The 54,223-nt window shown below is 44.6% G+C and overlaps 5 protein-coding genes across 5 annotated transcripts; 3 read left to right on the top strand and 2 right to left on the bottom strand.

The window, feature by feature from the left end:
• The first annotated feature begins 4,459 nt into the window (after positions 1-4,459).
• LOC135389129 (chitinase-3-like protein 2) lies at positions 4,460-9,018 on the top strand. Its single transcript, XM_064619135.1, has 4 exons — positions 4,460-4,964; positions 5,871-6,185; positions 7,431-7,810; positions 8,577-9,018. Exons 1-4 carry the CDS (start codon positions 4,483-4,485, stop codon positions 8,921-8,923), a joined length of 1,524 nt encoding a protein of 507 aa, XP_064475205.1. The 5' UTR covers positions 4,460-4,482; the 3' UTR covers positions 8,924-9,018.
• LOC135389130 (uncharacterized) lies at positions 8,514-11,140 on the bottom strand. Its single transcript, XM_064619137.1, has 2 exons — positions 10,918-11,140; positions 8,514-10,837 (listed from the first exon to the last, which is right to left on the bottom strand). Exons 1-2 carry the CDS (start codon positions 10,918-10,920, stop codon positions 9,869-9,871), a joined length of 972 nt encoding a protein of 323 aa, XP_064475207.1. The 5' UTR covers positions 10,921-11,140; the 3' UTR covers positions 8,514-9,868.
• Positions 11,141-16,035: 4,895 nt separating this feature from the next.
• Positions 16,036-25,510, top strand: LOC135389128 (methyltransferase-like protein 25B). Its single transcript, XM_064619134.1, has 13 exons — positions 16,036-16,184; positions 17,560-17,672; positions 17,734-17,858; positions 18,158-18,276; positions 19,264-19,428; positions 19,804-19,941; positions 21,448-21,489; positions 23,273-23,400; positions 23,467-23,499; positions 23,560-23,693; positions 24,518-24,647; positions 25,114-25,301; positions 25,360-25,510. The coding sequence occupies exons 1-13, from the start codon at positions 16,074-16,076 to the stop codon at positions 25,437-25,439; spliced, it is 1,506 nt and encodes a 501-aa protein (XP_064475204.1). The 5' UTR covers positions 16,036-16,073; the 3' UTR covers positions 25,440-25,510.
• Positions 25,511-26,533: 1,023 nt separating this feature from the next.
• Positions 26,534-41,423, top strand: LOC135389125 (BTB/POZ domain-containing protein 1-like). The gene is made up of 10 exons (XM_064619132.1): positions 26,534-26,662; positions 29,299-29,469; positions 32,530-32,670; positions 33,007-33,301; positions 34,876-35,170; positions 37,665-37,824; positions 37,893-38,050; positions 38,538-38,625; positions 38,710-38,856; positions 40,026-41,423. Exons 2-10 carry the CDS (start codon positions 29,311-29,313, stop codon positions 40,182-40,184), a joined length of 1,602 nt encoding a protein of 533 aa, XP_064475202.1. The 5' UTR covers positions 26,534-26,662; positions 29,299-29,310; the 3' UTR covers positions 40,185-41,423.
• Positions 41,424-41,726: 303 nt separating this feature from the next.
• On the bottom strand, positions 41,727-42,474 carry LOC135389127 (EKC/KEOPS complex subunit TPRKB-like). Its single transcript, XM_064619133.1, has one exon. It carries the CDS (start codon positions 42,457-42,459, stop codon positions 41,794-41,796), a length of 666 nt encoding a protein of 221 aa, XP_064475203.1. The 5' UTR covers positions 42,460-42,474; the 3' UTR covers positions 41,727-41,793.
• Between the last annotated feature and the right edge of the window lie 11,749 nt (positions 42,475-54,223).

Raw genomic sequence — 54,223 nt, 5'->3', positions numbered from 1 at the left:
CTTTCAACACTTCGACCTTCGTTTTTCTGCATCCTTCCGCGGCGGGACCCATTGTCCGGTGTCCTACTGAGGAGTCTTCTCTGTTTCATAAATGCATCCATCCTGAAATGATTCTTAGAAGGACTTTGGTTCATTGGAAGATACATGAAAAACAGACAAGTGCAATCATACTGATAGAACCTAACCCTCTGGCTGACTGGCTTAGCACAATAACAGAACATCAAGCATCACAATTTTTCTTTCAACACTTCAACCTTCGTTGTTCTGCATCCTTCCGGGGCGGGTGCCATTGTCCGGTGTCCTACTGAGGAGTCTTCTCTGTTTCATAAATGCATCCATCCTGAAATGATTCTTAGAAGATCTTTGGTTCATTGGAAGATACATGAAAAACAGACAAGTGCAATCATACTGATAGAACCTAACCCTCTGGCTGACTGGCTTAGCACAATAACAGAACATCAAGCATCATAATTTTTCTGTCAACACTTCGACCTTCGTTTTTCTGCATCCTTCCGGGGCGGACCCATTGTCCGGTGTCCTACTGAGGAGTCTTCTCTGTTTCATCAATGCATCCATCCTGAAATGATTCTTAGAAGGACTTTGGTTCATTGGAAGATACATGAAAAGCAGACAAGTGCAATCATACTGATAGAACCTAACCCTCTGGCTGACTGGCTTAGCACAATAAAAGAACATCAAGCATCATAATTTTTCTTTCAACACTTCGACCTTCGTTTTTCTGCATCCTTCCGGGGCGGGACCCATTGTCCGGTGTCCTACTGAGGAGTCTTCTCTGTTTCATAAATGCATCCATCCTGAAATGATTCTTAGAAGGACTTTGGTTCATTGGAAGATACATGAAAAGCAGACAAGTGCAATCATACTGATAGAACCTAACCCTCTGGCTGACTGGCTTAGCACAATAAAAGAACATCAAGCATCACAATTTTTCTTTCAACACTTCGACCTTCGTTTTTCTGCATCCTTCCGGGGCGGGACCCATTGTCCGGTGTCCTACTGAGGAGTCTTCTCTGTTTCATAAATGCATCCATCCTGAAATAATTCTTAGAACGACATTGGTTCATTGGAAGATACATGAAAAACAGACAAGTGCAATCATACTGATAGAACCTAACCCTCTGGCTGACTGGCTTAGCACAATAACAGAACATCAAGCATCATAATTTTTCTGTCAACACTTCGACCTTCGTTTTTCTGCATCCTTCCGGGGCGGGACCCATTGTCCGGTGTCCTACTGAGGAGTCTTCTCTGTTTCATAAATGCATACATCCTGAAATGATTCTTAGAAGGACTTTGGTTCATTGGAAGATACATGAAGAACAGACAAGTGCAATCATACTGATAGAACCTAACCCTCTGGCTGACTGGCTTTGCACAATAAAAGAACATCAAGCATCACAATTTTTCTTTCAACACTTCGACCTTCGTTTTTCTGCATCCTTCCGCGGCGGGACCCATTGTCCGGTGTCCTACTGAGGAGTCTTCTCTGTTTCATAAATGCATCCATCCTGAAATAATTCTTAGAACGACATTGGTTCATTGGAAGATACATGAAAAACAGACAAGTGCAATCATACTGATAGAACCTAACCCTCTGGCTGACTGGCTTAGCACAATAAAAGAACATCAAGCATCATAATTTTTCTTTCAACACTTCGACCTTCGTTTTTCTGCATCCTTCCGGGGCGGGACCCATTGTCCGGTGTCCTACTGAGGAGTCTTCTCTGTTTCATAAATGCATCCATCCTGAAATGATTCTTAGAAGGACTTTGGTTCATTGGAAGATACATGAAAAACAGACAAGTGCAATCATACTGATAGAACCTAACCCTCTGGCTGACTGGCTTAGCACAATAACAGAACATCAAGCATCATAATTTTTCTGTCAACACTTCGACCTTCGTTTTTCTGCATCCTTCCGGGGCGGGACCCATTGTCCGGTGTCCTACTGAGGAGTCTTCTCTGTTTCATCAATGCATCCATCCTGAAATGATTCTTAGAAGGACTTTGGTTCATTGGAAGATACATGAAAAGCAGACAAGTGCAATCATACTGATAGAACCTAACCCTCTGGCTGACTGACTTAGCACAATAAAAGAACAAGCATCATAATTTTTTTTTCAACAGTTCGACCTTCGTTTTTCTGCATCCTTCCGGGGCGGGACCCATTGTCCGGTGTCCTACTGAGGAGTCTTCTCTGTTTCGTAAATGCATACATCCTGAAATGATTCTTAGAAGGACTTTGGTTCATTGGAAGATACATGAAAAACAGACAAGTGCAATCATACTGATAGAACCTAATCCTCTGGCTGACTGGCTTGGCACAATAACAGAACATCAAGCATCATAATTTTTTGTCAACACTTCAAGCTTCGTTGTTCTGCATGCTTCCGCGGCAGGACCCATTGTCCGAGGTCTAACTGCGGTGTCTTTTCTTTTACATAAATAAAAGTGCAATCATAACAGGACATGAAAGCACCACTTTTTTTTCAACTCAACCATCATTATTCTGCTTCCTTCTGGCGGCCCGGTGTCACACTGAGGTGTCTTCTCCGTTATATAAATACACCTATCCTGCAACGATTCGCAGCGGGTCAGTCGGTTGAATATAGGATAGACAAAAACGGACAAGCACAACTACAATTATAAACCTAAACTGAATGACTTTACACAATGACCACGCAAAGTATCACAATTCTCGTTTCCGCACCTTCGTCTTGTAGTTAATGCAAGGCGACTTCTCCTTAGGTGGAATCGTTCTTCTAGGTGGAAGTCCTTGTCTGTGCTCAACGAATGTATCGAATGAGTATTTCCTTGATCGAGTTTCCTGGGTACGAGTTTACGATGATATCATTCTTTCGGTGTCCTTCCTGCGATGAGTAACGGTTCTGTCAAGTCCAGATCGAACGGATTAATCGGCCCTCGAGTACGTACATGGGCACAAACGCTTATTTCTACCCCAGAATCGTTGAATTCAGGCTATCGTGGAATGGAAACTACAAACTAGCAGCTAGCAAAATACAACACTGAAACGTTTTGTTTGGGTTATTTGTGTGACATAGAGTTCCCACGCTGTACCGGTGATCGATCACTTTTCTGTCCCCATTAGGTGCGGGCCCAATCAAGTCCCCTAACAGTGGTGCTCGTACGTCGTCTACCCTCTGACGGGTGCTGCTGATTGGACGGAAGACATGCTGAGTTTCGACTACACACACACAGGATGACGCATCCCAACCTCTATGAAGACCTGGTGCTCCTCAAGTAGACCCGAGGCACTGCATTAAAATTATTTTGTGCGTTGGACAGATGACCTCCAGCAGTCAACTCTTCAGCTATGCGTCGCAGTCCATGTACAGCACCATATGATTCTACAGCACTATGGTGGGCTGGACACTGGGCAGTGCGTTCGATGGTTTGCTCATACACAAGTGAGTACACTTGCAGCGCGAAGTACTTGCTGAGTCTTATAATACCAAAGCGAAAAGGTTGCAGGGGTCTTCGTGCTATTTCCTGGTACCTTTTAGTATGAGTTCACATCTGAACGATGTACACATAATATAATGGATGCATCCTAAAGATCTCATGTTGAGTTTCCCGTTAGCGGTGTCCAGCGAGTGTGGAGGGCTGGAAATATAGAGAAAAAAAAGGCGTGATAATCATAAAATAACGGAGACAACAGATGTTGTGTAGATTTGTGAAGCTGTACGGTACTTTTACAATTCATAATAGGCGAACTTCCGAAATGAGATATCGAAAAAACTGCGAAACGAGTTCCAGAAAAATGCGTGGCCTTTCACGTGCGTCTGCCTTTGTTCACGAGCACTGAAGTAGGTATTTTTTGAATCGGTTATCGATTTTAAAGTAGCAACCAACCAACAGCCAATTTTTAATCCTTTTTGAAGTAGGTACAGTAATTTGAGTAGATATACGCGTAAGGTGTATCAGCCTACTGTTGGCGACATGCTGCACGTGCCGCAGGGTAGGACTCCGGACAATTTCGACCACCTGTTGTTTTTATAACGTGAGCTCTGAAGTCAGCTTAAAGGGAAACTACTGTGCCATTTTATTCCTCGTTCATCACCGATAATGACGCCGAAAATCCGACACGGGTTAATGGACTCGTTTCTGCGCAATTTAGTGTAACGCGTGACAAGAGCAGACGACGGATGTCGAGAGCATTCCGGAATTCCCTCTCTGCAAGCGTCACTTGAGCAAGGCCAATCAGTGGTGAAAGGGCTCTTCCTTGTCAGCCTCACAGAGGTGGACAACGTCACAACTGACGCCCTGGAGAATGTGCGTCCTGGGTCTACTTCTAAGGGAACTGTGCTGATATATGTCAGAAAGCGTCCTGGGTCTACTTCTAAGGGAACTGTGCTGATATATGTCAGAAAGCGTCTGAGGAAAACCCAGGAAAAATCCCAGACAACTCAGTCGGTACCTCCCAGGGAACTGTGCCGACATATGGCTAACAGCACGCTAACCACACTGAGCCCTGGCCAATCTCCCTTTGTGGATCAAGGCCAATGGACGAGGAGGAAGAAGAAGGAGGGGCAGGAGTTGCGCACATCGTCATCGGCAAACCGCACAGTCGGTTCGAATCAAAAGAGGCTCGCGCGCGGCTTCCGAAGCATATCGAAGATGGAGAACGAAGAGACAACCTTAGTGGGTATCCGGGGCAGCAACCAAGCCGTGGATGTGGGCGACCCGTTCATCAACAGCGCCTTGGTGCACACCGCCAGTGCCTGCCTCATTTTCTTCGTTGTGTTCATCTTCGTCCTTCCAGGCATCCTGCTCACCACCATGCGCAAGGAGACCTTCGTGGAGACCGACAACCGCCCGTCTGTCCGCGTAGCCAAAGAAGTCGCCGAGCAAAAGGGTCGCGATCGCCCAATTATCGTGTGTCTCATCAACAGGACGAGTTACGACAGAGAACCCCCTATGAGGTAGGCAGTCTTGATCCACAAGGACAGTTGTGTTGCGTTAAAAGCCGTAGGAAAGAGGGACGTACGAGAGACATGCCGAAAACAAGGCGCACTTCCTCAATGTTTTCGGTACGTTCTCGTCGTGCGACGCCTCTGGTGCTCGCAGGCAGTTACTCGCGTACATAAGCTAACACATATCATGGATATAGTACTATGTCAAGTGGCAAAGTGGACGTTATGAATGTAGTTCCGTAGACGGGCTTATGGCTTTTTTAAACAAACGGAAGTAGACATCAAATAACAGATGACTTTACCAGAAACATGAGAAAATCACGGGTGAAATGAAACAGAAATCAATGTCGTACAACGTACCAAACATAGAAAAATTAAATGTTATCGCTCGTTTCTTCAAGGCAATCCGCCATCTTGGTTGAGGACCTTCTGACCTAACCCGAGGCACAGTCTCGACTCCCGCACCGCCTAGTGCGTGCCTGGGGGGCGCCCCCCCCCCCCCAATCTGTGGAACCTAAACTTGACTAACCCCACTAAGGTGAGGTGATTTAGCCAATTTCAACGACCCTCCTCGCAAGATGGCAAGTTTCGAATCCGTTAGGCTTAGCATTCCCGTGTTTTTCCTGCGCTAGAAGTGCATCAGATGGGGTTGTTGAAATGCATATAAAAAAACTTCTAGATCACACATTCTTGTAATTATTGTTCTTTTTATATTCGCTATATAGTCTTCTCTCACTTCAGTACATTATTTCGTTTTTGAACACTCCGGCTGATCAAAAAAAGCCATAAGCCCGTCTACCGAACTACACCCGACGTTATTATGCATGGTGACGGGAACGGAAACGTCATTTATCTATTTGTGTGGCTTATTAGTTCCCACGATGTACCGGTGACCATTTTTTCTGTCCCCACTAGGTACGAGCCCAATCAAGTCCCCTTACAGTGGTGCTCGTACGTCGTCTACCCTCTGACGGGTGCTGCTGATTGGACGGAAGACATGCTCAGTTTCGACTACACACACAAGATGACGCATCCCAACCTCTATAAAGACCTGGTGCTCCTCAAGAAGACCAGGCCCAGCGTTAAAATTCTTTTGTCTGTTGGAGAGATGACCTCCAGCAGTCAACTCTTCAGCTATGCGTCGCAGTCCATGTACAGCACCATACGCTTCTGCAGCGCTGTAGTGCGTTGGACACTAGGCAATGGTTTCGATGGTTTGCTCATACACAAGTGAGTACACCTGCAGCGTAACTATATTGTGAGAGGATGAATGGGGAGTTTAATCGCCAGGGGCAATGTCGAGTCTGATGCACGTACTGCCGGGGGCACGGTTAGCTAAAATCGTTTGTCAGTACTTCGCCGTCCCATATTACCTCGGATGCACTTGAAAATGTTGTGCCAATATTTGAAGGTGGACCAGGTGCGGCACGCGTTTATTACTCCAAAGAAAAAGTCTCGCAGCACCTCGAGATTTGAGATGCGATAAACCACGGATAAACCAGCTGATTTTAGACAACCGTGTCCCCTACAGTACATGTCAAGTCTTAGAACTGCAAGGCGAAAGGTCGCAGGCGTCTTCGTGTTATTGTGTAGCACACATCAGAATGATGCACATATAATCGATGGATGCAGCTTAAAAGATATGTTGCATTTCCCAAGCGTGGTATTTAGAGTATGTATTCAAGGAACAGAATCCTCGGAACAAGGATATCACATATGTCGTTTCTGACCGTAACAGTCATTACCCGAATTCACTACCACACGATCATTTCATTTCGTTACTGAAATTGAGAGATGCGGTATCCGTTATAGGGAGTTTCGGTGAATTGTTTTTAAGCAAACTGTTTGCGAACGGTTCTGCCACTGCCAAACCAGGGGGAAATGATGGGAATTGATGTTCTGAGGCTGGAACACATAGAAAGGACAAATACATACAAAGCCTCAAGTGTCTATAAGAAATTAATGAGAAAGAAGGAAGTCACTGAAAAGGTTAGCCAGCTGGGTTCGAGTCCTATAGCTGGCTAGCCCTTTCAGTGACTTCCTTCTTTCTCATGAATTTCTTTCTCAGAGTAATATGTTCCGACTAACTGCCCCTTCTCATTGGTCCTCCGCAATACCGTTCGCGAACCGTTTGGGCGAAAACTCTTGACTAAACCTCCCTACTACTTACCGTTCCGTTCACCGTACCGGTTCAACTTCCCAACTACTGAAGATGACCCCAATGCCTTACCCTTGATCAGTTAACGCAACATATCTACGTGCCGAATACTTAATACCCAACATGTTGCCTAGCCAACACGTTGTCTACATGATGACGCCTTTTGAAAGCGGAGTCTTAACGCGAATGACTGTTTGAAAATGTGGTATGCCCTACGCGCACGGCAATAACATAGTGCGCGCAGACCCAGAACTGTACTATCTATTATCTCGGTTATTGCTCGCTGTACTATCACCTCTAAGCCTAATATTTCTTAGTTTATTCCCGTCCGAACCCGATGCCAACACACACAAGATAGTTATCCTTCTCCAAAAGCTGTGGGTGAACTTCGAGCGACGCGGGCTCACACTTGCCGTCGTCTTTGAACCCGACTCTGATGTTTTCAAGCATGAAATGGTTGGCGGAAGGCTAGCGTCGTACCTGGATCTGGCCATCGTAGTTTCCCACGGCTTTCGAAGTGAGCTCGTGGCGGACTTCTCAAGTCCCATGCACCGTGCTCCTTCCAACCAGACTTTCAGCTTCCGTTCTGCCATCGCTAAAGCGTTGCAGAGCGGCGTACCCCGTCATAAACTCGTCGCCACCGTGTCCTTTGACGGCAACACGTACACGCTAGAAGACTCGGCAAACCACGATCCAGGTGAGCCTGCTATCCTAATAAAACAGCATTTTCCTACTGAATTTTGCGCCTTATAGCGGGATATTTTTCCCCCGCAAAAGCAGCTGCTTCGCTAAGGCGGACTCATTTCTTAAAGTCTATGGGAATTTTTTGTTCGCAGGGTCCTCGTAAACCTCGCAAAATCTCCACACGAAACAAGTACAGGCGTGTTCTGCACGCGTTTATCTAGGGAATGACACGTTTTTGAAGCGCTGACGCGATCCACTGATTTTTGGCGAATTAAAGTTTCTCAAATTTTCAATACATGGGAGTCTATCGGAGATGCAACAAAATCGCTTCACATTTGGGCCAAAATGATGTCATTCCCTAGAGTAGCGGTCTGGGAGTTGATTGCAGTCAACAATTTCGACAAGCTTGCTGCGGTTTTCCAGATCCCTGCGAATGAAAATAATGGCTTTATCGTTTGCTAGCACGTTCTGCACGCTGGCGCCTATTATATTACTTCATTAGAGCGCTAGAGAAAAGCAAAACGAAGAAAACAATTTTGGGACGGTGCAGCCAACACTCTCCGGAAGCGAATGTTGACTAGATCGCACGAGTCCGCCTTAAACTGTTTTCTGAAACCTTCAGAGGCAAAAAGCAGAAACCGTCCGTTATTGATCGAACGGATGATGTCTCGTTGCAACGAAGCAGCAGCTACAAGAGTAACACCACCACAACGACGTAGAGTAACAATTTGAATTTGTATTTGAAGATGGGTGGATAATGAGCGAGCTTTTCTGTGCAGGAGCATTCGTTCAAGCCGGAAGGAGCCTGGGATCTCCTGGACGCTACACGAAAACGTCGGGAATGCTGTCCTACTTTGAGATCTGTCAGATGTTGATGAAGGGCAACTTAAGCCACTCTTGGGATATCCTCGCTGGCTGTCCTTACGCTTATGCCGACGACCAGTGGGTTGGGTACGAAGACGAAGAAAGTCTGGCACTCAAGGCGAACCATGTGCTCAACGAGTCCTTAGCCGGTGTCGTCGTCTGGGATGTAACGAGTGACGATTACTTGGGTCACTGCGGTGACCCACACGTGTTGATCAAGACGCTGTACCAACAGTTTAACAAAAACATGTCTATCGTCTAGGTAGAGCGAAACATTGTAAATAGTATCGCTGACGACGACTTTTATGAGATATGTTATCTTTGTTATCTTTCGCAAATCAAACTGATGCTGTAGTACGTGTGGAGTGCTGTCAGTGGGCTATTAGCCGAGTCACCGCTGAACATATCCGTACTTCATCTGTTCAACATAAGTACTCGCTGGGCTATGGGTGGTCCGGTGCAAGCAGTGCATCTTGGCCTCCGATAATAATGCTTTCATATAAGTTGCTTATAGCCATTACCTTCGCGGCGATGTAAATGCCCAACAACGTTCATCGACACCATTAAATGACGCACAGCCATTAGTTCCAAGACATGCAAGAACCAAACTGCTACTGACGACTTGAAAGGGTACACGTCAGTGGTTCCCAAGCGACGCTTCATGTTGACAATTACGACTGTAAATATTGACAGTATATTAACCTAGAAGCACGAGTAAATAAGCCACAAGGGGCCGGTTGGTACTTGCCTGAGAAACGTACGACGACGGAGTTTTTGGTGCCTGTTTTTCCTCGCTACGTTTCTCAATATACCAGGTGGAGAGATTTTTATCTGTCCCGAGGCTATAGAACAATGAATTTCGTTTTTCAGTTGAATTCTCCGGCCAAGTGCTGCCGCAGAAAGTATACAACTACGAGAGGACTAGTTGCCTAAAATTCATTAACGCTGGGAACTTTGGGCAAAAGCGAGATAAAACGGGAGACAATTCGGTATTTTTGAAAATTCATCACTGAATTGCGGTATATGCAAATGAGCCGGCAAGGTCGCGGTCAAAAACTAAATTCACGTTGCTCAAATTGCCTTATGTATAAAATCTGTCGTGATTAAAAGAAAATGCCCTCTAAACATTAGTAATTACACTGCATTACATCCAAATAGTGACTGCTTCACCTCGAAACTTCGCTGAACATTGCCAATGGATTTCATATCATCGTATCCTTTCTAAGCAGACCAGAATTGAATCATCGAGGACAAATCCGGCCAACATTCGCCCCGTCGTAAAACAAGACCCACCCACACCGCTGTTTTCAGTCATCAGGGGTCGCTCGAAACACTCTGGAAAAGGACTGTCCTCGGGATGCACTGATTTCACCGAGCTCTTGGACGAGCTCTTCGGATGGACAAGGGCCAGCGTAAAAGGCGTCTTAAAAGGCCATTCCAAAGCATCATCGTTCCGACTTGGACACAGACATAGATGAATGGCCACAGCTAGATCAGTCAGACGCTTACTGAATGTTACGCGAAGTCGTACATTATAACCTGCGAACGTGAAGCAGTCACTGTTGATTCTCACGCTTCCCGAATCAATGGCATTTTCGACGTAGTGGCTGACGTTGTCGACTGACCAGAAGAATTTGTCGCTGGTCAATCCTAGCACGTTGGTGCACGTCTTCTTTATCCATTGCTGATGTCTGATGAAGCCCGGAAATTGTTCTAGCACAGCCTTAACGTCTTGTAGTGCTGCAGAGGACGAGAGAGCGTGTTCATCTTGCTTCACGCGTACCAGGCCAAGTTCCCTGACTTGGTTGGACACGGAATGTTCGAGCCCCCTTAAGCCGTCCTTGGTCTTTGCGATTAGGTTGTTCAAGGTTTCTTGTAGGTAAGCTTGAGATTCCATCAGCTTCTCTAGCGTGCCTTCCTCTCGTTTACTTTTCTCAACGTTACGTTGGCGGCACGTTTGATCGATATGATGAAAAATGTCACGGTGAAAGACCAAATCATCGCACCGGGGGCACAAGATCTGGTGAAACTTGCACTGCCCCTGAAAATGGTTCGAGGCATCTGAAAGCGTTCCCGTGAAATCACAGCCGTTCTTCTGATTCCAACATCTAACTTGCAGGGCCAGAATACTGGACAGTTGATGCTCCGTCTTACGAAAATGAAGATGGTGTGCACGCTGCGAAATATTTGAAGAAACGTAGCATGAACTACAGAGGGCATTCAGTGGCACACTTTGACGTTCAAGAGTGACGTTACCATTGCCTTGTTCAGAGTCCAGCAGGTACATCTCTTTCGTCAAAACACTACACAGGCTACAAGGAAGGATCCCCAATTCGATGATTTCCGTGGCTCTCCAATTGACCTCGTTCGTGAAGTCCGCAAAGTATGTGACTCTTCCAGTGGTCATCTTGAATACAAAGCGGTGACAGCACAGCCCTGTACCGCGTATTGTGCCCATATCGACGAAGGACCAAGTCCAAACTGATACCGTGTTTGTCTACCTCCATGTCATGCGTATCCATGGACGAATGCCGATAAGCACGTGGTTTGGTCATAAGAGCTGGGTTCAACCATGCCTACTTTCAAGTACTTACTCTGTTTATAGTAGTGGCCGTGCCTTACGTTGCTATCGAATATGAGTTAAGTGGTCTGAAAAGCCCGCGACAAATTTTAAGTGCCGAATTGTCTAATATAGTAGATCGTTTGCAATCCAATGCATCTGTTACGTCCTCATTCTTGCATCTTTAAAAGCTTTTCACGATGCCCACAAAATGAAATGGTACAAATTGAAAAATGAAGTTCGCGTAGTTGCGATTTAATTACGTACGGCCAGGGTGTCGAACCGAGCTGAAACCGCAAACCGGAAAGAAAAAAAAAATGCTGTGTTGGATAAGCTGAAATTGAACGAAAATCTTCATTTTCTTTTTCGTTCCGGAGCAAAGCAGAACAATAATCTGATAGGCTTCCGGTTCAAGTGGAAAGTTATGACATCTGGAACCCGAAACCGGCCTTACTTCAAACCGGACTTAGATTCACACGCTGTCAGTGCGCGTAGCCGTTCGGTGTTTTATTTATTTATTTTTATTTATTCAATACTGCTGACAGTCGTTGCAGGAATGGGATACTTAACGATGAGCAGACGTTGCACAAACAAAAGCAAGGAACAACTGTGGTCCAAGGTAACGCCAGTTTAGCAGACAATACTAAACAGTATACTAACGTTGTGAACAAGAACAGAAAACTATTGCGTTATAAGATTAGTACAGTAGATCCGCGTACTACACTCAAACAAGCACATGAAGAGCGCGTCAGCAATATTCCAGTATTGGTGCATTGGTAACACAGTGCAAAGCATTCTGCTCGTCCATACTTCATAATTGAGGGCTGAATGTCTGAGAAGAGAGAATGTCCGAATACATTTGTCCGACACAGTGGGACGGAGCTGTCAACGCGGAATTTATTTATTTATTGCGATATACCCAAGGGCCTGGAGGCATGACGTGGGTGAACATGATAGAACAAACAAACAGTAACAAATACGCAACAGTTTCAGTAAGGATTAGACACAGTAATTTCACGGGTAACAAACAAAACACCAACAAAGTACAAAAAAAAACGAGACAACAACAAAAAATAAGGTAATTTACCATTGATAATCTGGTACAAATATACTTATGGTCGTGCTTATGATGCGATTCGAGGGCATCAATATGAGCCAGAGCAGGGTGAAACGGAGCCCGCGCGGCGATACTTGTCAAATATGAAGCAAAGAGACAGTCTCTGAATACGTTCAAGTTGCGTGAATGGGTCCCAAACGGAGCTGGCGTGTTCAAGAATGGGGCGTACAACTGTAAGCAGTTTGGTTTGGAACGTTGCCTGCCTCAGATTACGTAGATTACGCTTGATGTACCAAAGCTTATTACGAGCTTCCCGCGTGATCTCGTTTCTGTGGGTGTTCCAGCTGAGGTTCGAGGAAATATATACCCGGAAAGTCCTTGTATGTGGTAACCCCTGGTAAAGTTAAGATAGGGATGTGATTGGGATAATTGTTTCAGAGTTGTCGGTTTTGTTTTACCGATCTTAAGATGGACTACGACCAACAAGCCGCACATAACCACATACTATCATAGCATCTATGCCAAGTTTCCAGGTGGTGCTCCTCCAAACCATTTCTTCAATCTGTCTTAAAATCTCGGATCGAATAAACAATAAATAAACGCAAACACATCACTTCTTTTAGACTTTCACTTCCTTTTTTTCTTTGTGTGTATATGTCTGCTTCTTTTTTCTTTTTTTACACATGTTTTTTTTAATAAAAAAACTATTAGAGATGCATAAATTTCGTTTTTCACAGGTGGTTACACGGCCATTGCGGACATCCGGTAAGGCAGTGTATGCAACTACTGGGCGACTAATTAGTTCATTAACTGCCTTATTCATTAGATGTTTTCTGGGAAATGCGAGATCATAACGTTGAGATGCAGCCAAAAGACACGGACAGCATCTTCACATTATGATCCAACACCAACTTCCCCGTCCTGCACCACTTTTGAAATGCGAGATGGCTGATGAATAGACCACACGCCGCGCCTCGTCACACCAATATATCACGTGATTGGGAAAGGGTGGATTGTTCGTTGTCAAAACAAACGCAGGTTGGTGCTGCCGTCGTATAACCAGTGTAACTTCGTTTTCGTGTTTCGTGAGGTGTAGGTCGGGGAAGTATCTGCCTCGCACGGAAGTTTTTCCTTCTTATCTCCTTCGCGCAACGGCATCCATCATCGGAAACAACCATCAAAACAACGCTTAATCGGCGGCTGAATGACAACCTGCAAACGCACGCGGCTTTGTTTTGCAAAGACGGGTCGTGACATCTGGCGGACACACTTCGTCAAATAGGCACAAAAGGCGCAATACCTTGAAGAACACGAGAAAAACACAAAAAAAAATCTAACCGCTTAAAAAGGGGGGGGGGAATATGTTTATTAAGAAAAAAGAAAGGAAAGGTCAGCCAAGGTCAGCCGCTTAAAGGGCTACGCCTGGAACCTAGCAAGAAACTCATGCAACCTGTGGGTCGGACTGTTTGGAAGACGGTGGCGGTCCCAGGTGCTACACATGCGAATGATGTGTAAATGTAACGAACCACCAACGCTGAGGGCCCTGGGAGAGACACCAATATGAAATGGGAAGGTGGCCCCTTGGAAACAACTTTGCGACCGCTCAAGTAGCAGCGACTGGGGATATGGCCTGGTACCCGTTTAGGGAACGAGATGTCCGAGCAAAGTTGTCCTACCTCGGACGCATGACACCCCTACCAGACCAGAACTATGCCGAGAGGATCTACCGACATGTCAGATTCCGTGGCACAAGGACATACTGGAGAAGAATTTCTACCATTGACAGGTTATATAGATCATGCGCAACGCGGCAGCATGCACGGACTGAGAACTCGGACCATTAAAAAAGAGATATCGAACAAGGAACAACAACTCCAGCGTGAAGCAATGGCGAAGAAAAAAGTTTCGACACATGCGCAGCTCACAAGGAGGCTCCAGTCACGACGTACAAGGGCGACCGTGACAGCGCCCTACTCTTCCAGTCCAGGACGGACTCACTCCTTACACCAAGGAAGATCACGAACTTTTGGGGGAGGGCAGTCCGGAGTACCTCCTTTGTGTAAAAGAAGAGTACTTTGACCACATCCTGTACCGGTGCGAGAATTACTAAACGACCTCAAAACCAGAACAGAACTGAAAACATATTTGAAGGAAACAATGCCATTACCCTGTGTTTCAGCGACCCACCCCAAGACGTCACATCAAACTGTGCGAAAGATCAACCGGAGGCCTATACGAGCAGCTCCTTGTATTATTAATGTGGCGTGCAAGTCGGAAGAGAATTACACCTACCTCATCCTTATGGAATTCATACCACATGATTTGAATGGGAAATTCGGATTTGACATGAGACATCAGCCACAGGATGGCTGTAAGATATCTGCAGAACGTATGGTTTTATTGTCCCAACGGACGTCGCAAATAGACATCCAGAAGACATCCTAGTTATGTCAGTTTCCGACAAAGATATTCTGATCATTTCAGGACGTCCTCTGGACATCGATGGTTGTGTGGGTCCAACCGAAAACCTGCTTGAGTGTCTTCGAAGGACATAAATACTGACGGCGAGAAACGGCTACAGCGGACAGTATATGAAACTCCCACTTCATGTGGGAGACGATAAGAGACCTACCCTGAGGCTCTTAACGAAGAGAGCGCCCTGTCTCAAAAGGGCTAAGGAACAGGAACAAACCGTGCATTCACACGAGCGACATCCTCACGGAATATTCTAGTGGAAGAAAAAGTGAAAACACTGCTCACAGAGCCGAACTTCCGTCCCGTGTTATGTTGAGCATTCACACGGTGCGGAATAGCGCGAGTGGCGTATTGCGCATTTAGCAGACGACGTACACTTAGCAGACGACACCGTCAGCGTATTTTCCTGCCGTCTGCTGCGGAATATTGTGGCTGTGTAGCAGGATGTTCCCCACGGTTAGCAGTGTACGTGAAGACGCGACGTTGAGCGCTCGTGCTCACGTGACAGCAGAAAGCTATGACGTTTTTCGCATCTTCCGCTTCTGGGGAATGTCGCTCGTGTGAATACACGGTATATAACTAAATATAAGATGTGACGTCAAAATCCATCGTCCATCCCTTGAGATATAAATTCCAGAATGGTGCGTGCAAATGAGCCGCAACCACTATGCACCTTTCTAGCGCAGAAACGACAGGACCTTGGCTGAACGTTGGGCTGGTTGGGTCGAATCCAAGAGGGACAGGGTGTGAACTAAGACAAAAAAAGGAGACAACCACCAAAGACAAGTGTCTCTTGTGTATGTATTTTTCTCAGTCCGCACCATGTCCACCTTGTCCACATGTATGGGTGGTGGCGGTGAGAGCTAGGGCTCGCCGTTGTTGGCCTAACTAAGATGGGCAACGTCACGACTAACGCACTGGAGGAATGTGCGTCCTGGGCCAGCTTCTAAGGGGACTGTGCCGACATATGTCTGAAAGCCCTGACATGGCCACTCAACCACGCGAGCTGGATGTCTGGGTCGAAGAACGGTGGTGGAGGTGCTGGTGAAAGGGCTCGCCGACTGACGCCCTCCCTTCCCTTGGCTTTTTTGTTCTGGCTTTTTGCAACACCCCCATGAAATTTCTGGGATTGCCCAATAATTGCAACGTTCTCCAAAACCACCCCCTTTTAATGTTTTGTTTTGCCGTCTTTTTTATGTTCTGTTTTATGTGTTATCGAATTACTGATGTGCACCGAACTCTGTTGCCGTGACAGCCTGGTTCCTGGGCCCATTCGGAAGGAGAGCTGGACCAGACTTGGCAACACTGTCCACCCGTGCCATGCGTGGGTTGTTGCGTACTGCGAGTGATGCAAGTGACGTAGAGAAATATGCAACCCTTTTGGTGAAGTTTTTGTCAGAGTATCGCTGGTTGACGGACGCTTATGTGCTCGTGAGTGTTCCGCACGTAGTTTTTCAATATAAAAAATGACCCCTTAGTTCCGTTACCTATCAGAATAGAAAAAGGGAGCGGAGCGCTCGTACAGTGTAACGTGTACTATATAATGTAAGCATTACGTATTCCTTCCATCATGTAGCCACTCAGAACTACAAACCTCGAGGTAAAAAGATTCGCCTGCACAGCTATTAGTGGTTTGAACGGCAGCGCGTACAGTGCGCTGCATGTTTAGCGCTCTGGCAGCCGTCAAAGAGAATCTTCTTTATCTTGAAAGTTTTCGCAATCAAAATATTGCTGAAATTTGAAGACAGAAAAGTCTTACCGCTTGTGGTTTTTGCTCTTTTTGCACACAACGGTAGCAAAACTTTGCTGCTCGGTCTTCGCATAATGTCGTCTGCGAAAAGAGTTCGTCTGCGTACAAATGTTTACCAATAAATATTTTTCCTCGTAAATTATTCGTTGTAAACTTATTTTTTCTACTTTTCGTTATTTTTCACTATTAATTACTCTCATACAACTATGCATGCATATTTTTCGGTTATCAGTAGCAGCATGGGTTGCAGCTATGGGTGGAGATTATGTTCGTCTGCTAAACAAACCAGCACCGTGATAAATTGCAATAAAATGCTTATTTTCGAGAAATCCCGCAATAAACATGAAAAAAATTTAAAGTTATAATAAAGCAATACGAAAGGAAAATCAAAGGCCCATTCAAAAATATAGGCGAGGTTTACTCCTACTTACCTCTTGAAAAGCTTTCCAAACAAATCTGAATCAGCCTCTGTTTCCTATAGTGTGAAAAGGAATTTAGATAAGTTCCCCAAACCAATGTACAGCCCATTGTTACCAGAGGCTATTTGTATTTTATTGTAAATTAGGGCAGGTATTTAGAAAAAAGCTAAGGGGGCCTAATGATATCATGAGCCCAAACAAGTGTCACAGACTTGAACAACAATGGTTGACCATTTATTTTGCTTTTAACATCCAAGAAGCAAAACTGACACCCAATAAATTTTAATATATGTACTTAGAACACGATGCATACACGCAAGACACATTCACTCAACTTGCCAGAAATCTGTCCAAAGAAAATTTGAGTCACCATCATTTTCTTCTGAAAATATGTGCCACCCATGCACATATTTTACTAATTTTCACGGTGCTTTAAGTACTGTCGATGTCCACATATGCAGTCACGTAGAAGCCCATGGTAGAGGATCACTACACAAGGATCAATCTCCATGTTGCTTCTGTTCCTGAACAGTTAATCCTTTTTCTGTCTACGTTTTTCGAGATCATGTTCTGTGCTCATGTATGACACCAAACATGTACATGAAACTACCAATATGAAGCTGTACTATCTTTCTAGGACTACTTTGTGGAAAATCACTGGCAGAAGCTACCTTCATCTTGGCAAAACGTCCTGAAAGACATTGAACTTGATTATCTCTCCCAGTTGCTCGAAACTGCAAGCCATTTCAGGTGTGCTTTTGTTATTCTGCATTTTCAGATCGTATAGTTTGTAACACAGTGCTTTGTTTAGGCCACGAGCAATATGGCCCTTGTCTCTACTGTGCACCATAAGAGTTGCCAAACTTTCAGCTCTGACCAGGAAGCCAGTTTCATCACCAGATGAAATTCCAGAATTCTCTACCAAACATTGTGCAAGTAAGTGCTTTTATAGCCATTTCATCCACGTTCCATCGCCAAAGAAATGTGTTTGTACATTTTAAAAAAAGTATATGTGGCAAGGAATATCAAAGGCGGAATCTCCAATTGAATTCCAAACAATAGAGGGCTCTGGACCACAACGTAACACGAAAACAGAAGGCTTGTGGCAGGTGCACTCTAACCTAGGCAGTATAAATGAAATGAAACATAGAAACAGAGCATAACAATGTCTGAAACAGAACGGTTGTGACCTCTCATGGCTGAAGCACAGTATAATGGTTTCGTTTTTCTTTTAGGGCCACTACATGAAAGCAACGACAGGCTAGGCTCATTTGAGCCCAGCGAGAATTTGAGCCATGCCTTTCGAAAGCATGTAAAACCCAAGAAACAGCACGAGATATCAAGACTCGGAAAGGCAAGACGCACCTATTGGTCATGCCCAGTGGCGTAGCCACGGGGGGCTAGGGGGGCTAGGGGGGGGCTTGAGCCCCCCACACACACACACACCTGCCACGGACCGACCCACACAAATCGTGCAAATCAGAGAACATAATATATGTGGGGGGGGGGGGGGGGGGGGAACAATTTGACGATCGCGAAAGTTCTTGCAGTTCATGGCGTCTATCTAAGAAGCACTCTTGAATGGATTTCAAAGTATGAGCTTTTCAAAAATACTTCCAATCTCGTGACACCACCTCATTGGTCATGACAGCCTGTACATGTAATCGTACTGTGAACGTCTAAATCAACTATTTTCGTTCCTTTTTTTAATCCTCAGTTTGCAGTGTGCACAAGTATGTGTGTGTTGTCGACACAGGATCAGTGGGGGGGGGGGGGGAGTTTTCGTATCGAGCCCCCCCCCCCCCCCCCCCCCCCCCCACCTACCTTGGAGGTCTGGCTACACCACTGGTCATGCCCCTCTCTTCACATCACTCCTCTCTAATATGTCGCTATTTTCTGCATTGCACGATAATGTGTGTAGTAACCAACTTATGGAAAGCATGATGTCCTGCGCGCCTAAAGTTCTCAATATATAACAACGTATAAGCAATACATGCCAGCACGTGGACAAACTTAGAGCTACACGACCACGTATTACGCTCTCAGCCACAGGTGGCACTGCAGGATATGGTTTGAAGTGCCCCCAAACGCTGTGCAACAGGCCTATTGATGATGGAGAAGTGAATGGTTCTGAGCAGGTCATGCTCTACGAGAGTATCCCTTTCAGTTTGAATCGAATGGCCCTTGTGAGATGCATGCTCTTTGTTTTTCTGACAAAAGCGTTTGAACCTTCGCATTAAATGGTGCTAACTAATTACCTAACCTGCATCCTGAACTCCATTCTAGTAGTTTCTGACAACCCAGTTTGTCTTTCTCTTTATTTTATTTGTTATTTTTTCAGATTGTGCATCTGCTGTCATGCAAGTCAAACAGCAAGCACGTTTTAGACGTAGGGGCTGGCCATGGTCACCTGGCGAGACTGCTGGCTTTGGGCTACGGCCTCAAAGTTTCCACAGTCGATGTTGTAGGAAGCCATCAGAGTGCAGCTAACCGGTTTGATGATCAGGTATGGTTTTCCATGTCGCCTGCGACCGCCATTGTATCGCAACAGGCCGTTGAAATATTGAAATAACGCTGTCGTCAAAAGAGCCATACACCAGCGAGACTTGAACATGATGTTAATAGTGAACGTGGAAAGGATCAGTAGCTTTACCTTCAGTAAGCCTTACTGTATCGGTAGCCTGGAGGTTTTTCATGATTCACCCTGCATTTTGTCTCTTTGATAGTTGAACCTTTGCGCTCTGTTTTTTAGATATATTACATCCCCCCTCACCCCCTCTTTATCTGTTTTATTTTCTGTGGGCGTGCATTTTTTTTTTTTTTCGATTAGACGTTCTTTTTTGTCTGTGCATCAAAATGAAGGAGATCAATGAATTTTTAGGCAGCACTTCACGTACAAAAGGCAGACAGGCGTGTTGGAATCACGAGTCATCCTTCAACCAGCACCATTTCGGGAGAGCTACCGAAACATTTCACCCTGGAGCTCTCAAAGGCAACTACAAGGGCAGATTTAGAACAGGTAAAACTGTTTTTGTTTTTTTTGCCTTATGCCAGAGTCGCACTGGCTATCCAACTGCTCAAAATGTGTTTATCAACACGTATACAAGCATGCATAGCAGGTGTATAATGGCCGGTCACATTGACCGATAAAAAACATGTTTCACAGCAGAGTTTGCTCCATACCCTTGTTTGACTATACATGTGCACGGCTTTCGACATGCGTAGAACTCACAACCACCAGTAGCTGGTCACACTGGTTATACAGGGGCCACTTATACACTGACATCATTACTCGTCATCGACCCAGTAGCTATTCGGGGCTGGAGACGGCAGATAGAGCTTTGGAGCAGATTGCTATCGACACGTGTCATGTCGATTTGCTTTATTTCATCGCTGCTGTTTCTCTTTTTCTTTTTTCTTTTTATTCATTCCACAGTTCTAATATATTAGTTTCGGAAGACAAATCACTTTGATTCGAATTTGCAACATAGTATTCTATATTTGGTTCAGGATTTGTACAGAGTACACAATTATTCAAATGTGGTATTCAAGAAATCTTAATATTTACTTATACATTATTTCAGTCAGTCTAAACAGATACTGACCCACCACTCCAAGGTCAGAGGCAATTTTGCCAAAATTTTGCATCACATATCTTTTTCTCTAGTCCCAGTGCTTTACCTGTCAGAGGGAAGGCCTATCTCCCACCAAAGTGATGACATCTTACTCCATGTGCACAGGGAAAGAACTTGTCACGATGAAAACGAAACTGACTATAGTTGCATTTGCTGACCAAGAGCGAGGGAGGCTCCGCCTCCTGGATACGGCCAATAGGAGGACGCGGAGAGCAGGCACGTCCGAAGCCTCTGCTCTCACCTAAGAGATGGTGCAGCGTTACCGTTGTTTCGTGTGTCGCAAGGCTTCGGCCATGGCATGTATCAGGCAACACTATCGGAACTGCCCTTATCTTGGGTTGCATTTTTTGTTAATCTTTTTTCAGGACGCGAGAGGTGACAGTGTGCTCTTTCCCCCTCTCACATTGGGGGTGAAGGAAAGGCGGGTCTCCGAAGATGCGCAATGAACAAAATAAAGAAAAAAATTGTGTTCCTTCACGAATTTTTTGCGGACGATCTACCGGACGGATTTTTGTTCTGAAAACGGCTACGATATCGGGTCACCGAAAGGAACAGCTGTTCTCATTGGGACAGCTTTTATAAATAAAACCTTGATTAACGAGTTTTAGGTAATTAGTCATTTGACGGTTGAGCAACAGATGGCCAAGAACGTCCGCCAGCCCAGAGATGATAGAAGTGAAAACAGCGTGTCTATAGCCCTTGTAGTTTTTTTATGAAAAATGTGTATCGCCTAAAAAAGGACACCCCGTATATAGCTAGCGTGACTCCGGACTGAGTCCATTCCATCGTTTCAAAAACTGACGAACAAAGGAAACAAAATAGATGCACTGAAGTGAGAAACTTGATTCCTACAACTGTCACAGCTGCTCACTCATCTTTTTTCCCCTCAGTTTACCCGAAGTTCTTGGAGCCACAGAGGAGAAGATCATCCGGTACTTTCTTATTTCATTCTCATTCAAGCAGGTGGCCTGCCAAAAGACTTGGCCGTTATAAGATATATGGCTCGTGGGAGGGGGCATTGCTACAGTGAGAACAAGGACCCCGATAAAACCACGTACATTCGAAAGAGCTGATGGAGAAAATTTATACGTACAAACAAAAGCCTGAGTGTAGACATCCTGTGGTGTTGCCCTTGTAACTCTAGAATGAGGAGGGCAAGCTTTAAGGACCTTCTATATGTGAAAAAAGTACGTAATAGAATGACATGTGTAAAAGGCAATGCAGAATTACTCCGAACATGTTCCAAACATGTTCAAATGACAGCTTGCTCTCCAAGCATCAATTCAGAGATTTTCGATCCCTCAGGTATAGTGGACATCCTGATTTCCAGAATTGTTGCATCTCTTTTCTCAGACTTGAGCAGTATAATTTATTATTTGCATTATAACTCATTGAAATCTACAAGGTTCGAAATTCCTGCTCATACGCACTATGTCAGTGTTTCAATATGGAGGCATTCCTACGACCACGTCCTTGTTTTGCATGACCATGTCCTTGTACTGTTGGCGCCATTTTCACGTGACCTCGGCTGTATGAATGGTTTGCTTTGGTCACTCGTAAATTATCTGCATCTTGTTGCAGAGAACACATGAGGAACAGATATGGCTTCCAATCACCATCCTGCGAGCAGGGGCGGATCCAGGATTTTTCTGAGAAAAGAGGGGGGGGGGGGGGGGGGGGGGGTTCAGCCTTTGCCAGTGCTGCAGATACACGATCTAGGTCAATTAAACACTATGTGAAGACAGAAATTGGGGAGGGGGTCATGACATCCTGACCCCCTCTAGATCCGCCCCTGCCTGCGAGACATATTAAATTATGCTACGGATCCAACTTCCTGCATCAGTTAATTAGGTAACAGCTAGTCTTGCTGTATGCAGGTCACACAAATAGATCTCGATGGAAATTGGTGTTCTGAGGCTGCAACACCGAAGACACAAAGCCTCGAGTGCCTAAGTACGATGAACGAAGAAAGTAGGAAGTCACTGAAAAGGTTAGCCAGCTGTAGGACTCGAACCCATTGGAGAGGCGTGTTAGCTTAGCTTAATTGGTAGAGCCCTGGACCTGTAATCTAGAAGATGTGGGTTCGAGTCCTACAGCTGGCTAACCTTTTCAGTGACTTCCTACTTTCTTCACACAAATAGATATCTGTTTGAAATCTGTTTTTGCTCAGAGTGTTGGCAACACAATGGGTGAATATGTTTATGAAAAGTAACTCTTGCAGAAAGCACAATTCATACATGTGAACGTGGAAACCCTGTAAGATGGAATGCTGGACACCCAGACCAAAGTGACCAAGGCAGCCACTGCTCTTGCCCCCACCTTTTGATGTCCCTGTGCTCAGGCTTTTATTTGTATTCGTATATTATGAGTCCACGTTGTTGTTAGAATTTAGAAGTTAATGTTGAGCGTACCTGGGCTCTTGTAAACAGCCAGCGCTACAATAAAATAAAGTGGGAGTTTTCCGTGTGACGTTGAATTCGGATTGTCTTATCATAGCATCTGGACAAAATTCCTAAAAAATCTGGATTAAATTGTGCGGATCTAATCCCAAAAAATCCACCGGATAAAATCCATGCGGATTAAATCCAAACAACCCTGCTTTTCAGTGTTTGTCCGCAGCGCTTGCAATTAATTCTGACATATACCAACACGCTCAAAGCGTGGTTTTAACTAATAAAACTCTAGCTCCATCGTCATCTTCGGTTTCTCTTTCAGTTTGTACTCGTAGGATTGCATTCGTGCGGGGACCTCGGACCGTCTATACTTCGTCTCTTTGCACAGGTGCCAACATGCCGCGCAGTGGCACTAGTCGGATGCTGTTACATGAAGATGACAGACGATGGGTGAGGTTGCTGTGATTACTGTCAACTTTGAAAACTCAACTGTCTTTTTTTGTCTTTCTTTTCAAGGGGAAAACCACGAGTACGAGAGGCCATTAGAAAGTAAGAATTACGCCAGTTTTAAAATTTTTTTTTAGGATGCTAATGCGCACGTCTACCTAGGCCAGCGAAGCTCGTACAAACAGCGGTGAGGCCCTTGAGCAGGTTTGTCGTACAAGCATCCCCGGAGGGTCTGTCTTACGAAGCGAGAGAAGTGGCGTGTCACGCATTGGAAGCCTACATTAAAAAGCTCAGAGGTACCAACACAAGTTTGTTTCTCTGTGAGCCACCAAAATAGATTAAATATGAGAACAACTAAAGCAGAGATCTCTTGCAACACTTCATACCTACATTGTATATCAAACAGGTGTCTGTTGCATGTTATTATACTTGCATAGCTTGCTTCGGCTGCAGTGCCCTTCCCTGACCAAGCCTAGCCTAACGGATTTCTAATAAAGGCCTTGTGTTTTAAGGTTAAACCTAATAACCCCCCCCATTGGCATCATGGTTACTCGAGGTAATACCCAAAAAAACTTGAAAATTAAATTTGCAAAGCACCCATTCATCGGCCAATACAAACACTGGAGGGCACTAAGCAGTGCAGATTCAGCACGGTTCTTCCGCATCTTTGTTCACCTAAAATGCTAGAAGTCCTTGCCTTTACCTTCTACCCAAAACTCTGCTTTTCCACCCGATACCACCTCATTTTATCCTGCTCCTGAACTAAAACCCAATTTTTACCCCCCTCTGCCCCCAGATTTCTAAAAAACAGAAAACCGGAAAACACGAGGCCATATTTATAACGTGGTTTCAGTCCGATGATGTTCAAGAGAAGTAACAAACTGTAAAAAGAAGGACTGGCAAAAACCAGCACACAAATAAAGACGAGCCCATAGCCAAAGTCAAAACAACTGTGAGGCATGAATCTGGGGTCAGGGGAGGGTTCGGGCTGGCAAACGGGCTTACGCAGTGCCCCCAATTGTCCTCTCTCGTTCACCGAAAGTCACGCTGTTGATGCACGCATATTATGTATTAAAGAATTATGTCTTTACGTTCACGTACCAACACGTAATTCTTTTAGACGACCCATCGTCACTGAAAATTCACTGCTACAGAGCACTACTGGAAAAAGTCATCGTGAAGCGTTACCCGGACTACAGGCACGTACCATTAGGGGGAGTGAAACATGCTGCCAACATGACCTTCTCAGAGTAAGTTCACCTGGCATCCACCACTGACAACAGTGTTTCGTGCCATATATAATCCGTGCAAAATACGCGCTTTCTATCCGTGCATCCGCAGGCATGTGTGGGCAGTGATAAGTAGGGACGACATTACAGCGAGGCATTCGCTTGAATTCTTTTTAATGTGTGTCTGTCATCCATTTTGTTCCCTGCACTGAGTGTCTTATCAATCGGAAAACGATTAAAGAAAAAAGAGACGTGGCAAAAAATTGGATAGCTGACGAAAGCACCGTCCTGACTGAGGCCCAACCCAAACCCACACCCACGAGCCGAGTCGAGCTCCAGTTTCTCAGTTTCACGGTCACTGCTTGGAAACAGGGGTCACCTACGCCTCGTAAGAGTGACAGCAAGGACACTGGCCGAGAGTGCAAAAATTTGAAAAGGAGCAAAACCTGCGGGAATGCTTACCTGTGCTTCTTTTTCTTCCTTTCAGGTATGCGGAGAAGGCCCTGGAGAAATTTCCTCTACAAGTTTGTGACATTCAAGTGGATAACCCTGTCCTAGAAGAAGCTATGAAAGATTGGAAGAAGGTCATCACTTTTTACTCTTTGCGTCTGTTGCTGGCTCCTGCGATTGAATCTCTCATCCTCACCGATAGGATGCTTTACTTGTGGGAACAAGGTCAGACTCTTGACCCCCTTTTGTTCTACACCTGCTTATAAATTTTTTGTGTATCCAGGTATATCGAGCTGTCTGGTGCCACTCTTCGACCCGAGCCTTTCCCCAAGAAACCACGTACTTCTGGCTATTAAGCAATGACGATGGAAATTTATAGGAATTATGTCAGATTTTCACCATTCCACGTAATAAATATCATTTTATGAAAGTGAGCTAGTGTCTTGATGTAACTATTCAAGTATCGTGTTCTCTGCGCGTGTCGTCTTCCTCTGACTCAAGGAAATGTTACCACTCTCTTTTTTTTCAACCTTTGCATTCGCTTGGTTCTGTCCTCGCCCAAGCTGCTTGGTGATGTTTTATTACCGAGCGGTTTTCTTGCAGATACTGCCGTGTTGCTCGAAGACACTGTGGAAACATTTGCGGAAAATCAATGGAAAAAGTGCGGCTGGTGCTGGGATGTGGTGTCTGGGTCAATTTTCGTGCTGCAGTTTAGCATAAACTTTGATGTCTAATAGTAGTTGTACATAGATTCGTTTTCAGCAAATATTGTATGCTTGATTCCCCACCATAACTGATGAAATTAAATGATATTGTTACTCTTCAAACGCGTAGAACTATAGGTTAAAATTCATGTATCGATTAATTCGAAGTAATGTGTCCCTTCGTGCAAAGAGTTTGCCGAGACCACAGACCGGCTGAGAAATATGAGACATCAGTGTGTCTTTTCACTTACTCCATTTTTTGCTAGAACAGATGTCTTTAAAAATTCATTTTTGTGCGAACAATAGAGGAGTGGAATGAATTTGTTGTCTCCATGGAGTTTTGAGAGAACAATATTTATGGTTAGTGTCCTTAAAAGTGTAGTTCCTAGTTGCTGTTACCCGCCTGCTTTGGCAAATTTAATGCCTGCAGTATGTAGTAAATAAATAATAAAAATAAATATAGCGACCTTGAATCGTTGAGGCAATATTTGGTAAGGTAGCAAGACTGCTTGCGCAAGGGGTGTTACTACTACTATTTCTCTGAGGGAGTGGTCTAGGACAGCATCCTGCCTAGGCTGCCTCAGATCAGTTGTCAGGATGTCCCAAACCACAGCAGGATTTGTGCCAACCGGCTGCCATCAATTCATGTCCAACTTGCTTCGCGCGTTTTGAGCCTACTATCGATCTACATTGACACAAGCTTTGTTCTGTCTGGCAACCATCGTCAAAACGTCAATCGCAGCCAACAACAGCCAGTGATATCCAGTTCAATCCAGGAACCCTAGAGTGTTTTTACCGTTTTCGCTGTTCCGCTGTTTTCCGTTCACTCAAGCGCTAATATAAGCAGGGATATGTCCAATACATACTGTGAAGCATAAATAGGTAAGACGAAACAACGAACACGGGCTCCTGCTTGAACAGAGACAGCACCCCCTCCAAGTTCTTCCATCAGCTGTTGCGGTGTCATGTCGCACAGTTGCTTGTAAACAAGTCTCCCACATCGCGGATCGTATGCGAGGGAGGACCTACCCCAGTCCATAACGCCAGGGTTTCCTTTATTCGAGATACTGTTGATCCCAACGAAGGGATCTTTACATGAGAGACTGTATATCAATTTTTGTTGAGAAGGAATTACTCCAACATTGCAACTTCAAAACAAGCACAATTCTCAAGAATCATATGAACAGGGAGCGCGTTCTACAAAGATATAGCATCGGGAGAAAAAAGAACTGTTTGAAAGCTCTTACTGGTAGCTCTGCAGTGCTGGACTATTTTTGCGTGATACGGGCACATTCTACAAAAGAACGAATAATTTTAGTTTATTAACGCCTATGTGCGGGTAAATGCGAGCTTAGTTTTTGCAGCGTACATAACACCGAAGAAGTCCTAAACCTAGACATTATGAACCGGGCATGTGACCTTTGCATTTACTCAATTTTTTCGGACAGCGTAAAGGTCTAGAGATCCCAGACTGCAGGTGTTCCAAGCAAGGTCTAAATATAAGGATTTATTTTTAATTTATTTTATTTTAATATTCGTAAACCCAAAGGACCAGAATAGATATTATATCGGTGTATTCACAAATAATACACAAATGCAAAAATTGACACTGAATAAACAAAAATGATACAAGAGAGGTAGTCACATCTGCTAGAGGAACAAAACAAAACCGTACTTTATACAAAATCTCATACAAAGGTAAATGAAGGTAAAGGCAGTTGGCTAATAGACAGAATATGTGAATATGAAGATGTTTACGGAAAATGACAGAATCAATGATATAGATATCATAGACCGGGGAGGGGCATTCCACTCTACTTTGGCTAATGGAAAGAATGACTTTCGGAACGATTCAAGCGATAGATGTTACGCGATACCTTCAGAGTATGGTCTATGCGGAGAGATATAAGACGAGCCCCAAAAATGTACAGTTGCTGTACAGAAGTGGTGGAGAAAATTTTGTGATAGAGGCACAATCGAAGGAATCTTCTGCTACACACAACTTTCTGAAACCTAAATTCTGTTTCATGAGGATGACACTTGAGGGAGTCGAATAATCCAACTGAGTGAAACAGACACATCCGTTTTATACTGATTCGATGAGGCCTGTGAGATATGATTGATGAGGGTCCCATAACGATGACGCGTATTCTAGCTTGGGTGGAATGAGGGTAGTGTAGGCAAGAAGTTTGATGTTAGTCGGGACTAAACAAATGTTGCAGTGAAGAATGGTTCTTCTTTCATCATTGATTTCTTAGGCACTTGGGGCTTTGTATGTATTTGTCCTTTCTATGTGTTCCAGCCTCAGAACATCAATTCCCATCATATGCTGTCAATTTCTTCTTTAGCATACAAAACTGTCGAGTAACTTTCGCACACGTGTTATCAACATGACTATCCCATTTTAGGTCGCTCCTTATAATGACACCTAGCTATTTAAGAAAATCAGCATTCTTCAATAGCTTACCAGGAAGAATATAATCAAATTCCTAAATGTGTTTCCTTTCTTTTAATTGGTTGGTTTTATCACCATTAATTATCATCTCCCAGTCTGAGCACCACTGGGTTTATCTTACGAAGTTTGATTTGCAATTTTTCTTGGTCAGAAGCCATTTCAACTTGTGAATAAATGAGACTGTCATCTGCAAACAGTCGTAGAGTAAGGGACAATCGACACCAACAGAGATAGGCTATTGTTAATATCTACTAGATATAATATAAGTCCGCATACAGATACCCCGGGGGCACACCAGAAGTAACTGGAACAATGTCAGATTGGCTGCTTTGCAATTCAATTCATTTCAATGTTCAGTGATATAAGTATGATATTGTCCATTCTGCTAATGCCTCATCAATGCCAACACAAATAAGTTTTAAAATTAATTGACTGTGTGGTACCTTATCAAAGGCCATGCAAAAACCCAAGCAAATATACACCAGAGTTCCTACATTTAAACAATGCGCAAAATCGTTAACAGTTTCAACCAGTTATGTTGTATGGACACAAGGTTGCAGAAACCATGCCGATTTGTGAAGAAAAAATTTGGGCTGCATTATGTGGGTACTATCGAAATGTTCCATCAATTTACAAACTCGGCTGGTTGGGGATATTGGCCAACCAGTTGGTTAAATGTTGTCTATCGCCCGAGTTATATACTGGGATAACCTTAGCACATTTCCAGTCCTCTAGGACAGTTAAAGCATATGGGCTCCCCTAACTTACAAAAATTAGAAAACCAAGAAAAATCTGGAGGATGCAGCATGATCGGAGTATTGGGTTGTAAAGGAAACTGTGTAAAGGAAATTGTGGCATCTTAAAATGCCTGCTTCAACTAACTGTGGTGATCCAAAAGTGCTATATATTTTAAGATGAAACTGAATCAAGGATCAATAGTTCTGAAGTCTATCCAAATGGCACAGCAAGGGATATCTGAGAGCTGTGTCATTCACGTAGTATAGGATTCAGGTATCTTTCTTCTCTGTAGCACTGTAGTGTTTTTTTGCTTTCCGTCAAACAGCTTTGACTAGCCATGGCAAGTAGTGCTGGCGAGAAACCGCCCAACAACATGCCGCCGAGTAATGTTGTGGTCCCGGACAGCCCTCCGCCATCGCCTCCCAGCAAGGGATGCTGCGAACAGCATCAGTGTGAATCGCCGGCTAACATTCCACCTCCCACAAACCAAGCATGGGTAGGTGCCTATTTTTCTTACCGAGGTTAGCTAAATTGTGGTGATATACCCACACTTAGCGCTTCTCAAAAAAAAAAAAAAAAAGTTGGTTTCAACCCTATATTCGTTAAAGAAGCATGAAAGGCACTATTTTACCGCATGATACGAACATGCTACCTTCGGGAAACGTTACACAAAATATTTTCATGATAGCGAAACCCAGAGATGAGGGGAAATTGTTCAGAAATTGTGAAACATTTGGAGCTGTACAAGGGTGGCTGTCCCTTATGGGAGCATACGGTTGTGATGGCCAGCGCACGTAAACAAAGTCTCTCCATCCTGAGTTGTGGGAACTGTGTCTGCAGTCCCTCAGTAACCTTCTCTCCATCTTTGAGGAAGTTGGTCACTTTCCCTTTGTGACCCCCTTTTCGCCTCTGTGGTTTAAGTTGATGTTGTTGGAATAAAGTCTGCAGCTGTGTGTATGTCCCTCATTATTCCTCATCTCAGCTCTTTGCTATCATGGATAATATTTCCTTCGGGAAGCACAAATTTCTTGAGATAATTACCGTAATTTCACGCGCATAAGCCGCACCGCAGGTAAGCTGCAGGTCCCGTTTTTAGGAACGTTTTGAAAATTACCTGGCCGATAAGCCGCACTCTCAGATAAGCTGCGGGCAATACGACGTGACTGATTTGTGCGACGAAGAAGACCATAGAGAAGGCTATAAACCCTGTGGTCCATACTCCGGGGTCGGAATGGTTTAGAACAAAGGAGGTCAGCTGTAGTGTTCTACCAAGATCGGATTGTACCCTTGCTGCCTGTTTTTCATGGATCAATGGGTCAGTGATCTTCCAGAAGACGTGAATCACTGTCACCACTTTCGTTAAAGCTGCCTGGGTGAAGGCACCAGGAAGATCAATCTACTGGAATGTGGACGCGCCCCTGTTACGCACTGTTCATGCATCAGCAGGGCGGTGCTGTTCCAGAGACACTGCCGGCCCTTTAGTTAAAACCGGCATATGGGAAAAATACCAGGAAAAAATAGTCATCAGATAAGCCGCACCAGTGGATAAGCCGCAGGGCACCCGTGAGAAAAAAAAACATCGCACATAAGCCGCGGCTAATACGCGTGAAATTACGGTAGTTTACGTGAATGTGTCCAAGCTGCTCCTGGTGTGTGGTGACATCAAGCCAGTCAGCGCTTTTTATTGGCTGCTGAGAATCGTCTGCTAGCGAAAGCAATCAGTCGACGCGACATTCAGCTGGACGGGTGACACGAAATGCAACAGTCAAATGCAAGAAAATTAAAAAAAAAAAAAAAAACGCATGTGCCTCACTATTGGGTGACTGACTTAAAGCGCCAACTGGCAATCGAGGAAAGGAGCATTTCTGACCCGCAAGATTGCAAGCTTTCTTGCGCACCAGGATTGGGTGCTGCCGTGATGTTTTTTGTGGGAATATACGTACATCCCAGCGGGGCTTCTAGCCCTACTTTCTACTTCTCCAGATATATTTTTGTTTGAATCCTTCCATGCTCCTTTAAATTAATGCTGGCTTCCGAAAAAATTCCTTGCCATGCAACCATGGTAATCTGCAAGGAGATGCCTTGCTCGCCACTGAAACTTTTTTTTTTTAAGTTGGTGTGTTTGGATGGAGTAAGAAATATTTCCCCAAATTGGTTCCATTCGTGCCTAAAAGTCTAATAAAATTGCTTACTTGGTTAAGGCCCCATTTCGTGACTTGGTGCTCCCAAATTACGTCTAGCAAAACCAAGTTAACTTGAGGTTGATGCACATAAATAGAACAGTTCACGTTTATTTGATAACATTACGCAGACACCATGGGCGTACCAAGAGGGGGGCAAAGGGGGGCCGTGGCCCCCCATGGAACTCTGAGGGCGCTTGTGAAAATAGTGCGCTCTTTAGTCATACTCTTAAAAATGAACTTCAACGCATAGCACACTCCTAGCCAACCATCATCTCAACTGATATCGTTATCCGCCCTGATTTGTTGAAAACAGGAGGCGTACGCCTTTTTGTGACACTTATGCTGTTGATAGTTGTCACAAAAAAGGCCTACACCTTCTGATTTCAACAGGTCAGGGAAGATAATGGCATCGTTTGAGATGTTGGTTGGCTAGAAGCGTGCTATGCGTTGAAGTTCGTTTTTAAAAGTGTAGGTCATAATGACTATTTTCAGATGTCATGATAGGAACCTCTGAACACTCACACAGTGCACAACGTCTGCCTCGAGAAAAAGATGTGGTGGGGGGGGCACTCTTGCACCACCACCCCCCTTTCCTTGGGGGCCCCCCCCCCCCCATGGGGAACGCTACAAAAGTTTTGTGCTTGCCTGTGAACAAACACCTGGCACCTACTGAATCCAGGGAATGGCTAAGTTACAAGTAACCACGTCTAGTTACTTTTTTGGGAACTGTTTATATTAACGAGTTACTTTTCTGGGAAAATAGCTCGCAGCTATAACTGGTGATTACTGGATATCATGCATGTTGGATTTACCCCATTCCATTACAAAACCTTCCCTACTGCGATAATAATAGTAGCCCTATTCATTCCTGCTGTCCTTTCTCCACCTGTCCACACCTGTCAGTTGTTTCATGACTAAGACAAAAAAAAAAAAAGACAGAAGCTGGAAAAAGAAATTGCAAAAACTATCATTTGAAGACAGCGTATTGTTGGGAATGTATTGTAATGGAATGTGGTAAACAAAACAGGTACTTCGTGTTTCTGGTAAAAAAACACTACGTTGACTTGGCAAATTTCAATTCGAGGAATTAAATTTCTCTCAGTTAAAATTTAGTAAAACTATGTGTAGTATGCGGCAAAAGTTCCCGGTGGATAAATGTCTTTTATTGCATACTTTTCAGCCGTATCAGATTTCTTAAAAGTTTTCACATGGTTGCTGAAACATCATGTCTGCTTTTTGGTTCCTGAAGGAATAACTTTTTTTTTTTTCTTACTGCTATTGTTCACATTTCATATACATTGAACTTGTTTCACATTTAACGTACAGCTTTAACAAGATGCATTTGGACAGCACTTTTAACTTGCCTATTGCAGCCAGCATCAAATCATCTCCATCGTAACAGCGGAGGGACAGCAGCAGCAGCTGGCTCTGGAGAAGGATTCACCAGCAACGGATTGAGACCACGGATTGATGAGACGGTGGCTCCTGCACCTGCCCTCAATTATGCTGGACACGTAAGAGAAAGAATCTTCACTGTGCCCTTGTCAACAGCATGTACGCATGGCATATAAAATTTTTAAACAGATTGTTGTTCTGTCTTGGTAGAGTACACTGAGTTGACAAAACGTAAGCAAGAGAGTTGATCCTTCTTTCCCTCTCAGAGGAAAATTTACTGTCTTCACAGTACTGTTGCCACTGGCCCTACATTCCAAGGGTAATCCTACCACACTACGGTGATACTTACCCTACTACATTCATCTTCTAGAGCCTCAGAATGTGTTCTTTATGCCAGTAAAATTGAGGTGCACACAGTGTCACTATTAGCCTTTTACCAAATATGATTTTCTTAGGTGCTTTTCAACTGGCAAGCATCGAAAGCAACAGTGAAGGAGAGACTGGGCTTCCTGTTCAACAAAGAGATCCTGAGCGATGTGCGATTTCTGGTGGGACGTGGACCACAGCAGCAGCGAGTACCTGCACACAAGTTTGTGCTCTCTGTAGGCAGTGCCGTATTTGATGCTATGTTCAACGGAGCCATGGCCACGACCGCGGATGAGATCGAGCTGCCTGACGTCGAGCCCGCCGCATTTCTTGCCCTGCTGCGGTTTCTCTACTCGGACGAAGTTCATATAGGACCAGAGACCGGTGAGGTGGCATTACGTTGTTTTTGTACCTTGTTAGATTCTTAAAGGAGCCGAGAAAGCCATCTCAAACAGTTTTTCGTTTCAGTGCACATTATAAAAGGATATGACTTGACTTGACAAGTGACACAAAAGATTTATCTGTATGCAATATTTTCCTTAGAAAAAAAAATTCACCCGAACAATGCGCGAGTTCCCACTCGTACTGATGAGTAAGCACTAACTAAATAGGCTTCAGAACTACCACCTGTAGAAACTTTGGCAATCAAAACACCACCAGACGGTGACACATGGCGCTATGTGAAAGTTGCAATGTACTTCGCGGGTACTTTAAAGTACTTTTCCCGTGCCTCGTTAATATGGACAACTCGAATTATGGGCGATCTTTGGAAGACCAAACCTTTTAAATGCATTTTCGCCTCGTTATTATGTACGGTAGCAGTATGAAGGGCAAGCCTCTCCCCACATCCTACAGGAGAACTTTTGAAAGTAGGACATTCTGTCGCATAGGGACCTATGTCCTCTCCTTCGTAACTCTCCACAAGAACTATAAGAGGAAAGGGAGTTATTTGTGGATATGAAGAGTGGAAAATCCTGTATGACGTTGTGACTGTTCCAAACATGTCCACGGGCGATTGGCCCTCGAGTAAGGAGTTGTGCCTTCAGTTAAACATAGTGCAGTCGCTCAGCAATGAGAACAGAGGCGGTACAGTTGTCAGCAAGTTGTCAGGCTCTGGCATCGACGACTTGAACAACGCAAGGCTATTCAATTCTTTGAGGACAATAGTGATGAGCAGCAGGCTGGACGGGTTGCAAACATTTCGCTAAGCTTAAATCGATGTGCAACCAAGTGTACCTGCACGCAGGCACTAATTCGGAAATTTTTTTCCGATAAGCCTCCAGCATTGTTTTTGTCATTTCCTTGGTATTCGATAATATGGACAATTCGCTCTATGGACGATTTTGGTTTGTGATGAAAGTGTCCATATTAACGAGGCACGACTGTACTTTGCACTTTACTTTTGGAGTACGTTAACATTAAGTACATTTTCAATATGGCACTTTGTACTGTACTTCAAGTACCTGTGATTGACTGTGTGTGACTTCAAGTACTCTAAGGACAATTTTGGGGTACTTTGCCTATCCCTGCGTTATGGTGGATATCCATGGAACAAGAAATTGCTCCGACCTTTAAAACGAGTTTTGTCGTTTGCTCCCGAATGTATTCACTTAGATTTTTGCATTCTTAAATATGGGAAATGTGCTTGTGAGTGAGATCGTGCCATGTGCGAGCGACTAATATATTATGAAAAGCATCGTGTCTTATGATAAGAAAGTGTTTGCAAAATGACAGTTATCTAAAGTACCAATTTGGGTCTGAAGCAGTGCGTCCGCCCTATTTCGTTCTTTAGTGTTTTCAGCACTGGGCAGCACTGGTTTTAGCGATTTTATCGTGACAGTTACCACTGTGCTATGCAGTGGAAAAAAGACTGATAGTGGAGGCAGTACAGGGTTACATACAGTAGTTACTGCACATCCCACATTGCAGTGTCAACATGAAATCTCTCTTTGCTATAGTGATGACAACGTTGTACACCGCAAAGAAATATGCCGTGCCAGCGCTGGAGAAAGCATGCGTGGAATTCCTCAAACGTCACCTGAGTAGCGACAACGCTTTCCTGTTGCTGGCGCAAGCGAGGCTCTTCGACGAACCACAGCTAGCTGCACTCTGCCTCGACGCGATCGACAAGGGCACCGCGGAAGCACTAACCGCGGAAGGTTTCACGGATGTCGACCACGACACCCTGTGCACTGTCCTGGAGCGAGATACACTTCGCATTTGCGAGGCCAAGCTTTTCACTGCGGTACTGAGGTGAAAATTTTTTGAGGGTGGATTAATTTAATAGCTACGTCCTGCATGTCTAAAAGAACACAGCTTGTTACTGCGTGGATTCTGCTATGTGCCCGAGATGTGTCGAAGCAACCCTTCCAAATTTACGCATTATGCCATGCATTTCTCGCGTTATGTAGACACAACCCGCACGTCATCCACTTATCCAGAATTTGCTTTTTCTTTTCTTTTTTTAATTGCTTTCAGATGACATACCAACCTGCCGAAGTACTGACATCGTAGCAACTAGGTTACCAGTGCTTTGAAACTGTGACTAGTTGCCTTATTTACTCGCATAATTGATACATTTTTTGCACCCCGAAATGGCATATAAGGGGTGACTTTATTATGCGTAAGAAAAATTGGACCTTGGCACTTAAGGAACAATTAGCTACTGTTACGTTCTGAAGCATTTAAGTTCCTGGAACCATGTGCGCGAAGTACTACACAGCAGAAAAAGTACCAACATTTTATTGTCTAAGTTGGGGATGCGTTAATTATGTGAGTATATAATCGTACTTTTTCTCATTAGCTATGTCGTTACAGTGACAAATTGCTTTTCTGGGGGCGTTGCTTCTCAGCGTAATTAGCCACTACTTTTGGTGAAAGTAGCCGTAAAACGTGACCATAATTAATTTTGTCAGATATGGCAACTTTTCACGTGCGTCAGTTTCCGACAGTAATTATTTATGGTTGTTATTGTACGTTGGGACAGAAGCAGTGGAAGTTTGCTGATGATAACTTGGAAAAACAAACTACTACTTAAAAGGGCACTAAAGGGGTCAGTGTTTGTGTACATCATAGGCCGCTGGAAGCAAGTATACATAGTCTGTACTCAGTGCTCATTAGCTCGAATATACTCGTAGTAGAGCGCAGGAAGAATTTGACATTTTCTTGTTTGAGTGTTTTCTTTGTCTGAGCTTGAGTTTGAGGAACGAAGAAAATACGGAAGAAGACACTGACATGACGAGGCTCTAACCAGCAAAATGAATGCTCAACATGCCAACATCAAATGCCCACCAGCTCGCTTGCACACTTCTTATCTGTTCCTGTTCTATTTGTGTATCTGTTCCTATTTGTGCAGGAAGAAGTACAATTGCGCACTATTCTGCAATGTGCACAGATTGTGAGGTGTGTGGAACGAGGAGTTTTGTGTCAAAAATGATGAATGAACATGTTAGAATGGTGAAATATCCCATCTGCCAACGAAAATGACATATGGATTTGTAACAAAAATTATATTCCACCGTATATTTTTTTCAGGAACAACATTGTACAATACACAATGCAAGATATGCACTTCACAATCATGCAACAGCACTAACAGTGCCAGTTATACAACAGGTCCAACTTACAACAGTCAAAACAGTGCTCTAGCTTATAGCTTATTGTGTGTGCGCAGTTGTTTGTAGTAGCTGTGGTTGCCACTGCTGCAGAACATGCGTCCTGGCGAGGTGTATCTCTAGTCTCTATGTCGCAGCCAAGTCAGAGAACCCCTCCCAGTGATTAGACAAAGAAATACAGAAAGGGGACATTCCCACAATATATTTCCTTTGACAGTCAGTTGGGCGTGCAGGAGGTGACGTACCCTCGATGTCTTTGCTACTTAGGAGGAGGGAAAGAGGAACTGTCACTTTTCTTCACGTTTTCATGAAAGTGGCACAGCAGATGAACCCTGTTCCTTTTGCGTTACAGTCAACGGTGACGAGATCTTTCATACTGTGAAATGAAATGTTTGCACTTTAGTGTCCCCTTAATCGTAACGAGCATGCGATATAATTGTGGCAAGTACTAAAACGAGGGTTCCTTTTAGTATGTTTTGGTTTCGTAAAATTAAGGTACTTGCAAAGTAACTAAGTTACAAGCTATAACTTAATAACTGTGGCTAGCTACGTTTTGAAAACGTAACTAAGTTGCTATTGTTGCGGGTCGAGGGTCCGAGCGGTCTTGTGCTGGAGGTAGTCAGGCAGGGGTCCGTCTTCAACAACAACAGAGGTTTATTTACATGTTCAGTATCTCAAGAACAGACAAACAAGCCATCATGGCCGCGCTCTTTTAAAGCAAATTCACAGGGTGAGAGAGTCACGTGTTAACCTTGTCCAACCAATCCGCTGACCGATCACAGTCCGGCAACGGTCATTCCAGACGTCTCGAGGTCACCAGACGCACCTGTTTGAGATCACGACGAGTGGCAGTCTGGGAGATGAATAGGGAGCTTATCCCTAGGTGACCTTCTTAGGTGCCCGAAGGGAACAACGAGGAAGCCTGAGTCCATTCACTAACGTGTTGGCTGCTCATCACAACCCAGACGGTTGGCCTTGGTGTCCTCTTTTGGAGTAGGTGTCGCGCAGCTTTTGTCTTTGTCTCAGGCGATGATCACATTGACTGGGCCAGTCGCAACACTATATTGACAGTCTACCTGCGACTGTAGCTTGTAAGTGCCATGACTCACTTGTGTTAACTGGCATCTTAACAGGTGGGCGGAACAGGAGTGTGTCCGACTTGGCTACCCTGTGAGTCCCGAGCACCAGCGCACCGTTCTGGGCAGAGCCCTCTACCTCATACGTTTTCCGCTGATGACCATAGAAGAGTTTGCCATTGGACCCGCGCAGTCTGGTGTGCTCACCGACCGTGAGGTATGTGTGCCACCCTACCAGTGTGTGGCTGCTGTATAAGCACTTTTTTGTTTCTTTATTTACAACAGGTCGTATCCCTATTCCTGTACTTCACTGTAAACCCCAAGCCCGGAGTGAACTTTCCAGATGCCCCGAGATGTTGCATCACTGGCAAGGAGCAAGTGGTAGCACGCTTTCAACACACTGAGAGCCGCTGGGGCTATTCGGGCACTTCAGACCGCATCAGGTACTATCATCTCTAGGTGCTCGTGCCATGCTGACAGGATGGCAGAAAAATGTAGCAAATTTGTCTCCAAACCGTTTTGGTAGAACAACGACCCACTAGCTTTCATTTTATCTGCTCTTTAGACGTAACATTTATATTTTATGGATGAGTTTAGAGCATTTGAAAAAGGTGTAGGTGCACAGTGTGCACAGTACATCTATCAACTGTTTCAGCACCATAAGCAGCTTGTAAGCGACGACGAATGTAACTTTTTTTTTGGCCGACAAAAATTCGATCACTGCCTTTGGCACCCTATGGCACTGTGCTACTGACAAAGAACAAATGAATAAAATTCAACAATTCTTTACACGTTTGGGTGAATATAGCCGCAAGATGACAGTGCGTGCTCTATATCATGTTTTGGTCTCATGCCATGCGCGACCATGTGTTACTCTTCATCCATTCATACATTACTTGCCACGTTGAAATTGCCTCTACTGGTTTCCAGGTTCATGGTGGACAGGAAGATATTTGTTGTGGGATTCGGACTGTACGGGTCTATCCATGGACCATCTGATTACGACGTCAACATCCAGGTACGTCCCTGACCGTTCACACCTTCGTGGGTGAGAATAAATAAATAAATAAATTCTAATTGGGTACAATCTGCACAATTGCAGATAATTCATACAGGAACTGGAAAGGTAGTGGGATCGAATGACACGAGCTTCAACAGCGACGGTTCACCTTCCATGTTTCGTGTCATGTTCAAGACGCCAATAGAGATTTCGCCCAATACAAATTACACAGCATGTGCTACACTCAAAGTAAGTACGGTGAATCACTAGAGCTCCGTTGAAGAGAAAGGGAACGACGCAGAGCATGCCTTCATCCTAATGATGACGAATGCACTAAAGCGTTTCTTCTGTCTGTTCCTTATCTTCCGTCACACCCACGTGTGAACCAGGCAGATAAACATGTACACGTGCACGTACATGTAAACACGTAATTGTGAGAGAGAGCTGAGCGAAAGAGCGCATTGGTACGCTGCTCCGCGCAAGAAATATGCAAACTGAAACCCATTAATTATTCTAAAAATCACGAAGTGTTGATGCAGGTTTTTTATTTTTGCCGAAGCTTCCAATCTGTAAAACACAAGTTCCGAGAACGTCAGAAGTAAAATTTAAAAGTTCTGAGTTTTATTTGATTGATGAGTGTATGCAAATGAGTTGGTCAGTGCTCAGTTCTTGGCTGATGCCTTAATGACGGTGACCAAAAAGAAAGCTTTTCGATGGCACCACCCGTTTACGAATTATTCGGCCGGGCGACCTTCGTCAAACATCTGGTACACTGTCCAGACATACTGTGATGCTGTATACTAATATCTATGTCTGTGTAGCAAATTTTTCTTAATCTATACATTTGTTGTGTTGGCTGTACTCCCACCTCCAAGTACGTAATGTCTAGTAGGACCCTTGGGTACTATGAAATAAAAAATTACCGTCACTGCAAACGGTTGCTTTGCCTGTTGCGCATCCAGTGGTCTATTCGGTCGAACATGAACGTGACATTTTTTGTGAGAGAGAGGTTCTCTCACCATCCAGCATCTGCTATTACACTATATATCTTCAAATTTCTCAAATACAACTACATTATTGTGAATGAAACAGTTCTTTCACATTAAGTTTCAGAACTGCTTGATTCATAAAGGGACTATAACTCTAGATAATGGTCTAGAATATTAGGTGTGAAAATACAATGGTTCCATGGGGCATTTTTTAGTGCCAGTGGTGCTGTCCAAAAATGGTAAGGTCCAACTTTTTTAGTAAAAAAATTGGTCTCCAACTGCGCAACAAATTTCAACAAAACATTGCATTCCATATTGTGCTGATGCAGCAATTGTTATTTACGTAATTTTTTTTGGATGGCTCCAAACATTTTTTTTTCTCGAAGCACGGCACACTGTCTTTCTAACCAAGATTTTTCGTAATAACAGGGACCAGACTCGCACTACGGCACCAAGGGCCTGCGCAAAATTACGCTGGACTGTCCAAGAGGTGGCAAGGTGACATTCCACTTCACCTATGCTGCGGGAAATAACAACGGCACGTCAATCGAGGACGGACAGATTCCAGAGATCATTTTCTTCACCTGACCCGAGAGACGCTTTGCCCTGGCCATCCTGTGGCCTTGTCGCAACAAGAGAAGAATCACCGAGCTGCTCCCATGAAGACACCATCAAAAAAAACTCTTTGCGTTGTTGTTACCGGTAATGTTACTGGCAGTGCCACTGGTACAGAGAAGCCACGGAGGTAGCCTGCCCAAACAGTAAGGGAAAGTTGGCAGTGTCCAAGATAACTTACAGATACAGTCGCTCGGGAACGAATTCTCACTATAAGCTGAGGTTAGGCAAATACCTCGCAAGTATTAACCATAATGGTATCTAGTCTTCCTAGATTGAACAATCTCTTCCTCCATGCATTCCGGATAGCCTAGATTGGTTCGGTACAAGTAGCGCCGCTCGTGTAATATGGACACACTGTGTTTCGTGGTAACAACCACATAAAAGCTTCTTTGGGCTGATAGCATTTACAGTGTACTGCGTCTCACGTTTCAAAAGCAAAAGATGGAGTCAGTTACGTGATGTCCACCCTGTTTTCCAGGCTCCAAACTTGTCTTTGGACGCATAAATTAGATGGTTTCCATGAGTGAAGGTGTAGTGGAGTGTAGATGGAGCTTTCGCACACACTTTCCACTGCCAAACGGCAAGCCAAGAAAAGAAAACACTGATTCCATGTTCTGCAGGTATATTTGAATGCCGTGTTCTCGTTAGTACTTTGTGGTGATTGATCATGCTAATGATTACTACAATTGAGGGCATTAAGAAGGCAATCTGCTTTGTAAAATAAAAAACTTAATATATGTAATTGCCAGCATTTCAGAACATGAGTGCATCAATATTTGTGAGCAAGCTGTGCAGTCTTCAAACTGCAGTTGTTCCTCTTGTTCAAGTGGTATTGTGTTAAATACAAGGGTTTAACGCATGTTCCATGTGGAATACATATGTCCACTTATAAGGTTTCTTCTCAACGCATTTTTCTTATATTTGGTGGTGCGACAAACTCACTCATCTTGTTGGAATTTAATTCTAAAACATTGTTTTCTTTGTATTTATTTTTGATTTGGAGTGTCTTGCTTACTGCTTGGAGGAGTTACTGTTTGCAGGGTATGTGTAGTCTGCAGTGTTCTGAGCGCAAAACGTGCTGCATGTGTGTCACAAGCCTGAATCATGTGTTTCCATCTCCGATATGAATTAAGAAAGAAAGAAAGATCTATAGGTGCAATTTCAGAAACTCTCAATGTATTGATGTTAATAAACAAACTGATCAGTGAATGAATCTGTGTTTTTACCAGTGAGCTTTTAAAATCAGTTGTGCACATGTCATGTAGTGGGTTGACTACCTGCATTCAACCATATTTGGGTTCCGTATTCATGTTGCATAATTTTTAATGCTTCTAGGAGTGTAAAGTTTGGGTTTGTCTAATTTTTACGAGCACTGTTTTGAGCAACTGATGAAATAGCATCAATACAGGCAAACTGGTGGATGAAATCCATTGTAGAGAGAGCCTGGGCTTGGGCAAGAGAACGAACAAGCAACTGCAGAAGAAGCAACCGCTCTCACAGACCTTTCGCATGTCTGCGTAATACACATTTTAATATACACAAAACACCTCAATAGTCTGTATCTGTTGCAATAGACATATTACGCAATATCTTTGACAGCCATACGCGTAATAATTCCATCCAGTAGTCCACCAACGGACATTTCTTTCTCTCCAATCTTGAACATATTCTGCAGAGCAGCAGCATTTGAAAATTCTGAAAGTCTGTCCAGTCCTACTTGGACTCCGTTAATTGATTCTCGAAGTAGTGTTTGGTGGCGATTCTCTTCATCATTAATCAAAACCACCACTATAGTCCTTTCGTCGTCGCGGGCACCGAATGTACGAAGCGACTCTCTGATATTCTTAGTCGGTGAAAGTTGATATAAAACTTCAGTCGTAACTTTCCTGGTTTTCATAGCACCGTTTATATTGTTAACGAGTGCCTTTTTCACAGCACACTGTAGCTGAAACAGGTCCAAGATAAACTCCGCGCGAATCACACATGCGGGGATGTCCTCTGCTATTACCTTGTTCTTGATAGCACTGCTGTTTGTCACTTCAGTGAATAACAACACGGAAGTCGTTTTTCCGTTGTTGTTTTCAATTACCTCAGCTGCCATCACTGAGTGTAATTTGATCGCTAAATTGTGAATTTGGTATAGTCGTGTCAACGGTCTTGTGCGTTCGTCGTGTTGTAGCTTGTAGCGACTGCGTCGGTCGTCAAAGTCAAAGTCAAAGCACGAGCCACTGTCAAAGTTTGCCATAGCCAAAGGTACTATCGTTTCCGTGGCCTCGCTCCGATAAGCGCTCAACGCTCAATTATCGGGGAACAGCGAAAACAGCATTAGACCGGTCGATTGTTATTTTGGGGGTGGCTGGGTGCTGGCTGAGTATCGCTTATTGTGATCACGTGAAAATAAAAAAGTACACCTGAAGCGCAACGAAAGAAGGCTGATTTCGTGACTGATTTCCTGTGGCGTTGTTCTTACAGGTATTTCCAATACCATACCTGCAACCGATCGCTTCCAAAGTGATAATCGACCGGACCATTTCTATTTCTACTGTTCCCCGGTAGTCGAGCGCTTATCGGAGCGAGACCACGGAGACCGGAGATGGGTTAACAGTGGCCACGACAGTACGTTGTGGATCGCGTGTGTGAGTGTAAACGACCGATAACGACAAGTGTTAAGAAAGGTCGTATTAAAAAAAAAAAAAAATCTACTTTTCTGAACTTGATGGAGTCAACGTAATTTATCTAGGGGAAAATTTTGCCGTGACTTACTTACAAGAAATTGAATTTTTCCATATGAACTCAGCCCTCACGGTTGTTTTATTTTTTTATTTTTTTTATTTTTACAGAAACAGAAAGCGCATGCCGGATTTAACCCGCTCTATTATAAAATATATTCACTGCTACAATGGTAATAGCCACAGTTTCGAGGCGCGCTCACATCTCCGAAAAAAGCGTTGCGAGGAGGTCCCTGCCCTTTCACTTTTCCCTCGATAAAAGCAGCTAAGTTGCAACGCATAAGATCGAGAAGGAGATAGGAAAAGGGACCGTTTTTCTTCCGCCGCATCTTGCATTATTATTTCTCTCTCTCCCCAAGCAGCACAATGTACTGAAAGGCGGGTGCAACGGGGGTGGACGGTATGTGTCTTAGCAATGTTCTTTAGTTTCACTAGTTTGTTCAAGGCCTTCCACCTACCCGTCCACCCCTATTGCACTCAACTTTCAGTACATTTTGCTGCTTGGGTCTCTGAGCTGCTACCAAATGAGCATAGGGGATCTTTTGCAAAGCAATTGGGTAAATCCGATATGCGCTTAGACATTCTGTAAAAAACGAGAGAGAGAGAGAGAGAACGTGAGGTTGACTTTGCAAATTTCGGAGATCAATTAAATTTAATAAAAGCGTTCAGAAGACATAAGTACGTACATACATACATTCTGCATATACCAACGGGGCAGCGCCATCTGGAGAAAAGTCACTTTTTAATTCCGTGTTAGCACCGCGAAGCAACTGTGGCTGTGAGTGGCGTACAGATGCGGACAGATGGAGAGAGGACACCAGGAAGGAGTGGGGGACAGGGGGGGGCTAGTATGCGTCCTCGGCCGACTTCAGGAGGAACTGTTCGGAAAACTGAGGGAAAACTTGAGAGAGCACAGCCGGTGGTAGGATTCGAACCCACCAGCTCCCAGTCTTCAGCACGACCTTGGCCACTACAAGAGCCGTAGCGACGGGGGTGTGAGAGGGGCAGCAGAGCTCTGATGGGCAGCCGCCCCTGGCGCCCACGCGCGAGAGGACACCGAACGGCAGGCCCTGGCAGGTTGGTTGGACAAGATAAAGAGCGGACGAAGAAAATTTGAATGTACGATCTCGGTAGTGCAAATAAGCGTTTGCATTGCTTTGTTCACGGGGCTTCTGACGGCAGCGGGGGGGCGCTTCAGATCCACTCTGTCCTGGGCGCAAACTTGCCTCGCTACGGCCACTACCAAGCCCGGTTGTGGTAGCGACATGCCGCTGGTTGTGGAAAGTAACTGTCCTGGCTCCTGAAAGGCTGAAAGGCTTAAACATATTACAGCAGCCGTCGAAAAAACCGTGACAGCCCGCCGCCGTCAGGCTTTTGCGACGAGTGCCATATTTCAAAGAAAACCTCTTGTTCGAAGGGGAAACTCCCTGGAAATTGCACTTTTTGCGCACAGGTCATCATGATTTATACTCAGGTCTAACCTTAACTGCGGATCCGCTGCGGAATAACAATGATGCGGAATAGTGGACAGAGTCTGGTCCAAGGACATCATTTGAGGTCCCAATTCTTGAAGCTCCCCAGCCGTTTCACGACCCCTTCCCCCCTCCCGCTGAATCTGCCCTGACCCCTCTGTAAACGTGTAAGCGATTTCCCCTGGCAGTAATTTATAAAAGAGCCCCCACCCCCCAACTTTTTTTTACCCGTGCACTCCCTGCAGGGGGACCTGGTAATCAAGGGTGGCGCAACGTGCTGAATTCAGGGGGACTCCAGATCCCAACCGGCGCCCCCTTCAATCCCCCACCGAGAACACCAGTTCATGCCAGGGTCCCAAAAATTCGAGGCAATTTGAGTGACAAAAAGTGGTAAATGCAGATTCCACTGATCAGTGGCTGCTTCGCGGTGCACAAAACGCTGCACCCGTTGTGCAGACGTACGTACGCTTAAAACGCAGCTGGCGCTTCGTTCAGGAGAAAGACAACTTGTGCAACGTCCCAACCATCGCATAAACACGACGCCAATCCATTATAACATCCTGCTTCAGTAGTAGCGATTTCCCTTTCGATTCCATCGTTTAAATTCACTCCCGTTCTCATCTTTCGCGTGACCTCGCTCCGAGATGTCCATGTCCCTACCTCCTGAAGACAATTTTCCCTAGGCGCCCTCGTGGCTACATCACGTGTTCGTAACGCGGAAAGGGAAAATGCACAGAGTCACAGTTATGAGCAAAAACAAAGAAAAGGTGCGATTTTGAACGATTTGTCGTTACCCGTTCTTTTGAAAGGCTCATCTCCAGTGTCCGTTGCGAGCAGCCTCGTGGATTCCGCATGTTAGAGATGTGGGTTCTTAGGTGTTGATCTTGGATGAACGGGCGTTGATCGTTATTCAGTGTTGAAGGTGTCTGGCTTACACGTGTGTAACTACGTGTCTGTAAGAAAGCCCTGGCAGTTCTTTTGAATGTGTTCACCCATGAGGTTGGTTCGGTTGTCGTGCGTGTAGTGCCATTCGCCTACGATTATGTGTGTGCCTCTTACCTAAAGGTAGGTGACAGGTAGGTCTTCTCTCTGATGGGTTGGGTGTTGCATTTGGTTGGAAGGAAAACTGCAGTTACTAATTTAGAGTAGGGGAAAGCTAGGGGGTGGGATATCAGGGGAGTGAGAGTAGGGGGGTTTGATCTTGGACAGCCTGCTGGATAGATAGTCCACCTAAGATTAATTGCGGTACTTGGTGACGACAGAAGTTAAGGAGTGTTAAGGCATGCTGCACTTACCCCCGTAGATCCGAAACTAGAGCCTACATATTAAATGCATTCATAATATCCCGAAGCATAAGTGACGTAGTGCTTCAGTTTTCAACCCTCGTTCCAAGTACTGAGCAAAGCATTGCGGTGGCTTGAACTCAGGCTTGCTCTTGGATTGTATAGGCTAATAGGCATTCTCCACCCTATAGGCCCGCAGCTCACAATGAAATGTACAGTTGAATAATTCAATTGAATAAAACATTCCCTTAACCCCAAGGAGTTTGCCAACTTGAGGGTCGAAATGGCTCGCTGTTTCTACCGCTTAGCTAACGAAAGGCTACGGTAACGGTGAAATAGTTTCAATTAGCCATGGCCCATAATTAACTCTGACTTAAACGAGGTATTCATTATACCCACGTGCTCTTCGAAATAAATTCCTACGTGCTGTGGGCTATCCTGAAAAATCTAAAGCACAGTAGCAAGCATTACAAGTCCAAGGAACATATGAGACATACTTTCACCTATCTGCCAGCTTTCATATATTCAGAGTGTGTTGGTTTATAATGACTACTCTCCGTGATGAGGTACCGGAGCATGAAAACAATTACTTTAAAAAAAACTTGAAAAGCCAGGATAATGATAAAATATTCCACTGGCTAACTGTCTGCATCATTCAGGGTCCTTCTGGACGCCTCTCCTGGTATGGGTATCGTCAAATTAATCGGATAGAAGTAATTTAGCTTCGTCGGGTGCTGTCGTCTGCTTGCTTAGGCTTGTCAAAGCGCCCGATAAATTATCGTCCGTGTGATTCATATCTCGTCTTATTTCCAAAAATATTTGTGACTGGAACTTCGTTAGTCTTCCAGGCACAGAACGAAGTAGCTTTTAATGCCTCATTTATGTCTCCAGATCCGAATTTTTGGTTTCTCAAATATATCTCCAAATAAATGGAAGTTGGGATGTCCATGACGCTCTTCCAAGAAGCTCGTACCACCCCGGTTTTCAACTTTTCAATTCCATAAACTGTGAAAGATCCTCGTTGCCGTGTTACCACATATCCCTTCGGCAGAGAAAAAGTGCGATAGCAATAATAATATTAACTTATAACGGTTTATGTTAATTTGATGTCATGTCCGATAGGGGCGCATGGGTCGACGGTATATAAGGAGACCCCTAGGCGGGAACCGCACTTCTGCTTTGAGCCGGTACCAGACGAAGGCCGTCGTTTGCATGAAGGAACTGAAGTTTGCGGTTCAGGTACGCATATCTTTTGGTGATATTCTGATATCGTGGTTGCGACGATTGCGTGCCCAACTTTAGTGTAGGTTTTTAAGGTTCTGTCGTTGATTTTCGAACTTTTTGAAGAGTCCGACCAGGCTCGACGAGGACATCGCCGCCATAGCTGTACCACGGCTGTACCTTGTGAACCGAAAGAGATAGACTGCTAGATTGGTTTTCAATTTCAATTCGAGATAGCTTGTAGAGTGCTCCAGAAAAGTATTTCGTATACGCATTTTAAAATTGTTGCGTTTGAGTGCTGGACTTTAGGAAGATGACTTCAGTGTTGTCGGCAGACGACCTTCCGCTGAGTGCTTCAGCAGAAGGTTGTTGCCCTGGTACTGGTCTGTCTACTGTGTTCAATTTTCAAAAGCACTCGTGATATGTATTGCTTGTTTTTCGCTTCCAAGGAATTCCAAGAAAAGGCCTCTGTTGCTATGCGCTTTTTTGGCGGGATCGTGGCTTTTTTTATTGGCTGGGACCCGGGGCGGGGGTGGAGAGGGCAAAACGTCCTGAGAGGGATTCTGCGCGTGCAACAGTAGGGTTTCTGCACTCTGGGTTTTGGATAGGCATCCATTTTGTTTTCTATTTTTGCTCATTTTGACTCGTTTGATCACTAAAATATATTGGTGGTTTAACTAACCCCGTTCTCCCTGTCTTTCCAGGCACGAACTGGTCCTTGGAAGCAGAAGACATCGATAGCTTAATGCGCGTCAAGTCTGTATAGGATAGGGGGAAGATGTGTGTGTGTTTTGTGGCGCCTCGAGCGACGCATAGAAGATTGGTAAGTGTCTTGTACAGTTTATTAGCAGTAGCATTCAGTGGTGACGCAGAACCCGACAGGCCATTCTGACTGTCTCGCACCTGGTAGAAGTGCATGTCAGCTTTCAGTTATGCAAGTATATTCTGCTATAATAAAGATAGAAAGTACTAGCGGGGGAGGGGGAAGCCGTGACCATTGGGCTTTTGAATGAACACGGAGGGCTGGACGCTAGCTTCGGATTGTGGGAGGCAGCTTGGAATGTCCTGTCTAGACGTAATGCACTTCTGTTCTTATTGAGGTCATTAATAAGTAGTGGGTTCTGTGGTATCTGCTGGTCAGGATTGGTTCCGTACTGTGTTACGAATTTTTGTAGTGAAGGATTTTGCCTCGAGCAAGTGCTCGAAGCACGATACCTTCGCTCACTGTGCCCGAGGTGTCTTTTAGCTCTTAGCTTCAGGGCTCTTTAAAAAATGTGTGTTTGTGTTGTGCAATTCAGGGTATGAAAGGCTGACGCCTGTTGCGTGATGTAAATTAAATCCAAATTGTGAGCCAAATCAGTACATGTATGCACATATTGTACATTATGTTGACTTTTGACATCATTAACCAGGTTTATAAATAGTGCCCAAACTGTATTTAAGAAAAAAATTCCCTGTTGGTAATTGTTCAGCCCGTTACCCTTAGTCTACAGTAAATGCTATCCTGTCTAAGAACGTCGACAACCTGTTGTCCCAATATTTCCTGAAATGCACAGCAGTTTGTATATTATAGTAGTCGGTATAGTCCATGTAGTGTAGTTAAACTAGGCCTGTCGTGATGAGCAATAGCAACCCGTGTCGCGGAGTTAGCCGGTGGAGTTGGAGGTTGCGGAGCTGGAGAAACAAGCCGGAGGATCTGTCGGTAGCCGCGCGCGGTACTATTTCTAACTTAGCGCGCTGCTGTATGCAGTAGTTAGCACTCAGGAACGCGATCTACGAAGCTTCCAGCACCCAGCAAGGACCCAGCTGAAGACGACATAGGTCTTGATAGGGCATAATTCCTATAGTGCCGCAGCAGTTAGAACTTCGCGCTTCTATAGGTATTAATTTTAATTTAGTGCGCTGCTGCGAGCAGTAGCTAGCTGTCAGCAGCACGATCTGCGAAGCTTCCAGCCATATAGTTCCAGCAATCCAGCCCAGGAACCTCTGATGGAGTGGCAGTATGCAGAGCTGAAGAAGACATAGCTGTTAGACCATAATTGCTAATGCCACAGCAGCTAGAAAATCGCGCTTAGTTGGTAGTTAATATTGGCAGGAAGCAGTATTTGAAAAGTGCTTGTGTACATACTGTCAGTTAGGATAATCTCTTGGTGGCGGACATAACGTTCGGAATCAGTAACGAGAACTGTGGCTTCGTTGAGGTGTTGTCTTACGCTCATTGTCCTCTTCGTGAATTACTTGGTTGTTCCTGGTGTTGTCGGAGTGATCCGATGTATCGGTGAGCTTAGCTATCGTTTTGGATAGTGTATCTCCTCTCTTTGCCTGTCCGATCTGATGTCCTTTCGTGAGAGTTGTTTAGCTTCTATTCTATTCTTGGCTTCCATTAGCGTCTTGAGCTGGCTACCTCTTGTCGTGTTTCGTCTGTTATCATTGTCGTCTGCTTTGCGGCCGCTTTCCGCAACGGCTCGTTGTCCGTTCCTGCTTGTTTGTTTTGTGTTCGTTGTTGCTGTAAAGTCGTGTTGGTCTTTAGGACATGTTCGTATGTTAGTGTGTATTTTCATCGAATGGTCCGTATTTGCGTGTCCCGGTACTGTTGCTGAACGCTGAAAATCGCCACTGAGAGAATTATCAGGCAGGCTAGTGAGGTTTAGTAGCAGATAAGGGTTTAGTATTTTGCTGTGTATGTGACTATAGTAGGAACACCTTTGGGCACAGTGTTGTAACCATGAGTCTTGCACATGCTGTCACGTGGGGCTCGTTTAATATGACTGGAAAATACCGGTTGACTAACGAATAATGATGTATAGGACCGAATTGACGATGCAATGCTAACTATCTGTACCATACTCACGGATATGTCCTGTGATATGTTTTCGATCAATTTTTATTGGCTTTGATTTACAAAAATCCAAATGTTTAAAGTTCGCGTACTGATCACAATGCTCAAATATCACTTTGTCACAATTCTATTAAATCCTTGACCTATTCCTACTTCTTTTTTACGAAATCCTCCTATATTGAAATTGTAGTTTACACGTTTCCTCAAAGCGTGCTGCAAGCCTCATGTCCTCGTCTCTCTGTTCAGCGTGTCTGGCTCAGCTAGGTTCGCAAATTTACTACACGCGTGTACTGGGAAGACAGGGTGGTATTAGCTGCCATCGCTGGGAGAAGTAAGGTTAGCGGCCAGCTTAGGGCTACCTCTATAGCATTAGCTTGTCCAGAAGTTTGACGAAGACAGAAGACACAAATGGTCACGGCTCGCGGATAGCGGGGATTCCATGTTTTTGAATTGGGAATGATGTCAGTGTTCTCATATAGTGCTTGTATAATGATGTTGCGGACCCTAGTCAAGCTTTTAAGATAGCGTCAAACGCGTGGTACTCCCAAGCAGAACGCCTTCGCGTGTACGTTCGCTGGTAAGTATTGGTAGCCTGGGACGCGTAGGATGCTACCGTTTGGGTATGGAGGATCTGCCACCGCCCATACCGGGCCCGTCCGCTGGGAAGGGTAGCGAAGCACGCTGGGAGCGGGCGTTAGCGTCAGCCGTTTAGGGTAAGCGTCTCTGGCCTTTAGGTAGCAGCGTAGCGGACGGGTAATGCGCCGGTTAGCTTTTATGATTGTGTAACAGTAGCCGCGGCGGTGGTTGGTCCGGGGCTCTCTGTTTCGGAGTACCTAGGGAGTAAAGGAGCGCGGTGAAGGGAGTAAAGCTTCGTCCCTTTTTCTCCGAAAAAAACGCGCGTCACATACACTAGGGCTAATTGCGAGATTGTCATACTCTTCTTCACACCAGGAAAATAGTGTGGTAGGGAAAATGCCAGACCGTCCTATGGCAGTGGTTTATCCAGACTCTCTGATATATATACCCCTCCTCCAAATGTTTGTCCACACCCCCTCCATTTCTTTCCTGTACACCCCCTACTGCTTTAGACACGCACCCGCAATAATACGTAATTCTATTAAAATGTAATTGCAATAACCCCTCCTCGCGCGTGCTTGCGATTCTGGATAAACCACCGCGTCTCGGTCAACTGACGAGGAACACAAAAGTAAGTCTCAACAAAGACGTCGATGGATGGACACCGGCGAATGGATGGAAGTCGCAGCTACCCTTCCGCCGATGGATCGCGCCGCATGGGGTTTAGCTCGGACTGGTCGGGCCGAGTGTCCGCGTAGTCTCCGCAACCAGCGCGTGATACCACATTCTTCCTTATCACATTTATCGATGCATGTAGACTGAACGAACAGCGAGGGATTGCAAAGAAGGAAGAGCGATCACGGGATTGTGACCGGTATATGACAAGGCCGGCGCAAGTTTTCGACCCAAAGCACCCCTAGTAGTTCGGTGAGGGACACATGGTTGCGGAGCCGTCGTGGGCATTCGCGGCCGGCTGGCGGCCGGTTAGCAACGATGCTAGCCGTCCGTCATTGCGGGCCTTTGTTGCCAAACACGCGTGTCATACCTCTCCATTGTGTGTTAGCGGAGGGGATAACACCCTAGTGTGCGCACGTGTTAGGCTTAGCTCGTGTACGTTCTCTTCCAGGGCGCACGCATATGTATATTTCGAGTGTTGGTTGTGGAAATAAAAAAAATTGTTTTTTTACGATACGGAATAAACAAAAACGCGTGTGTCGGCCTCCTTCATTGTGTCCGTGTCGCTCCATTCGGCTTTACCTGTATTGAACCCGGAGAGGTCAATACACGTAAATGGTTCAGTTGGGCATTATACTAACCTCGAGGCTTCCTTTTCAGCGTTAATAATGACCCTTCCCTTTCAGCGTTAATTCTACTTCCTTTTCAGCACTTTGTAGACTTTGTTGATGTGGTATATTAATCGTTCTGCTTGTATTTTTCAGGGAAACGGCTGTTGTTTTCTCCAATACAGAGCTCAATGTTGAATGTGCACTGATAGCAGCTTTTCATTTTAGCACTAAGTCATGTGGATGCAGAGCAGGGACTGGGAATACAGCAGGTATCATAGGCGCCGACTGGGGGGGTGGGGGGCGCTGCCTCCCCCGGGAAGAGACTGACACCAACCTTTGGGGCTCGGCGCGCCCGGGTCAAGAGAGCGAAGAGGCACCAACCCAAAAAATGCATCTTGCAATTTGTAAAATATGTATCCGCCCACCATACTCATTATCACAGTAGAAGGTGAGGCGAAGAAACACGGAGGATGACACAACACATAGCCTGAATTTCACCTAAAGCAATCAGATGAATGAAACGAAGCAGTCGGAAAGGCACCAGCAGCTGCCAGTCTTTGGAACGCATATCCATTGGGAGCGGGTTCAACTCCCGCTGCTCCACTTCATTTACCATATTCATTATATTGCGCGCATTTCGGGTCAAACACCGAGGATTCAATGCATTTTGTTCCTTTTGCACTCAGTTTTCAAAGGCATAATGCCTTTTTTCTTTTTTTCTGTTCTTCCTTCCTCTTATTTCTATACCAGTTCTGCATACATCATAGCATCCCGCCAGAGTGTGTGGTTCTTCAGCTTTAGTTTTGTGTTCTTCATTTTTCTTTTCCTTTTCTTTCCTTCGTTTTGCTTTCTTTTTTCTTTGCCTTTTTTGTCTTCCCCTTTCACTTTTTTTTAATAACAAGCAGGCATCCATCTGGCTTAACTTTCCATTTTTTTTTTCCCCTCTGGCTGGTATCTTAGGTCTTCAGCTATTCCAGGCTGCTCCAGTTATTGCAAGCAGATTAAAACACATCTGTAACAATTTACTAGACCAATAAGTTAGCAGAAAGATAATTCATTCCCTGCTTCACTTCCAGCATAATATAGGAGCTCAATAATAAATTTCCGAGACTCAATTTCTACAGCTAAACTAAACTGTGCTTGTATGGCAGGGGCCGAATCGGATATAAAGCCACCTCTTGCACTGTCTGTCTCGGGTCCTTTATTTTTCGGGAGGATATTGTTGAATAAGATATAGGATCTGGACACGTGAAGCTGCCGACCGCTGTTCCCAGCTGTTGCAGTAGTGGTGATATGGCTTTCATTATTTCCTAATTATCGGGACAATTGTAACTTACTAGCCTTATCCTTACTTGTAAGAAAGTAATTCCCGAACGGATTTTTTTGGAGCATTGGAGCACCATTTGTTCGGAGCAAGTTGAGGCGTGCTGTGATGTGCCATTCATGCTGAATGATAACCGTGCCTGATCATGACTAGGAGTAATACTGGCTGTGATGACAATGAGACCATGGTGACGTGTGCTGGTACTAGACTGGCACGAATCAAGATGACTAACGGTACAACATATTCAGTAAAATGCGTTGGAACAAATTGAGAAACTGATCAAATAAAATAGAGTGGTCAGAATGTTAATGCCTTTCGCTTCGTGGTTTCTATCATTCCCTTCTGTCCCAGTTTCAGGGGAAGACTTTTGGTACGTTCCCTCCAAGATGGACTGTCTGGCTACTTTATTGGCATGCATGGGATTGTTGGTTGGTGACGTTACTCCTCCTTGATGCTGTTGGAACGTTGCCCAAGAAGTGAGAAATGTTAAAAAATTAATAAAAAATAATTACATTATTACATTAATTAATTAATGCAACGTAATCTAGTAGCATATTGTGCTGTTCAAGTGTCTAAAGCACCAGCCTTCACCCTAATTAATTAATGGCTCTTAATGACTTTTTATATTTTTAGTTAAGTTACGAAGCATCTAAATTTGCATCACTGTATGTGACTGAACTGCCTTACTGAGATGCCTTTAATTGGTGCAGATTATTTTCCTGCATTGATTTCTAATTATGCTCAGAGGGGGAGTTTAGTGTTAAGAGTATAATCATATTCCTCGATGCCTATAGATACACAACACATAGCCTCCATCCTTCCGAGTGCGACCAACCACGAAGACAGACTAACAAAGATAGGGACAACCCAGGTCCATTGCCAGGCCACGTCGTAGTTAGCATAATTGAGCAACATGTCCCTTCAGCTGCACCATCACCTCTTCAAGGAAACCCACATGGTCTCAACACCATAGCCGCCACAGGCTATACGTCAGAGCTTCAATCAAGAACTTTGTGCAACAACCATGGACTTTGGAAAACTCTACCGGACTGAACCGAACTCATCAGTGATATTGCTGGCCATCACTTTGTCTTACATTCTCCCTTCTACACAGCAAATATTGACGACTCAGCTTGCGCCCATAGTCGAGCTTTGTAGACGTAGCGCTGGTCTTGTCCCGTTTATTTTTCTTCTCATTTTATGTAACCAGTCCATCAATTTGCACTCGGCCCATCATCCAGGTCATAGTCGGCCCTCTTGCATGCCATGTGATGTTTGT

The sequence above is a fragment of the Ornithodoros turicata genome, chromosome 3 (genome assembly GCF_037126465.1).
Source record: "Ornithodoros turicata isolate Travis chromosome 3, ASM3712646v1, whole genome shotgun sequence".
Taxonomy (NCBI): domain Eukaryota; kingdom Metazoa; phylum Arthropoda; class Arachnida; order Ixodida; family Argasidae; genus Ornithodoros; species Ornithodoros turicata.
Note: the sequence above shows the minus strand (reverse complement) of the source record. Positions and strands in the feature narration are given on the sequence as shown.

Coding starts and splice junctions, on each gene's coding strand:
- LOC135389129 (XM_064619135.1), top strand. CDS start 4,483: ATGGCTAACAGCACGCTAACCACACTGAGCCCTGGCCAATCTCCCTTT. Junction 4,965..5,870: donor GACAGAGAACCCCCTATGAG/GTAGGCAGTCTT, acceptor TGTCCCCACTAG/GTACGAGCCCAATCAAGTCC. Junction 6,186..7,430: donor GATGGTTTGCTCATACACAA/GTGAGTACACCT, acceptor AATATTTCTTAG/TTTATTCCCGTCCGAACCCG.
- LOC135389125 (XM_064619132.1), top strand. CDS start 29,311: ATGGCAAGTAGTGCTGGCGAGAAACCGCCCAACAACATGCCGCCGAGT. Junction 29,470..32,529: donor CTCCCACAAACCAAGCATGG/GTAGGTGCCTAT, acceptor TGCCTATTGCAG/CCAGCATCAAATCATCTCCA. Junction 35,171..37,664: donor CTTTTCACTGCGGTACTGAG/GTGAAAATTTTT, acceptor GCATCTTAACAG/GTGGGCGGAACAGGAGTGTG.
- LOC135389127 (XM_064619133.1), bottom strand. CDS start 42,459: ATGGCAAACTTTGACAGTGGCTCGTGCTTTGACTTTGACTTTGACGAC.
- LOC135389128 (XM_064619134.1), top strand. CDS start 16,074: ATGCGTGGGTTGTTGCGTACTGCGAGTGATGCAAGTGACGTAGAGAAA. Junction 17,673..17,733: donor GAAACTGCAAGCCATTTCAG/GTGTGCTTTTGT, acceptor TGCTTTGTTTAG/GCCACGAGCAATATGGCCCT. Junction 19,429..19,803: donor CTAACCGGTTTGATGATCAG/GTATGGTTTTCC, acceptor ATGAATTTTTAG/GCAGCACTTCACGTACAAAA.